The sequence below is a fragment of the Microchirus variegatus genome (assembly GCF_963457635.1).
Source record: "Microchirus variegatus genome assembly, chromosome: 7".
Classification (NCBI taxonomy): domain Eukaryota; kingdom Metazoa; phylum Chordata; class Actinopteri; order Pleuronectiformes; family Soleidae; genus Microchirus; species Microchirus variegatus.
Genome location: NC_139808.1, coordinates 27,921,242 through 27,993,330, shown reverse-complemented (window position 1 = coordinate 27,993,330; position 72,089 = coordinate 27,921,242). Strand labels below are relative to the sequence as shown.

Here is a 72,089-nt window from a genome sequence, read left to right as displayed (position 1 = left end):
ATTTTAGTGCACTTCTATTCTTTTAGAAAACAGACGTTTAGTGATAGGACCACATGGCACTCTTTACCGGAGTTTGTATGTTTTCTCCGGGTTTTCTGGCTTCCTCCCACAGTCCAAAAACATGCAGATTTGGGGATTAGGTAAATTGGACACTCCAAGTTAACCGTAGACGTGAGAGTGTGAGTGAATGGTTGTTGGTCTCTATACGTCAGCTGAGATAGTGACCCTCCTGTGGAGGATAAAGCGGTACATAATGGATGGCTAATGTAAATAATACACTTGTGGTCATTTATAATGACATTGCCAGTGAAATTTGCCATTTTAGTGCACTGCTATTCTTTTAGAAAACAGACGTTGAGAGATGGGACCACATAGCAGTTTTACCGGTTGGGACAAGGGCCTTTCTGCGTGGAGTTTGCAAGTTTTCTCCGGGTTTTCCGGCTTCCTCCCACAGTCCAAAAACATACAGATTTGGGGATTAGATAGATTAGATGCTCTAAATCAGCCAGACTGGCGATCTGATGCCTATCGTGACCCTCCTGCGGAGCATAAAGCGGTAGATCTGTGACATGGAGCCTGAACGATGTGCTGATGTTCTCATCTTAGTCTCAGTACAGACCTATCATCACGTTCTCAGTTAGCGTGGTCTTGGTTAGCGGTGTGAAGCCAAACTCTCTGAATTGCTAATAGTTCCTAATTTTGTCGTTGCATCTTCTGGACAGTGTCCAATCTGGATAAAATAATGTTGTGTATTGTTGTTGAGCGAGAGAGAGAGAGAAGTGGTTGTTTTCCTGCATTGGGAGTTTAGCAAAAAAAGAAAAACTATAAAGAAGTAAAAGTCTGCCTCCACTTTTAATGATCCTATGTGGAATACTCTTTGACAGGTTCAGAGTATATGGTCTGAACATCCAGAGCTGCAGTGCAGCAGCAGCAGCAGTCCCACAGAGTGTTCTCCGTGATGACAAACAGATCTAATTAGCTCTCAGGTTTATTGTGATCTCAGCTGTGGCTCTCCCTCTCTCTCTCTCTCTCTCTCCCTCTCTCCCTCTCTCTCTCTCCTGGTTGATCAGCTGCCTTCATCTTTTCCCTGTGGGGAATACAGGATATTAAGCAAAGGCCCGACTGTCCTACATTACACCAAAGCAGAGGAAACTGGAGCCTTGATGGACAAAACTAGCATCACAATAGAGCTACTTTTGAGCTTCTATACGTCCTCTGAACTGCGTGTACTAGTATTTGCCCGTAAAGAAATCTAGTTTTTAATCTGGCTTTGGCACTTGACTTAACGCTTAAAGACCGTTTGGCCCTTTTGTGGAAGTGCAGTGAGCATTATACTTATGATCACACATTTGTGCTTTGTTTTCATGAGGTATTTCCATTAGCAGCTACCTTATATAAGGAAGGAGGCTTTTATTGAGGAAAATAAATCAACAATCTTTTCACCTTTTTACGAGTGTGGCCAGATTTACCGCGGCGATATAATCCTCGTCTTTGTGCCTCGCCGTAACACAACACAACACTTTGGCCTGTCGCCGGCAGTAAAAGACGTCATTCTTCACGTTCAGACTCAGACGATTTCACTGTACTTTTGTCTGTTAAGGAAAAACAAAGTAAAAGGTCTCTCGTTTTTAAATTATTTATTATAGGTGCACATTTTATTGACCGGTCTCGTCACCGCTGTGCGGAAAAAGCTACGTTAAAGACGATGCCCCATCCACACTCAATACGTAGACTTTATCCACTTTTAATCTGGCGCTTTTAACTATTTTTGTCTTATTCAGTTGGACAGATATCGTGATTTATCGCTACTTCTATCGCATACTTGCAGTATAATGGATTATCACAGAATCGTTGTATCGCGTATCTTTAGCTTCTTTAGAGTGGAAAAATGGTCTTAATCACGAGTTTTAGGTTTTCTTCAACAGCATACAAGGTCAATTTAGTAGATGATGTTCCCCTTTTCCCTAGAGTAAAATAATTGATGAATTACGGCACATACAGTACGTACGAGTGGTATCTGTGAATTTCTGAATCCAAAAACTGAAAAATGAGAATCCTCTTTCCTCTGTGTCTGTGTGTCTCGGCACTCGTTTGGAGCAGGAAGTCATCATTTCAGCATCTGAGGTCACGTAGTATTTCCAGTAAATGAACTCCGCTCTGCACTGTCGACAGTAACCGGTGGTCGTGCTAACGTACACACACACACACACACACACGGCACGCTGCGTTTTATTTCGACTGTCAGAAACCATTGTGTCTCGCTCGCTCGCTGCTGTTTCTCGGCCTCCTTAACCGAGCACGGACGCACGCACAGAGGAAGTGTATCACAAATGCATGCAGACAAGCTTTGCACGATGAATCACAGAAGATTAGATTTGTTCAGTTTGTGCGCACACACACACACACACAAGTTTGTACAGCTATTCTTGTGAGGACACTGCACTGACTTTAAAACGAACCTCAATCCTAATCACAGCTCAACTTCCTCAGTAGTGAAGTTCTTCTGCCTCATTTAGACCAGGTTTTGGTCTCCATGAGGACTTCTGTTCCTGATAAAGTTATGAGGAAGTAACACACACAGGTTTGCAGAGCTATTCTTGTGAGGACACTGCATTGACTTTAAAACGAACCACAATTCAAATCATAGCTCAACTTCCTCAGTAGTGAAGTTCTTCTGCCTCATTTAGACCAGGTTTTGGTCTCCATGAGGTCTCATGTTCCTGATAGGGTCACGAGGAAGTAACACACACACACAGATTTGCACAGCTATCCCTGTGAGGACACTGCACTGACTTCAAAACGAACCACAATTCAAATCATAGCTCAACTCCCTCAGAAGTGAGCTTCTTCTGCCTCATTTAGACCAGGTTTTGGTATCCATGAGGACTCATGTTCCTGATAAGTTCATGAGGAAGTACCAAACACACACACACACAGGTTTGCGCAGCTAATCTTCTGAGGACACTGCATTGCCTTTCATTCATGTGGACAACCTAGACAGAATCAGTTAACGCCTAACTAAGACGAACCACAATCCAAATCATAGCTCAACTCCCTCAGAAGTTAGGCTCTTCTGCCTCATTTAGACCAGGTTTTGGTCTCCATGAGGACTTCTGTTCCTGATAAAGTCATGAGGAAGTAACAAACTCTCTCAGACACACACACACACGTCGACTTCACTCTCCACTGTGTCATTCTAATTTCGTCTGAGGAACCCTGCCAAGGCAATAATGAACTGGAGTCATGAGACGGAGGCCATGCTGTGGCGGTTATGGGATGTTGTGTGTGTGTGTGTGTGTGTGACGGAGAGGGAAGGTAATGGGAGGTAAAGCTCGTGTTAAAGAGGGCTGGACAGATTTCGGCGTGTTGTCTGCGAGCCGTGTACAACACACTGCGCTGGCTCTAAATTAATCAGTGCAGCGGGGCGCGTCGTCTAAGCTCCTATAATGTGTCGACTCCTTTATTTGATTTGAGCGCTAATCTCCGAGGTCCCCACTGGCCCTGCCTTTATCAGCCCCGGCGCTACAAAGCTAGCTCGAAGCGTAACCGCGGAGACGCAGGAGAAGTGCCAAAGAGACGATGACTTATGTTTTTTTTCTGGGCGCAGATTAAACTTAAACAAGTGTAACCAGGCAATATCTCAGCTCATTATGGAGGTGTTAGGGCTGGAGATTTGACCTCGCTGGTGCTTTGGCTTTAGGGAGCGAGGAAGATGAAGATAGCGTTGAGAAGATTTATGAGTTAATCATTCTTTTGTTGCATGAGCAGCAGCAGCATCGATGATAATGCTGCTGCTGCCTTTGTTTGTTTGGCTGTTCCTCGTCATCAGCACCATGGACAGCAGCTTCCTGTCAGAATCTTGACTGGATGTTTTTTTGACCCTTAAGTTGTCTTAAAGTGATGGTTGAGGGTTTGTTTTATATTTACTGAAGTGTCTTTTTTTATAAAACATATTCTGAACAACATGAAATTACTTGAGAAAAAATAAGTGCAATATCAATAATAGATTTGTGTTTCTACTCATCTGTCTCGTTTGTTGTATGTTCTCTAAAGGAACATATAGAGAATGTTCTCTAAAGGTTCCCAGTAGTTTTTGGTTCTCTCAACCTTTAGAGAACGTTCTCTGGGGGACATACTACAAGAGTTTTTGGTTCTCTCAACCTTTAGAGAACGTCCTATAAATGTTCCCAGTTCTTTGGTTTTCTCAACCTTTAGAGAACGTTCTCTAAAGGAACATTTAGAGAATGTTCTCAAAAGGTTCCCAGTAGTTTTTGGTTCTCTCAACCTTTAGAGAATGTTCTCTAAAGGTTTCAAATGTTTTGTTCTCTCAACCTTTATTCGAATGTTCTCTAAAGGTTGCCAGTTCTTTGGTTCTCTCAACTTTTAGAGAACATTCTCTAATGGTTCCCAGTAGTTTTTGGTTCTTTCGGTTCCAGTTTATGGTTCTCTCAACATTTATGAAATGTTTTCTAAAGGTTTCCAGTTTTTTGTTCTCTCAACCTTTAGGGAACATTCTCTATTGGTTGAGATAACCAAAGAACGGGCAACCTTTAGAGAACATTCAAATAAAGGTTGAGAGAACAAAACATTTGAAACCTTTAGAGAACATTCCCTAAAAAAGTTGGCTTTCTCAACATTTGGAGAGTGTTCTCTAAAGGTTTTGGTTCTCTCAACCTTTAGATAATGTTCTCTAAAGGTTGAGAGAACCAAAAACTGTAAACCTTTGGAGAACATTCCCAAAAAGTTTTGGTTCTCTCAACCTTTAGAGAATGTTCCCTTAAGGTTGAGAGAACCAAAAAACTGGAAACCATTCCCAAAAGTTCCCAGTTTTTGGGTCTCTCAACCTTTAGGGAACATGAGGCTCCTACCTAACCCTCAGGGAACGTTCTCTAAACGTTAGTTTTTTGGTTTGGTTGTAACTAACCTGAGAAGAACCTTAGGGGAACGTTCTCTGAACGTGTAGATCTCAGACAGTTGTCGAAGGACGTCGTTGTGAGTAGAAACACAAATGAACGAATCTGTGGTTCACATCTGAACCAGCTGTGAATCAAACGCCCCACCTCCTCCACCCCGCCCCGCCGGGACCCGCGGCTGCGGGTGCCAAACCGCCCCCCTCGGGTGCCGCTTCGTGGACGCAGCCAAGCCGAGCATGACACTCACCAGCCGGACTGCTGCTGCCTCGTCTCATCCGCATCCAGCGCGTCACGCAGGCGGAACATGCCGTGAGATTTCCCTCAGGCCCTCGAAGGCACCTGGTTGTGTGTAACCGGGAGGAAGAGGAGGAGGAAGAAGAGGAAGAGGAGTAGTGGCGGCGAGCAGACGGCGGAGAATGACGCGATGGCTCCCGGTGTTGTAGAGCGAGCAAACCGGAGCTCGTGGCGCCTTTAACGGGGAGGAAAACAGCGGACTTTACTGTGTGTTCGACACAGGAGAAAAAACCACCGCAGCCGCGAAAGAGAAGAAGAAGAAGAAAGAAAAAAGAAAAGCCGCTTCCTGAGATTTCCTACAAAAGGTAAGAAGATTTACCGCCAATCCGTGCGCCACTGAGCGGCTCTGCGCAACAATTTATCCGCTTAATTGAGTCACAATGAGGCCAATCAGTGATGTAACCGCTGCTGAACTGACCTCCAGACAACACTGAGGATGTGTTTGTGTTCATTTACCTTGTTATCCTGCAGAGATGTCACACTTATTATTAGTACTATTATTATTATTATGAGGAATTAAGGACAGCCTGTTGGATTTTTACCAAGCTACTTTTTCATAATTTCTTGCAGCCACCTATAACTCTAACTTGACCATAATCCTTGTAATGAACATTTAATATGTCATAAATATATACTTTTAGATCACCTATAGTAGAAAATACAACATTCTCATGGATTATGAACAGAGTAAGTGAAAAGACAACATGACAGCGATGATGGATGGATTTGTGATCCGACTTGACTTTTCAATTTCCTGCAGCAGCTGCCGTGCTGACCACATCATCAACATCATCATCACCTGCCGCCGCCGCCGCCACCAGCCTGAGGCATTCCCAGGAGGCTTTGCAGCAACGGTGGAGGATGTCACGCCCCCCCAGATGGTGACTCGTACAGGTGAGGTGTGTTTGATGAGACGCTAAATGTTTTAAAACATAAGGGAGCCAGCTGTACCGGTGTGTGTGTTATCTTATATTCGTACAGGCTTGAACCGTCGTGGTTCTCAAACTGTGGTAGGTGTACCACCAGTGGTACGCCAGCTTCATGTTTACGTGCCGCGACACCGGAGTCCAGGCACCGTTTACCAGTTAGCTCCATTAGCCGTCGTTAGCGCGCCTACAGTCGAACTGGAGCGGTCTGTTTATTAAAGGAAAAGAGCAGCGCTAACAAATAACCAGCGTATCTGTGCCTCTGTTTTTAAAGGTTAGCGTTACTTTAGAGCAGGGGTCACCAACGTGGTGCCCGCGGGCGCCTGGTAGCCCGCAGGCAGCCAATACGGTGCCCGCGGGCTCACTTCACTTCACCTCACTTGCATGTATCCGTATGATCGCTCAGTAAAATATCTTTGATATTGTTTATAAAAACTGGTAATCGTTAGGAGTAAGCACTGGAATGAATGTGTATGCAGTTGAATGCATAATATTAATCATTTAAATGGTAAACAAACAAAAGAAAATATTATATGGTAGCCCTCCATATTATTTTTTACCACTAAGGTAGCTCTCTGTCTCAAAAAGGTTGGTGACCCCTGCTTTAGAGACTCATTTTAACAATATCAAAATCACGTAAACATGACGTCACGCGCATCTTTTCCCGGTCAGTCGTCTAATAGCATGAAATCACTTATATATATATATATATATATATACACATATATATATACACATATATACACATATATAGCGTAGAGGAAGTGATTTGACAGTCGGAGGCGACGGCAACATTGCGCTAGTAAAGCGAGATGATGGAAAAAGCAAATGGGAGCACCCACAAAAACGTTTAGCAGTTTGACGCTACTGTCTATTATTGTTTATATATTTATACATATATATATATACGCCACTGCACTGCTGCTGTATACGCACAATCGCTCCCTCTGTGAGATCTGATGACGATATTGCACGGCTTTATCCGATAATAAGGTAATCTTTTGTGACATTGTTTGTGTTCACGAAGACCAAAATCGACAAACAACCCCAAATCTGCATGTTTTTGGACTGTGGGAGTAAGCCGGAAAACCCGGAGAAGACTCCCAGGAACGTGAACACGCAAGCTCCATGCTTGTCAGAGTGAACAGTGATGCACTGCAGCTTTAAAGTGATCACAGTGCAATGTTCCAAACACAAGAAGGGAACAGAATCGTCAAAATTGTCACTTAAATGGGGAAAAAAAGACTCCATTCCGCTGAGTTTGTAAGTGAAATCTGTTTTTCCTCCTGCCGCCTTTTGACGGCGGATGCTCGTGTCCTAGATGTGGACGTGTTCTTCTCCTCACACGCTCACATGAGTGCTTTCAGACGGCGGTGGAGGAAGAAGAAGTCCTCTTTTTTCCTTCTTCACTACCTGGCTAAATTGCCCCCGTGATGGAAAAATATTGTTAAAGGACGAATGATACTTGAATAATTGAAGCCCCTGCACTTTTAAAAAATGGCAGGGACGCTGTGCTGTGATTTCCAGCACAAAGTTTCGAGGCCACCGCGGCAAAAAAAAATATATATATTCATATCATTATTTAAGAATGGATTCATATCAGAGAAGTCACTCTGGTTTACTGCTACTGCGTGTTCGCCATTATGGAACGGATCATCTGGATTTGGAATTGAGATCACGATTTTTCACGCATTAAAACCTGTATGTGATATTCCAACAGTTATTTATTGAATTTAATTCTTCTGCGTTTCCATTCTGGTGTTTTAATGTTTCATTACTACATTATAAGCCGAGTAGATCGACACTAAAAGTCGTAAAAAAAGCACATCTAAGTTTCACCTTTAAGTTAATATGTGCATTATTTAGCCCATACACTTTTAGTCTAAACTTAAGACCCAAGGCCATATTTCTCCATCTCTTTCCAGCAGTATCTACAAACGTAAAATAAATAAAAATATTCTTAATAAAAAAGAATAATTTAACTAAGTTCTGGTGCAAAGCAGAGTGTAAGGCTCGTGAAGTTCAGAAACCCCTTAAGCGGAGTTTTAAAAAGTATCTTTGCGTGATTTAAAAATGTCATCATTTTCAGCTCGGAGAATGTGTTTGATGATGCGTTGATCGTTGTTTTCAGACTTTTAATAAAAACTTTAATCGTTCGCTGCTGTTTAGCGTGAAGTTAGTAAAAATGAACACTTGAATTCCAGCCCTTGTTGCCTAGCAAGATGTTTTTTTTAAAGAAATACTTCACCGATTAGCATTTAGCTTTGTATTGCTAGCATAGGGGTAGCATATTTGAAAAAATTGTGCTTCCCAACCTCAGTTTCCTCGGAGTCGAGAAATGTCTTCATTCTATATTTTTTGTTACATGCCCACCAGTGACACTTGGTCCTGTTAGCGTAACTGTTAGCAAAGATGGCGGTTTACATTCTGGGAATGAGGTTCCGTCCCCCTACTGTTGGGTCTAAAAAGTGCGGAATTAGCTTTGCAGTTTCAAGCCTCGGACCAAGTGACAAAGTGCGGGATTAGCACTGCAATTCCGCACTTTTTAGACCCACCCGTAGGGGAACGTGACCCAGAATTTAAAACAGTGTCCGCCATCTTTGCTAACAGTTAAGCTAACAGCACCAAGTGACACTGGTGGGCATGTAATAAAAAATAAAGAATGATTCTCGACTCCGAGGAAACTGTGGTTGGGAAGCACAATTTTTCAAATATGCTACCTGTATGCTAGCAATACAAAGCTAAATGCTAATCAGTGAAGTATTCCTATCTAAAAAAAAAAAAATCCTGCGATGGTAATACGGGGGCGACATGACGGCTGGAATTCAAGTGTTAATTTTTACATAACAAAAAAAAGAATTAAGATATTTCTCAACTCTACCCGTATGCTAGCAATACAAAGCTAAATGTAGTCCTTTAAGACTGGGTCCAGATGTAGAAGCGGCATCACTTTGTGGAACCAAAATTCTGCCAAAGGAACCGTGTTAAAGCCGCACGTCGCACACCAATAATATACGTCTGGAGTATTTCCCAGAATGCTCTTCTATTGTTGGGGAAACAAGCTAATTTGGCTCAAAGTGAAGTAACTGAGTCGACAGAGCCAATAAATAGTCAGAGTCATTACCAGTAAAAGTTATGTTTTTTTGTGTTAATTAATGAGCTTGAGACACGCTCGAAGCATGACGCTAAGCTAATTGGCTGTCGGATTCTGTGAAACGTTAAATCACCTCTTTAATTTCTGGATAACTAACTTTTTTTTTTAATACATTTGCCTTTGAAAGCCGTCTCTATTTTTACGAGTCAGTCGGGCGTCGCATGGGAGACGAGGCCTCGTGATTTCCACACACACACAAATCATCACCTACATCATCCCACTCCGATCCGCCAGAGTTTTCACCTCTCCGCGTTTTGATGGATGGGACGGGCGCAGAGTGTAAGTGTGTGTGTGTGTGTGTGTGTGTGTGTGTGTGTGTGTGTGTGTGTGTGTGTGTGTGTGTGTGTGTGTGTGTGTGTGTGTGTGTTCACGTTAAGCTGACTGCTAGCATCACTTTCGTTGCCCACAGAGAAAACTAATTAAAATGTGACACCTCCCTGAGCTGTGTCAAGAGAGAGAGACGACAGAAACTAAATATACTCCTGTGAGTGTGTGAGTGAGTGTTAGTGAGTGTTAGTGAGAGTGTGAGACCTTCTCACCCTCGCTCAAACATCTCAAACACAGCCATGGAGATCCTAACTTCATGAGCAGTGGTTTTTACAAGAGCGAAAACGCAGAGAACGAGCGCTAGAAAAAAAGGAATATTGATTGTATTTGTTGTAGCAGAGGAATACAATTGAAAAACATCATATCGTATTATTATTTCATCTTTTTAGAGCAGATTCCAGCTGCTTTATCTTGAACCCGCTAGTGATTTACAAGCTATGATTCAGGGATGATTTAATAAAATATTCAGTATCAGTATCAACATCTGATACTGATACATCTGACCGCTATAATATCATCTTTAATCGCTTTATTCAGCACAGGCTGTAGAAAGAGAGAGAGTTGCCTCACTCATATTTGTTGTTCTTTAATTTAAAAACCACATATTTTCCATTGCTAGAGGCCCTCAGACGTCCAATTAAAGGAGCGTATGGGATGATAAAGTTGGGATGGGACCAGAGCTGAAGCTAAAATTTGATTATTAATCAATTTGAAGCTTTTTTCATGATTAAAAACAACAATTTTGATTGTTTTAGCTTCTTGAATGTGAATATTTTCTAAAGAAATCATTAAAAAACCAAATAATTTTTGGTTTCTGGAGACATTCGAGAACATCATCATCAACATTTTTCAGCGTTTTCTGACATTTTATGGACCAAACGATGACTTAAAATTGTTCATACACCAGATATTGAAAGGTATTCTGGAAAAATGGACAAAAACACTTAGTTAAAGCATCATGTTCTGGCCCTTTTATGGTCAAAATAAGGCCCAAAAACAAAATTTTGAGGCTGAGGTATTCAAAGGTTAAAGTTTATCCTTTGCATGTGTTATGTGTGAAGCTAAAAGATTCAGGTTTACACCAATTCTATGTTACTTTTGTTTTGCAGGCCATTATTTTAAATTGTTTTTAAATTTAAGTAGGGATCCCACATACCAATATCTTATCTTAAGGTGCATTATGTAATAAATCTAAATCATCTTATCGTAAAATCCTATCAATCCTATAATATGTCACAGAGACTCAGGAATAATGTTCATATAACAAACTGAACTCACCAACAACAACAGTACAGACAAAATATTTGCAATAAAAATTATATTTTGCAGACTGCAAATCATGTTTATGTTTTGAAATCATGTTTTGGCATCAGGTGGCGCCACCTACCGCCGTCTACCAATCATTGCAGTCAGTAGAGTCTCAGCTGCCGAGCAACCACGGGTTGCCAGTTACGTCAGACAACGAAACCTAAAAGACCTCTGTTTTGAATTTGAGTGTAGTAACCGTTTTTGGCCACATTCTTACATATGGCACCTTTAAATATTAGACTTTTTCCCCCCCAAACAAATATGGGTTTTCAGCATCCAAGCTTCCACTTTTTGCCTCTAACATTTCATCACTTAACCTGTGTTCGTTTTGCAGTTTAAAGTCAGTAAATAGTCATTTTTGACGTTGTTGACACATGCTCACACATACTGACTTTACCTTCACCTATAGACTGTCAGCTTTTGTCAAAATCCCTCCGCTGGTCACCTGAGACTTGTGAACTTAAAATGAAATAGGAATAATCTGGACAGTTGTATCAGAATCACAGAGAGAGAATAGCTCAATGGCCACAGAATCTTCCATTTCATCATCATAATAAATTATATACAACACCAAGGGCCACGATAATGTGAAGTCTCTCTTTAGCTCCCTGTTTCTCCATCTCCTCTCATGTTTTCTCCTTTACACTCGCTCTCAAACCCTCATCATCCTCCTCCTCATCCTCGTCCTCTGCACCGAGCTAACGCTATCAATTCCATCTGTGTTTGAAGCGACTGTAGCACATTTATATACGCGCAGACCGTGACCTCCCTCTGATGTTTATCGACGCAGACAAAGCAACAGGGGGATTCTTTTCTTAGAAAACTGGAACGGTGACGTTAATAAAGAAATTTAAAAAAGACTCGGATTAGTAACTTTGCGACAAACCGGAGAAGCAAAAGAGTCCTAATCTGACACACGTACACAAATGTCATATGTGTGACATCACAGATCTGGATGATGACACTATCAGACACATCAGGTGTCATCAGATTAGAGCGTCCACACACAGCCTATAATCTGAGTCCCATCGACTGGAACAGAATCAGATGCGAGTCACTGAACGCAGCCAAAGATGCTTCGCGACAGCCGGCCGCGAGACTCGACGCTAACGCTGTCAGAGCGTCTTAGCCGGTGCAGTTGCCGCGCTGTGACCCTCGATGGCTTCAGAAAACACACACACACTTGGGTTTAACTGCGGCTTTTGAAGGAGTGACAGAAAATCCTTTTTCAGTCGCCGACTTGGAGAAGTGACAGGGGATGAAGTGGGGATGAGAGAGAGAGAGACTCGAGATGAGCCAATGAGTGTCTGAATTTTCACTCTCGCATTAAGTTCACGAGTCCCAGGTGACCAGCGGACTGCGGATGTTACGCCTGAGTGTGTGTCTGTCAAACGGGTATCAGTGTGTGAACCTCCTTCACATCCACTCAGTACCAGAGAAAAATGAAAGAAAACACGTTTCCTTGTGGTTTCCCTGAGGGATTTTGACAAAAGCTGACAGCCTATAGGTGAAGGCAAAGTAAGAATGTGTGAGCATGTGTCAACAACGTCAAAAATGACTAGAAAATTCCGCCGGCGTTATTTCGATGGTGCCTGCTGTTTCCGGCATGTAAAGAAAATGCCCACAGCAAAGTTAGTGGGCACTTCCTGTTTAAAATGGCCGACTTCCTGTCGGGTCAAGGGCGTGTCCCTAAACATGTCCAGGGAAGGTCCCTTGTCTCACATATCGTGTTTCGTGCAGATCCGTCAATGTAAGCCGAAGAGACATTTAACTTCCTGTTTTGGGCGTTCCACTTCCTGTAATGAGGTCACCTTTTGTAAACATGTTCAGGACGGGTCTGTGATCTCACGTATCAAGTGTCAGGTCTCTACGTTAAAGTATGACGACACAGTGAGGCTCCGAATTGGGCTTTTTTTTCCCGACCGTTTCCCATGTATGTGTATGAGGAAATGATTGCACAGTTTTTGGGGGATTTTTGTCGCCACGGTTACTCAAAACGCTTCGAAAAGTCACAGCACACCATTCCCGATCGGGCCGCACGTTTTGATGTTACTCGTGAGAGGGTTTTCTCAAAGCTGCGGGACGAGTTACACTGCAAACGCTTGGCGGAAGAGGAAGTCGAAGGACTATAGATGCTTGCTCCGCAATGCATTCTAGTCAGAACTCTAGGTTCTGATATTGGTATATAGGATACATACTCATGCTGAAACCTTATACTTTAGGATGAACTTCAACCTTTGAACACCTAAGCCCCCAAAATGTTGTTTTTAGGTCCTTATTTTAACCATAAAAGGGCCATAAAATGATCCTTTGACTCTGTTTTTGTCCATTTTTCCAGAATAGCTTTCAATATCTGGTGTATTAACACTTTAAAGTCATCGTTTGGTCCATAAAATGTCGGAAAACGCTGAAAAACAGCAGAGTGAAGGAACCGCTGGCTCCATTTGACTGAATAAAAACATGTGGCTCCTCTAAGCCGAAGCCAACCCTAAACTAACATTCACTTTAATGTTGTGCCTGAGATTTGCTGCTCTGTGACATCAAGTGCCAGGACGTTTTAAAGCATTTCATTAAGAGAGCAGACTTAAATCCACTGCCAGTCTCAGCCTCTTGAGACTCATCGCTTCTTTTTTTTTTTTACAAAATTAAATTAATACGTTTGTAATGAGAGAAACTTGAGGGTTTTTTTTCTTAATCAATTTTAATTGGGATAATTAAACGGTGTTCTTCCACAGAAATGGACATTTTAGTTAATGACTTGCAGCAGTAGATCAACAGAGTCATCAGGCAGACTAATTACAATAATGGCAGTGCTTAGAATGAGGAACTCAGTGCAGATCAACCAAATAAGTGTCTCTCAATTAAGTGTGGACTTGATGTCGGGATATGAAAGGTTTTACTGTGACTGCGGTTAAAGGTAATCAAAGCCTCTGCTCACATTATGTTCTTTCAAATGTAACGTAACCCTGCTTTTAATGTCCTGTTCTGAGAGATTAAGTACAACTGTATACATCAAAAGTGGATGTAGTTTTCTGTTTTGCCAGTTGAGGACAACCTGGAAGTAAGAATATATTGAATAACCACCAGGGGGCAACTTCACTGGCGAGTTTAAGGTCTTCCTTTGATTTTTTTTCTGTAACCCTTAGAACACCATTACTATTTTACACATACAGTATATACACATAAGAATGTGCAATATAGAGTGTCTTATATCTTTTTTTCAGCACAACCTTGGCAATTGTTGTGAAAATTATATATATCTTTTTTATATATATTTATATATATATCTACTGTATGTGTGTATGTATATATATATATATATATATACTGTATGTGAAAATACATATATGTGTGTATATGTATATGTGGGTATATGTATACATATGTATGTATATATATATATGTGTGTATGTGTATATATATACACATATATGTATACATATGTATGTATATATATATATGTGTGTATGTGTATATATATACACATATATGTATATCTATATATATGTGTATATATATACATATATATGTATATCTATATGTATGTGTATATGTATATATAGATATGTATATGTACATATACATATGTGTATATATGTATACATATGTATGTAAACATACATATGTGTATATATGTATGTATACGTATGTATATGTATGTATACGTATGTACATATATGTATACGTATGTACATATATGTATACATATGTGTATATATACACATATATGTATACATGTATATATGTACGTATATATACAGTACATACTTATATATGTATTTATATACATATATTTTCATATATATATATTTGTATATGTATGTATATATATGTAGGAGAGTCTGTGGTAGCTTTCAGTTCTCATTAAAACTCAAAAAATGCTTTCTTGGTGCATTGTGGGTAAAAAAAACAAAACAAAAAAAACATGATTTCACCTGCTCCTGATATATATATATATAAAGGTGTCATTCTGGGCTCATAAAAACAACAATTCAGGCGATTGTTCACCTCATAAAAACGTCCGCTATTGGAGATAATTTCCCTCTAAATCTTGCACACTGGACCTTTAACCAAACCTGTAATCTGCTGAGGGAATGTACTCATTTACGGGATTCAAACCCTCTTGTTGCGTGTGTAGCTCTTTATTCTCAGAAGGTTTATTTGAGGCCTAACAATCAATCCATCGCCTGTGTAAAGCGTGGAGATAATTATGTGTGCGCAGTGAAAAGACGTCTCCGCTCCCTTCTGTTTGCTCCCTGACGTGAACTGACAGCTGTTTGTGTTAAATATTATTTACCTGTGATGTCGATGTCGACAAACACACAAACGCTGGAGGAGGAGATGAGGAAAACCACCGTCTGTGTTTGACTATAATGTTGACATAAAGTGCTCACTTGTCTTAACGTTATCACTATTATTTTTAATTAACTCAGATATTGTTCTCTTGTTCTGACTTCTGGTCTTTTTCATGGTGCAGAAAATAATGAGCGTTTGTGTTTATGCAGCGGTATACATACACATATATACATAAGCACATATATATATGTGTATATATATATATATATACATATTAATGCAGGGTTGCTAGCTGGGTTGCTAGGTTAACGCACGGCGCGTTTCCATGACGACTGACCGGGAAAAGACCCACGTGACGTCATGTTTACGCGCCGCGACACCGGAGTCCAGCCGCCGTTTACCGGTTAGCTCCGTTAGCTGCGTTAGCTCGTTTGGCGCCGTTAGCGCGCCTACAGTCTTAACAAATATCCAGCATACCTGTGTACTTTGTTTTTAAAGTTTAGCGTTACTTTAGAGACTTCCCATGAGCTTCCACAAAATGGTGTAATAAACAGTAAATAAGTGTTTTTACTTATTTATTATTACTTATATTACTACTTTACTTATTTAAACATATATGTATATTTGTGTGTCTATATGTGTATATATATGTATGTATGTATGTATATATCTGTATATGTGTGTTTATGTGTATACATGTATATATGTATATGTGTATACATGTATATATGTATGTATGTATGTATATATATGTGTGTATATATGTATATGTATATATATTGTAACTCTCTTCCTCATATTGTATGCAATAATTTTGGAAAGTTTTTGCTTTTTTTACAACAAGAAAGAAAACAATATATTTATTGTGTAAATTTGCCTTTAGCTTCACAAAGTTGTTAAAAAAATCAATATACAACAATACTCAGAATTGAATAACACCATATTTTGTATATATATATATATATATACACACAGAGAGATCAATAATAACATTTCTTATTTGATTTGTAGTGACATATTTCACAGCTTTCACTTTTAAATAAGATTAGATTAGATCATCACAAACGGTGACTGACGAGTTTTTAAACTCAAATTCTTATCTTATTTTTGTATATTTATGTCTTGGGATTTGTAAATAAGTCATATCTTGTCGTTTCCCGTCACGTCAGGAAGACAGTGAGTGAGTGAGCAGCAGATCATGTTTTTGTCTTTTTAAAATGATGATAAATGTATAATCTGTGAGCTGTTATCAGACAGAATGGTACAAAGCGTTCAGTTGCAGCACGTTTCATCAGTCGCAGTTACATCACAACATCCTGGTTTAGTCAGTACAGTAACCTCTGATGACTGAAATGTTTCATAAATATCTTCTTCTTCTGCTGCTGCAGGGTTTGATGGAGAGCTGGTCGAATGTCAGCGGGAACGATCGTCATCAGCGGAGGAATTCTGGCCGGCGTGATACTGCTGTGCATCGTGGCAGTGCTCTGTTACTGTCGACTCCAGGTATCCTCACTGTGTCACTGTGTCACCTGTGCTGCCACGTGAATGTTCAGGGTTAAAACACAACTTTTTGGACAAATGGAGCGATGTCAACAGTCGTGAAACGCTAAATAAACCTAAATAAAAGTGCACGTTTCCTGTTGAGTAAATGCACACACAGTTGTAGTGAGTGTGTTTACGCATGAAAACAAACTAGATCCTAAATATCTGAGCTTCACATAACATTATTTCTGTCTATTGTGTCACAATATTACCACCAAAAGTGGAACTGATCACTGATTTAAGCCTGGTCAAAAATGTGGAAGTGTGAACTTAAAGGTACAGCGTGAAGGGTTTTTAGCACCACCTCGTGGTGAAGTTGTGTATTTCAGTCAAATATTTCACCTCTTCAATCCCTGAGAAGCATGAATTCAGGAAACTCTGGTCGATTTGATTGTTAATACAACTTAAAAGGGGTTTGTTTGTTTTTTAAAGCATACCTTTAATTGTTTTGCATTACATTTCAACTGAATGGAAACATCTTCACCTAAATTTTGGACACTTTTCTTTTTTTGATTTTTATCTTAAAAATAATTCTATTGAGTCAGCATAAAGTCTTAAAGTCTATATTTACTGTATTTAAGTATCAAAAGTAATTTCTTAATATAAAATGTACTTAAGTTTTAGAAGTTTGTTTGTATATATATATATATATGTTTGTATATATGTGTGTATATATATGCGTGTGTTTGTGTGTATATATGTATGTGAGTGTGTGTATATATATGTATGTGTATATATGCACATATATGTATGTATATATATGCACACATATATATATATAGATGTATGTACATGTATATATGTACATATGTTCATATATGTACATATGTTCATATATGTACATGTTCATATAAGCACATGTATATGTTCATATAAGTGCATGCATATGTGTATATATGTACATGTATATGTGTATGTACATATATGTACATGTATATATGTTTGTACGTATATATGTACATGTATATATGTATGTACGTATATATGTACATGTATATATATGTACATATATGTACGTATATGTACATGTATATATGTATGTACGTATATATGTACATATATGTACGTATATATGTACATATATGTACGTATATGTACATGTATATATGTATGTACATTTATATATAGCTATATATATAGCTATATATGTACATGTATATATAGCTATATATGTACGTGTATATATATGTACGTATGTATATATATAGCTATATATGTACGTATGTATATATAGCTATATATGTACGTACATATATAGCTATATATGTACATATGTATATATAGCTATATATATAGCTATATATGTACGTATATATATATATATATATATAGGTATATATGTACGTATATATATATAGGTATATATGTACGTATATATATATATATATATGTATATATGCACTCAGGTAGCTCAGTGGTAAGGCAAGGTGTCTTTCAACTGGAAGGTTGTAGGTTCAATCCCTGTCTCAGCTAGTCTATATATGTGTCCTTGAGCAAAGACACTGTAAATACAGACCGTAATACCAACTCTTCTTCTTCTTCTTCTTCTGGTTTTATTTGGTAGTAACGAGTGACAAAGACACTTAGAGGAAACGTAAAAGTTGCTCTAAATCTAAATAACAAAGTAAAGTACAGATAGATGGTTTTTGTGCTCACTCACTCGTCCTCTCGTCCTCCCTCCTCAGTATTACTGCTGTAAGAAGAATGACTCTGAGGTGGACGTGGACGTGGGCTCTGCGGTCGGCGCCGACCCCCTCTCTCACTTCCCGTGCAGCACGTGCAACGCTCTGGCCATGGACGGCGCCGCCATCGCGCCCGTCTCCCTGGACCAGCTGGACGCCGTCTCTCACCATCACCACCACCACGGCCGCTGTCCCACGTGTTCGCCTCCTCTATCCTCATCGACGTTGTACCGCGCGGACGAAGCTCGCAACGGCGGCGAACGCCTGGGCTTCCACACGTACTACGAGAACCCGTCCTTCTCTGCGCCGCCGTCTTCTTTGTCCCCTGTGAGTTACTACGGACCCTCTGACTTGTTTCCTCCACCGCCGCCGCCGCCGCCGCGGCCCTACAGCACCCAGGTCTGACACAGACACACAAACACTGACTTTTACGTAACACAACGGCCTTTTGTCGGGGTCTACATTCAGGTGATGATGATTATAACACAGCACAAGAACACGCCCACACGTTACTGCACAACGTCATCATCATCATCATCATCCAGCGACATTGAGGCTACGTTCACATTAGCACATTAGCGTCGCTTCCCTGTGTCGTCATACAGTACAGTTCAAAAGTTTGGGTTCACCTATACAATATTTGTTGTTTTCCATTAAAAGTCAGACTTTTATTCATCAAAAGAGTTGAAACATGAAGAGAAAACATAGTCAAGACATTGACAAGATTAGAAATAATGATTTTTAAAAGGGTTTTCTAATCATCCTATTGCCGATTAGCAAACACAACGTACCATTAGAACACTGGAAATTAGCCTCTATACACCTATGTACATATTCCATTCAAAACCAGACGTTTGCAGCTAGAATAGAGTAAAATAGAGTGTATTTCTGATTCATTTGATGTTATATTCATTGAAAAAAAGTGATTTTCCTTTAAAAAAAATAAGGACATTTCTAAGTGACCCCAAACCTTTAAACGGTAGTGAAAATCTGAATCTGATATTGTGTTGAATTGGAATTGGGAACAAAACAACGTGGTTGGTCGTAGGGCTGTCGAAATGTTATCGAAAATCACCAAAATGTGTCAAAATATAATGTTTAGTATGTATTATTTGTACACACGTTGACTTATATCATGATATCTGACTCCAGATGTGAAAGAAAGGCCAGTTTTTCTTCATTGTTCGCTCCCGCGTGGCTGAGATTGTGGCTACGTTGCCATTTAAAAATGATAATTGTGATCAGGGAAATTCAATTATTATGTGTAACTTTTACTGTTGAAGCGTTGTCTTTCACAGATCTGCACAAATATCACACAGTAAATCGTTTTAAAATAAGAATAATAGTGACGTAAAAATCGCCAATTCCTGTCAAAACAATCCCAATTAGACAACGTTTTTAACGTGAACGTAGCCTGTTTCATGAATAATAACATTCACGTAGGAATTCAAGCGTGACTGCGCTAAACTATTCAGATTTTGATTGTATTTACACACTATATTCACCCACAGGAACAGGAACTTGTGTTTATTTACCCTGGAATAATCCAGATTTTAGCCCAAAATCCCAAAAATGTATCCAAAAACAAATCTCTAATTTACTAACAAAGAGTGATGCTGGATTAAAATGTCGAACAATTTACACAAGAGGGATTATAATCTAGGCTCGTTTACACTCTGGGGTGTAATCTAGCATAATCCCCCGGTGTTATATTATGATCATTTTCAAAAACTTTAAATTCCTCTAAATCAGTCAGAGTTGTGAAACATCTGTTTGAGTCATGAATGAAGTAGAAAAACTAAAAAACATGAAGTATTGCATCAAAATAACTTCCCCTAGAAACTTCCTGGAGGTTTCGTTTTCATTTTAGTCAAAAGGGAAGAAATGAAAGTTACAGGATGTTGATGTTTATTATCGATGATTGGACTAAATAATCCTCTGGATTCAGAGAGTTCATCGCTCCATCAAATACAAAAACTCATCATTATTAGTGATTTTAGTCCTGGTTATAAAAAAAACCTTCAGTCATGTGATGTAGAAATGACGATAATCCACTGGGGGGAGTTCCCTTCTCTTCCTGTGTGGAAACCATCAGTCACGTCAGGTCGAAAACAATACCCCGCTGTGACCTCCAGGGGGCGTCAGCCTGGAGGATGAAACCTGATCTCAGTGAGACTCAGAGATCAGAAACATGAGTCTGGTGTTGCTCCATCTTCACCTTTTTGGTCCCAGAAGAAAAAGCACATCTGGTCGGAGTTTAGAGGAGAAAAAACCTGGACCCCCAGTTTCTATTGCTCCTCCTTATGTCCCACTTACATTAGAATATATGAGGGCTACTCGTCACCACTATAGAAACTACTTTAAGGATGTGTGGTGTTAACTATTCAGTTGGTGGATTAAGAAGAAGAAGCTTCTACTTTCACTTCAGGTCAATATGAAGCTAAATCGCCACTCCTGCTGCTGCTGCTGTGATGTCTTCCATATAAGTTTTAAAGTATTAAACTAGGGCTGCAAATCATTATTACCTCCTCACTAAGGTTGTGTTTTCATGTTTGTTTGTGCGACTGTGAGCAGAGTTGTGAGTTACGGCCCCCGAGAGACAGAGAAAGAGGGAAATGATTCACTCTTTTTGCGTCGATCCAGATGTTTTTGGAACAATTGTTCAGGTTAAAATGGTCGATAACTCAGCTTTAAACCCCCTCATAAACGTCTCTGGTTGCTGCCTCCAGTTTTTCGTCGTTCCAATCCAGTCCCAACTTTATTGATAACGCACTTTAAACACAACGACAGCTGTACATCAGAGATAAACAAATAAAACATACAGACATGTCACATAATAAGAACAAACAATAAAATAGTGCTAGGTTAACGCACGTTAGCGCATGGCGCGTTTCCATGACGACTGAACGGAAAAAGACTCGTGTGACGTCATGTTTTACGTGCCGCGACACCAGAGTCCAGACACCGTTAGCTGCGTTAGCTCCTTTAGCATCGTTAGCGAACTGGAGCGGTCTGTTTATTAAACAAAGAAAAGAGCAGTGCTAACAAATAGCCAGCGTACCTGTGTACTTCGTATGTGCCTATTTTTAAACTTTAGCATTACTTTAGAGACTCATTTTAACAATGCAGAGTCACTTAAAAGACATCAAAAAAATTACGTGCTGTGGCACCAGAGTTTACCAGTTAGCTTCGTTAGCTGCATTAGCTCCTTTTAGCGCCGGTTAGCATGCCTACAGTGGAACTGTAGCAGTGTGGTTATTAAACTAAAAGAGCAGCGCTACAAATAACTAGCGTACCTGTGTACTGCGTATGTGTGTGTCGTTTTTTTAAAGTTTAGCGTTAATTTACAGACTCATTTTAACAATCGGGAGTTACGTAAACATGACGTCACGCGGGTCTTTTTCCCGGTCAGTCGTCATGGAAACGCCACGGCATGCGTTAATGTGCGTTAACGTTGACGTGCGTGACGTCATGTTTACGTGCCGCGGCAGCAAAGTTTACCAGTTAGCTGCATTAGCTCCTTTAGCGCCGGTTAGCATGCCTACAGTGGAACTGTAGCAGTCTGGTTAATAAACGAAAAGAGCAGCGCTACAAATAACTAGCGTACCTGTGTACTGCATATGTGTGCGTCTGTTTTAAAAAAGTTTAGCGTTACTTTAGAGACTCATTTTAACAATCGGGAGTTACGCGTCAGTCGTCATGGAAATGCGCCATGCGCTAACGTGCGTTAAAGTTGACGCCGTTAGCGTGCCCAGCACTACAATAAAACAATAAAAATACTGTAGAAAATATAAAAACAACACAAATAAACAGGTCGTACAATAAAACTATATATATAAAAAAAGATAAAAATCTATGTAAAAAGTTCGCCATAAAATATTATATAAGTTCAACGTTCACAGAGGAGCAAAGAAAACTCAACATATTTATATTTATAAATGTATTATTCATTAAATAAATGCTTCATAACTGATAAATTATGAAATTCTCGTAGTTCTAGCGTTAACTTTTATCAGAAAGTGTTCTCTGATAGAGCTGCAACTCACGATTAATGATTATTTTCTCCAAAAACGACTCTGTTTTAAGGATTTCTTTTAATATGGAGCAAAGAAACCAAAAAAATATTCACATTTTAGAAGCTGAAAAGTCAGAAAACCTGTTTTAATTCCCTCAAAAAGTCTTTAATGTTCTGTTTTCATGACAAACAACTACAGTTATATATAAAGTGTTATTCTACACGTTTATGCTTGAATCTATATATTTTTAAGGGAGTATTGCAGTATTTTGTGAAGGATAATAGGTTTTAAGTGTGTTTTTTCCCCCTCCATACTCTTCAATTTTGATTATTGTGTCTTTTAGGAAGAAGTGAAGGTTTAGTTTAATTCCGTGTGGAAGAAAATAGAGAAAATAAACACATTTAATCCACTTAATCCATGATATTCTCGCGTGTTGAGAGTCATTTCTTGGTCTTTTCTCGTCATGGTTGTGAATAATAATAATAATAATAAGACATAAATTAAAGTACAGTGTTCACCTCCACCTGCACGCCGTCACTGTAGCACCGGGCTTCATTTTTACTTTTGTTTTTTAAGTGTATTTTCCGGGAGTTTTCTGTATGAAACTTAAAAAAAAAAATTAAAAAAAATCCACCGTGTTTCACAAATTGTTCCTTTTTTTTTTAAAGGAGGAATAAATGTTTCTACGTCTGCCTGGAGTTTTCTTTGTGTTGTTGTTGTTGTTGTTTGACTCAGACAACACTAATAGAAAAATCACAGTTCCTTTTTAAGGGGAATAAATAAATATATATATATATTTATATAGTGGGAATAAAATAACGTGGGATTATGTAAAGAAAATCAAAGAGAGAAGTGAGAAAGTGCGTAGGAGGTGAAGTGGAAACTGATGAGGAGAAACTGTTTGGGAGGAGGAGGTGAATCCTCTGGCATCCATCTGTCACTTTTCCTGCTCGACTTGTTTTCCTGGCTCTGTCCTTTTGTCCCTTGCAGCTCCTCAGGGCGACGTTATCTTTATTTATTATCACTGCATTCATTGATATAATGATTAAAGAGAAATAAATAGAGGGGAAAAAATGGGTTAAAAATAAGAATATAAACCATGTTTGCATGTGTGTGTGAGTTTAAGAAGGCATGAAGGTGTGTGTGTGTGTGTATGTGTGTGATAAGAAAGGTGAGCACTCAGAGTGAGTGGGTGTGTCCGGCCCTGTTGTTCTTTCACACACACATTATAAACCTGGTTGAACCTGTTAGCGTTAACACACACTTAAGTGTGAGCTGCACTTGTTACCTGTTCAGTTATCGGGAGGGAACGTCGTGGACTTTAACCCTTTAACCTGAGCCGCGTCTTAAGACAAACAAGACGTAAACAAGTCTCGGAGAGTCCGAAGATGATGGAAGAGGTGTCCACCATGATGGCGTACGACGCCGACGTCATGGAGCAGATGAGCGAGGAGGAGATCCTGGCCTGTCTGGTCGCAGAGACCGGACCAACGTTCACGGTAGGACTTTTTACGAAGTTTTTAACGTGAGATTTACGCCCTGATTTTAGATCTGTGTGTGTGTGTGTGTGTGTGTGTAACTGCACTCTTAGAAATAAGTGTCCTTCTGCAAGGGCTGAGGTTCTATCTGGAACCATTTGCTTCTGAAAAACCCTTTTCCTGAAGAAAGTGGTTTTCAAGGGTTCTTGGTAACACTAATGGTTCCAGTAAGAACCATTTTGATCCAGAGAACCCTTTAAAAGGGTTTTAAAAGGGTTCTTGGTCCAAAAAAAGGGGTCTCCTATGAGGACAAGCCGAAGAACCTTATATGGTTCTACTTAGCACTTTTATTTCTTAGTGTTCAAGGAAATTATATCATTTAGGTTGATTTGGAAGTGGCTTTTTCAGCATGGAATCAATGCAGTTTACACCCATGTGTTGTTGTTTTTGTTGAGTTTTACAACTCAGTATTAAGTCAAAAACATCAATACACAGATAATCTATAGAAACTGTGTTGTCCTCTGTTATAATAACAGTAATTTGTGTCTAAAAGTGTTTTTTTTTTTTTTTAAATATAAAATCCAAGATTTAAGCAGAAAACAAAGTCATGGATGTTATTTAAATGCCTTTTACTAGGAGAGGAAAGTGCTATTGATTATTTTCCTCAGTATTGGTATGGGTTTGGAAAATTCCATTATAGTGAAAATGTGAAAACAACTCATCGTGTTCATTTTATTTGGAAGCACTTTGCCCGAGGACGCTTCAGACAATAAGCAGTTAAAAACAGGTAATCATTACTGAGGTGAAAAATCAATAACACCAGAGTAAAAGTGTGTTATTGTGACATAAACAGTGATAGAAAGGTAAAGATGAACCAGGAAGACTTAAAATGTAAGAGAATTAAATAATAACATAGATTTATAGACGTATAAATGGATGTTTAATCAGATTTTCTCTGTGATTTCCTTCCCTCAGGTCCCGTCAAAGAAAGCCAAACTGAGGGAGAGTCTGCTGCAGATCATGGACGATGATGATGATGAAGATGCTGTGGATAAATATCAGGTCAGGAGACGTTTACCTGATCATGTGACTTTAAATTCTGCTCCTTTATATGATCCTCACATTATATTGTTTTGTTTGTTTTGTCCTAGAAAGAAAACCGTCGTCTCCAGCAGACCAGTCTGCGTCTGGAGCAGGAGAACGACAGCCTGGCTCATCGCCTCATCACCAGCAAGGTGGCGCTCAGGAGCGCTCTGGACCAGGTGTGACCATCGAAAACAAGCACTTCTCTGCTTAATATAACGTTTATGACCATTGTACTGACGCCTAGTGTTGTTTTAAGGAGCCATTAAGCTTTTCAAGAGCCTGTTTCCTGTTTTATTCTCACACTGGAATCATAAATGCTAACGAGAAAACAGCACATGAGAGATTATACTGACGATCTGAAGCTCAGCAGATATAAATCACACGTTTATGATTTAAAGACTTCTTCTGAAATACTCTGCTGCACAAAGGATTCCTGTCTCATGTGTGTGTGCGTGCGTGTGTGTGTCTCTGTCTCTCTCTGTGTGTGTGTGAGGACAGGCTGAGGACAGAGTGGACGAGCTCTGCAAAGATCTTCTTCAGACCAGATATCGACTGGAGGTCACTGAAGAGGAGAAGAGAGGGAATGACGAGGAGACTGGAAAGGTACAGTTATATTATTAAAATACTAGTTCATATACATATTTGTATATATATATATATGTATATGTATATATACATATATATATATATGTATATATACATGCCTTACACCTTACACCTTACACCTTACCTTATACTTTATGCCCTATACCTTACCTTACCTTATACCTTATACCTTACCTTATACCTTACCTTACCTTATACCTTATACCTTATACCTTACCTTATACCTTATACCGTATACCTTACCTTATACTTTATGCCCTATACCTTACCTTACCTTATACCTTACCTTACCTTACCTTATACCTTATACCTTATACCTTACCTTACCTTACCTTATACATTATACCTTATACTTTATGCCCTATACCTTACCTTACCTTATACCTTACCTTACCTTACCTTATACCTTATACCTTATACCTTACCTTACCTTACCTTACCTTACCTTACCTTACCTTATACATTATACCTTATACCTTACCTTATACTTTATGCCCTATACCTTACCTTATACCTTACCTTACCTTATACCTTATACCTTACCTTACCTTACCTTACCTTACCTTATACCTTATACCTTATCTTACCTTATACATTATACCTTATACCTTACCTTATACTTTATGCCCTATACCTTACCTTACCTTATACCTTATATCTTACCTTACATTATGCCTTATACCTCACATTATACCTTATACCCTATATCTTACCTTACCTTATACTATAAGGTATGAGGTATAAGGTTTATACCTTATACCTCATACCTTACCTTATACCTTATACCTCATACATTACCTTATACCTCATACCTTACCTCACTTACCTTATACTTATACCTCATACCTTACCTCACTTACCTTATACTTATACCTCATACCTTACCTTATACCTCATACCTTACCTCACCACAGCTGAAGGAGGTGTTTCGGAGAGAGCTGGAGAAAACAGAGCAGGAGGTCAGGAGGTCATCGGGCATCATCACGGACTACAAACAGGTAAGAAGGCTTAGACATTTAGAGAGTGTGTGTTTGATAAAAAGAGAAGTATTAAGTCCTTTTGTTTTAGTTTAAAGACGTTAACACATGACACACGTTCCTCCTCTCAGATCTGCTCTCAGCTGACGAACCGTCTGGAGAGGCAGCGCGTCGCCCACAGGCAGCAGCTGGATTCACTCAAGGTGAGAGACTTTTATCTCTGCTTTTAATGCCCTTCTCCAAGTGTCGTATTTAACACCGCGCTGATGGAAGTTTCATTTCCAAAAGCCTTTTTATAAAATGATGTGATCGCTCACATGCTCGGGTGTGGGTGTCAGGAGTCTTCAGCTGCTGCTGCTGCTGCTTTTAAATCTCCTCATTAAAGCTGTTCATCGCGTGGTTTTTGCAGAGCGCGATGAAGGACTGCCCTCACTGCTGCCACAGTTTAGGTCGAGAAGGTCAAGAAGACGCTGACGCCGAGACGGAAGCTGAGCAGGACGAGGACGGCGAGGGTTTTAAAGAGGTGGAGAAGATGAGAGAAGACCAGGAGCGGATCAGAGAAGACCGGGAGAAGGAGTCCTTCACGGCTCAGATACGGGAGCTGGAGAAGGAGTTAGCGCAGACCAAACTCCAGCTCGTGGAGTCCAAGTGTAAAATCCAGGTAAATATTGGTGCAGATACCTTCAACACCTAAGCCTCAAAATGTATATGTTGGGTTTTTTTTTTGCTTATTTTAATCATAAAAGGGTCAGAAAATGTTATTTTTTTCACCATACTTTGAACTTTTGGGACCTGGCAGTTATTTACATTGCACGTTAAAAAGAAAGGTTTAAAATGAAGAAAACTCTGGACTTGTACATAAACATTAGATTTTGAAACACGATCGGTATAAAACATAATTTAATAATTTATCATTTAAAACATTTAAAACATTTAAAACTTTAAGCTACGTAAAGGTGTTTTTTGTAATAAATACCATGAATTTTCCCTATAGCGCAAACCATTGTGAAATTATATATGTTAAATATTATATTATTATTAATTTATTATAATATGGCATTTCTTTTTCCTTTTTCACCAATACATCGGCAAAAAGTCCTCAAAATCTTTAGCTTTGCGCGTTTTTATGAACGAAAATCAAAGAAAAACGCTCAATTTTTGTGACTTCTGCACAATTATTGCTAATAAAAATGCAATTTAAAAAAAAATAATCATAACTTTAATTCCAAAACACATGAGAAGATGGAAAAAAACACACATTTTTTAAAGCCTGTATATGTAAACCTCTAGACACACATCCAGCATGCCCATATAAGGAGTCGTGTATTATTCCCACAGCAATTTAATGAAATGCGACAACACATATTATATATATATATATATATATATATTTATATATAAATGATATAATGATGTTTCCCTCTCTCAGGAGCTGCAGCATCAGAAGGGACTCATGACCAACCAGCTGCAGGAAGCAAAGAACACCTGGATCAACAAGGCCTTCACCTCTCTGCGTACGTCCAACATCAGCGGCGGTGGAGGCGGCGGGGGGCTGTACAGCATCCGCATACCCAGGGACGGGGCTCCGACGCTGGGCTGGCACCTCCACGGCAGCTCCCCGTCTGCGTGGAGCAGCAAGATGAAGTCGTGGCGTCACGGCGACGGTCAAGAAAAAGCGTGACCTCTTTTTTCCGGCGTCACAGACTCTATATTTAAAACTGTAGCTGCCGTTTGTGCTGTTGTGCACTAGAGGGCGATGCGGAGGGCAGAGGGTTTAATGTATATGTTTGTATGTAGTAAATTTTGTACACAATATCAAATAAAAGCAAGCGGGGAAACCAGCGTCTTCTCTTGTGACATCAGGAAACCTGACGCATCGACAGAGACGCCGAGGAAAACTCACAGGTTTCCTGTGACTGGGCCTCGCTCGCGGTTCCTCTTTCGCTCTGACCACATCGGCGTATTTAAGGTGCTGCTCCGCCGCAGCTCAGACACAGACGTCTGCTTTTCTTATCTCTGAACTTTGACTCGTAGACCATAAGTGAGGGAAAAATAGAGGAGAGCGCTCTCGAATTTGCTCATTTCAGGATCTTGTACAGCTAGTAAACACGTTATAATTCTTATTTGCTGAAGGAATAGTGATGTTTGGCTCTGTGATTTTGCTGGTGAGTGTCCTCGGTGGCCACGCACTGGACCTTCTGAGAGCGGCAACAGCGTCAGACAGTGAGTAACCAGTCTGTGACATAATAATCCTCAGTGTCTCAGTGTGTCTCAGTGTTCTTTATAACCATGCCATGCTGTTATTTTCATTATTGTGATTTCCCACCTTGTTTTAAATATCTGAGACACCCACGTTCTGATTTGTGCAATAGCAAGAATGAAGAATGATTTGTGCAATAGCAAGAATGAAGCACAACATTCAAGAAAACAAACTTTTTTTTTGCTCTTAAATCCAAAGAATTAATCCTAATTTCAATGCTAGCACTGCACGCAGTCATGATGGGGCCCCTCGCAAATGGCCGACTTCCTGTTGAGTTGAGACCATGGTTACTGTCGACTTTTTTGTTCGTCTTGGTCTATAGCATCGTCCCGCCAAGTTTCGGAAAATTCGGCGGAACTCGATGTATGCCGAAGTTATAGCGCACTTCCTGTTTTGTGTGTGAATCGTTGAAATTCCGATGACCCTTTTGAATGTGCAAAACATTTCAATAACTGTTTATCTTGGTTGGGTGTAAGTACAAATTGACGCATTTTTCGCGTCGCTACGATAAACGCCCTCAGACGAGATCATTCAGTTACGAAATTTCTCAAAAAAATGCCAAGATGGACGCCAAATTCAAAAACGGCTGACTTCCTGTTTAGTCGAGGTCATGGTCCCAAATTGGATTTTTTTGTTCGTCTTGGTCCGACTCACATTCTCGCCAAATTTCGTGAAATTCGGTGAAACTAAATTTCGTCCACGGGGGGCGCTGCTGAGTCATTTAGTCGTCTCAGGCCCTAAATATCACACAGAAGGATTTAATCTAATCTAATCTCTTTTTATGAATTGAGTTACAATGTTTCCTGTGTTTGACTGATTGCGGTTTCGTCCTCCAGATCTTCCCTCTGCTCCCAGAGTGCACTGCTGGTGCGCGAGTTACCCGAACACGACGCTCTGCTCGTGGCCCGAGCCGTCCCACGCGCCGCTGACGCGCTACATCGCTACGTACAGGTGAATATGACGCATCCTCTTCATCCTCCTCTTCATCCTCTTCATCCTGACCCAAACCACTGAACCCTTTTAGTAAAACACACTCTGTTTGTTGAGAGTCATGACGCCGCTCATGTGTGTGTGTTTGACAGTGAGAGACACGGCGAGCCGATCACAGAGCAGTGCCATCTCATTCCACCCGGCTCTTCATCCTCATCCTCATCGTCATCTGAGAAGGTACCACTTCACTCTACCACAGAGGAGGAGGGGGGTTTCCATAGATATGTGAAACATAGAAATGAAACCGATCAGCGTGTTTTCATCGTGCATTTCTTTGCAAAAACCCCTTTTTACTTCTCTTTGCCTTTCTTGCTAAAGACGACTTATTACCCGATGCCAGAGAAATGAGAGAAGTGGCATCATGTGTGTGTGTGTGTGTGTGTGTGTTTGTGTGTGCATCTTTCAAATAAACACAAACAAACACCGTTATATTGAAAATTAGGTCAAATATCGTCACAAATGATCATATCCTGATGGAATATTGTGACATCTGAGCAAGTGTTCCCCACACAGTTGGACTTTTCCTTACTTGAGCGCCCCCTACTGACCAGCCCCCAGGTCATTAGACTTTGAGAACAATGAGTGTAGGGAGATTTAAAAGGATTTACACTGACTTTTAAGTGATAATCAATGATTTTAATCTACTGAATACTCATAATCTGTGTGGTCATGTGTTGTAGGTGTGGTTCTGTCAAATGCCAAACCTGAAGCTTCTGACCAGTTACATCATCAACGTCACAGCTGTGTCCTCTGGAGGAAGCAGCTTTTATCTGGCTAGTTTCATGCTGGAGGACATAGGTGAGGAGATTATCTCAGGATTATGACTTGAATCTCAACTTTTTTCTCAGAATTCTGAGATTAAAATCTGAATTTTGGGCTTTAATCTCAGGATTCAGATACTTTCTTTTATCTCAGCATTCAGGCTTTTTATTTACTCTCACAATTCTGACTTTAATCTCAATTATTTTCTCAGAATTCGGACTTCAATCTCAGATTTCATACTTTTTCTTAAATCTCAGTATTCTGACTTTTTCTTTCATCTCAGAATTTGGACTTTAATCATAGAATTTCAGACTATAATCTCATATTTCTGACTTTAATCTTAATTTTTCAATTCAGACTTTAATCTCAGATTTCAGACTTTTTCCCTTAATCTCAGAATTGTGACTTTTTCTTCAACCTCAGAATTCAGACTTTTTCTTTAATCTCAGAATTTGGACTTTAATCTATGAATTTCAGACTATGATCTCAGAATTCTGACTTTATTCTTAATTTTTCAATTCAGACTTTAATCTCAGATTTCAGACTTTTTCCTTAATCTCAGTATTCTGACTTTTTCTTTAATCTCAGAATTTGGACTTTAATCTTAGAATTTCAGATTATAATCTCATAATTCTGACTTTAATCTCAATTTTTCAATTCAGACTTTAATCTCAGATTTCAGATTTTTTCCTTAATCTCAATATTCTGACTTTTTCTTTAATCTCAGAATTTGGACTTTAATCTTAGAATTTCAGATTATAATTTCATAATTCTGACTTTAATCTCAATTTTTCAATTCAGACTTTAAACTCAGATTTCAGATTTTTTCCTTAATCTCAATATTCTGACTTTTTCTTTCATCTCAAAATTTGGATTTTAATCTCAAAATTCCGGACTATAATCTCAGAAATCTTATTTTAATCTCAGGATTCTGACTCTTTCTTTCATCTCAGAATTTCCCCCCCCAAAATTCAGACTTTACTCTCAGAATTCTGTATTTAATCTCAGAATTTGGACTTTAATCTCAGAATTTCACACTTTAATCTCAGAATTGTGACTTTATTCCCATAATTCCTGCTGTTCATGCTGGTATGTGTGTGTGTTGTTGCTGTGCAGTGAAACCAGACCCCCCCGTGGACGTGCAGGTTTTCCCTGGTCACAGCAGAAACCTGTTGGTGGAGTGGTCTCCTCCTCCTTCCTGGAGCCACATCTACATCTTCCCCCTCAAATACCAGATCATGTACCAGTGGGAGAACAAGGGAACACCACAGTCTGTCAATGTAAGCACAGAGTACAGCTCTGAAACTGTTATTTATGTTTTTAAATGACCCATTCATATGAGTTTTAATAGTTTGATTAAAGTAGGAGGTTTCTGTGTTCAATTATTATTAGATTTTTGAACAAATGAGCCTTATAAATGACAGGAAGGTTGTATGTAGGTCTGAAGGATTTATATTATAGATTTAATTTGAGATTTAAGTAGATTTTGGAATTTTAAGTAGAATTTGGATTTATAGGTAGAATTTGGAATTATAGGTAGATTTTGGAATTATAAGTAGATTTTGGAATTATAGGTAGATTTTGGAATTATAGGTAGATTTTGGAATTATAGGTAGATTTTGGAACTATAAGTAGATTTTGAAATTATAAGTAGAATTTAGAATTATAAGTAGAATTTGGAATTATAGGTATATTTTGGAATTAAAGGTATATTTTGGAATTATAAATAGATTTTGGAATTATAAGTAGAATTTGGATTTATAGGTAGATTTTGGAATTATAGGTAGATTTTGGAATTATAAGTAGATTTTGTAAACCTGGCAACCCAAATGCTGTACATACATATATATATATTTATGTGATCGTAAAAGTGTTACTAAATGAAATGTACAATATTAATAAAGTTAGAACATATAAAATCATCTCGTAAATGTGATATTTTAAGTGTTAAATGAAGATTTCCCCTCCTCTCCTGCAGCTGGGTCCCTTTGAGAGCACAAAGGTGGAGCTGAAGGGTTTGACCCCGGGCAGGTCTTACCTGTTCCAGGTGTGCGCCAAAGAGCTGCTGGGTCTGGGGAAGTGCAGTGACTGGAGTTCACCGGTCAACGTCACCATAACACAGACCAACAAGTCATAGACACTTCCTGTCAAACTACACACACACACTGTGCTAAAATCGACCGCACAAACAATGCAAGTTTTATTTATTTATAAAGTAATTTAATTTTGAATGTAATGAATGTAATTTACTATGTGTAATATTTAATAATAAAATGAGGCATATGAGGAAAAAAAAAACACAGATTTGTCAGTCGACTACATCCACGACCAGTGGTGTGACGAACTCTGAGTGTCTGATGCCCATGCTGAAGGACGGGGGTTTAGGGAGGTGCATGTAGAACTTCTCCGGCCTGTAGGCCCCCGGGCCCGGAATGGTGGACGAGTAACTGGGCCTCTTGGTGCGGCTCTGCATGGAGAAGGACGGCTGGCGCTGGCGGTAAACGTCTGGGTTGATGGTGTCATATTGGGCTGGCCCGGGGCTCATGGCCAGGTCCTCGGCCGGATCGCCGACCTTCCTGCGGCCAGAGAAGCTGAAGCTGGCACTGGAGGGTTTGTTAGGAACCTGGCAACCCAACAGGTTAGGTAGACTGTAGCTGGTGGAGAGGAAAACACGAGGTAATATCCTGATAATTACAGTTACTATAGTCATATCTTATCGTATTGTATCGTCTTATCGCATCGTATCATCTTATCACATCGTTGTATCGTATCATCGCATTGCATCGTTGTATCGTATCGTCTTATATCGCATCGTATGGTCTGGTCTTATTGTATCATAGTATCATATCGTCTTATCTTATCGTATTGTATCGTCTTATCGTATCGCCGTATCAAATCGCATCGTATCGTCTTATCACATTGTATCGCATCGTCTTATATAATATCGCATCTTATCTTCTTATTGTGTCGTCATATCGTATCATCATATCGTCTTATCATATCGTCGTATTGTATCACCGTATCGTCTTATCGTATCGTATCATCTCATCTTATCGCAGTATCAAATCGTATCGTCTTATATCGCATTGCGTTGTATCGTCTTATCGTCATGGTAGCATATCGTCTTATCACATTGCATCGTATCTTCTTATATCGTCTTATCATATCGTCATATCGTATTGTATCATCTTATTGTATCACGTTGTATTATCTTATTGTATTGTATCATCTTATCAGATCACCGTATCATTTTATCGTATTGTCGTATTGAATCGTCATATCGTATCACCGTATCGTCTTATCGTATCGTAGCATATCGTCTTATCGCATCATATTATCGCAGTGTCTTATCGCATTGTATCGTCTTATCTTATCGCCGTATCAAATCGTATCGTCTTTTCACATTGCATCGTATCTTCTTGTATCATATCGCATCCCATCTTCTTATATCGTCTTATCATATCATATCGTGACTATAATGAAACACCTGTTGGGCGCGGGAACAGCGTCCACACAGCGATATCTGGTGCGGGAGCTGATGGTGTACGACGGAGGTCTGAGCTGAGCGTTGAGAGGCGGAGCCTTTTCTGGGCTGTAGGCTCCAGGTCCAGGAGTCTGGAACACTTCACCTATGAAGAAGAAATGGTCTTTTATTGTTAAATCTTCCTTTATATGTGTGTTAATAACATTTCATATATCATTTCATTGAGACGTCGTCCGTCTGTTGTCACCTTTGCTCCCTGTGCGTCGTCCTCTGCCCAGAATAGAGTAGGACGGTGTGTCCATTCGGCCAAAGCGAGTGACCTTGGCGTCGATGTGGTATCTTGGTCCTGGACTGGAGTCTGCAGAGGTGGGCACTGAAAACACAACAACACTTAGAACACAGAGGTTTTTTTACATGACTATGTTTAAACACAGTTTATACAGAGGGTATAAACATGTGCAATATAGTGTCTTATATCCCTTTTTTTTTTTTCTACTTAAACTATTTAAACACACCTGAGCTAAATGGACTCAAAATGTTCAAAATCGGATGGAATTTGTGAAATTTGGAAATACGTCAAATTCACTTGACTCGTTTTTATGAACAAAAATAAAATAAAAAACATTTTGTCACTTTATTTTTTTGCACAATTATTGGTACTTTATATCACTACTAAAAATGTGATTTTTATGCGATCTTTTATTATTATCTTATCGCATCGTCTTATCGCATCATCTTATCGTATCATATCGTCTTATCCTATCATATCATCTTATCGTATCGTCTTATCGCATCGTCTTATCGTATCATATCGTCTTATCGTATCGCATCGTCTTATCGTATCGTCTTATCTCATCGTCTTATTGTATCATATCGTCTTATCGTATTATCTTATCATATCATATCGTCTTATCCTATCATATCCTCTTATAGTATCATCTTATCGTATCATATCGTCTTATGGTATTATCTTATCGTATCATATCGTCATATCGTATCATATCGTCTTATAGTATCATCTTATCGTATCATATCGTCTTATTGTTTCGTCTTATCGTATCACATCGTCTTATAATGTTGTATTGTATCGTCTTATCACATCGTTGTATTTTATTTTATCGCATTATATTGTATCGTATCATCTTTTTGTCATATCATATCAGCGTATTCTATCGTTGTATCTTATTGCATCGTATTGTATCATATCGTATCATATCGTATCATATCGTGTCTTATGGTATCAGAGTTTAACCTTTGGAACACAGAGCGTTTCAGCTGCTTTGACATGGTCTTACTTCTGTTGCGGCTGTGGAGAGAGTATGCAGGGCTGCTGGGTTTGGTGAAGTCATGGTTGATGTATCCGACTGTAGGGGGCAGAGCGTAGCGTCCAGGTCCTGGTCCTGACAGTGAGACAGAGGAGACCTTCAGCAGCAGCAGAGGTAAAGCTGCAGCCTCAGTCTCTGGCTGTGACTGCAGCGTTTGCCTCTGATGATTTCCACATGCAGCTCTCTGACTGATTCTCTATGGTTATGCATTTTAACGTCCGTCCTCCACTTGTTTGAGAAAGGATTCTAAACAAAGTCCAAATCCCAAACAAGTATGGAGCAACGACAGTTTAATGCTGTGAGAAATGTCATACCACAACCAGTTCAGCTCTAACACACTCCATGTGGCTCTGCAACCACACACACACACACAGGGATAGAGACTCCTTTAACTGACCTCTTTCTTTGGCAGAGATTATTGGCCGTTTCTTCACCACCTCCTCCATACCTCCTCCGCCTCCTCTTCTTCTCTTCCTCTCTGCTCCCTCTGTGACTGCAGTGGTCACATCCTTCACTTGTGTGCTTCTCTCCAGGTAATCTGCGCCCTCCCAGGCTGAATTATACATGACCGTGAGGTGAAGAAACCCTAGATTGGTGGAGGCGTCGAGCACGACCCAGTTTTTTTCTCTCTCTCCACCTCCTTTTTCCCCTGAGGTCCATTTTAGGACAGAAATGATTCAGATCTGTGACCCAATAACTGTTAGAGGTTGAAGTTAAACATGGATTATGACTATGGATGAAGGTTAGGGACACATGTAAAAAAGAAAAAAAGAAAAAATAATTAAACAGCATGCGATTAATGAAAAAGTCAGAATTCAGAGATTAAAGTCAGAATTCTGAGGGGGGGGGGGGAGTCAGAACTCTGAGATTAAAGTGATAATTTGGAGATTACATCAGATTTTGGAGATTAAAGTCAGAATTCACAGATAGATTAAATCAGAATTCTGAGGGGAAAAAAAGTCAGATTAAAGTCAGAATTCAGAGATTATATCAGAATTCTGAGGGGGGGAAAAGTCAGATTAAAGTCAGAATTCTGAGGGGGGAGTCAGAATTCAGAGATCAAATCAGAATTCTGGAATGAAATAAAATCTCAGAATAAAGTCAGGATTCAGAGATTAAATCAGAATTCTGGAATTAAAGAAAATGTCAGATTAAAGTCAGAATTCTGAGGGGAAAAAAAGTCAGAATTCAGAGAATAAATCAGAATTCTGGAATTAAAGAAAGTGTCAGATTGAAGTCAGAATTCTGAGATTAAAGTCAGTGTGTAAACTGAGATTAACTGTTAATCTCAGTCAGCATTATAAAAGAAAAGCCCTGCTCTCCTGTTGCATGTGGACAAAATGAAAACATCAGATTAATGAGAGCTGTGGAGCAGTGACTTTAAAAAGTCTCAGTTTATGATGTGAATGATTCATTATCTGCCAGAGTCGATGTAATAAGACGGAACAACATTCCAAATGTCTCTCTTTTTTTCCCCTCGACAAACAATAACAAACAGACGTTTTAATAATCTCTACAGATCTCTGTGTTTTTCTTCTCTGTTTTTGGCTGAAAATCATCACAGATTTACACAGAAACAACAACAGATTAAATCACTTCCTCCTCTGCGCGTTCATTTGGAGATTGTTGTTGATTTTTCCACATTTCCCATATTTCCTTTCATGTGTGTGTGTGTCATGTGGTTTCGTTTTAATAATCCCGAAGCCAAACAGGATGATAATTTGCAAATGTAACCCTTTACAAATAAGAAGTAAAACTGAACTCTGGTTATTTGTAGAAAAAATGTTGTGTTGTTTTTTCCTGCAGGAAGTTTTTAATTTAAGTTTTACTGCATGGCAACAGCTTTGTAATTCATAGGCTTTTATGTTTGATTTGAATGTATTTTTAATTGTTATTCTGATATTAAAGAAAATCAAAATTCTGAGATTAAAGAAAAAAATCTGAATTCTGAGGGAATAAAAATTGAGATTAAAGAAAATTGAGATTAAAGTCAGAATTCTGAGATTATAAAAAAAAGGTAAGAATTCTGAGAACCCAGAATTCTGATTAAAAAAGTCAAGATTAAAGTCAGAATTCTGATTTGAAAAAAGAGTTGAGATTAAAGTCAGAATTCTTAAATTAATGAAAAAGTCAGAATTCTGAGATTAAAGAAAAAGTCAGAATTCTGAGTAAAAAAAAGTCAGAATTCTGATTTGAAAAAAAAGTCGAGATTCAAGTCAGAATTTTTAGGTAAAAAAAAAAAAGTCAGAATTCTCTGATTTGAAAAAAAGTCAATATTAAAGTCCGAGTTATGATTTTAAAAATAGTCGAAATTAAAGTCAGTTCTGAGATTAAAGAAAAAGTCAGAATTATGAGAACCCAGAATTCTGATTAAAAAAGTCAAGATTAAAGTCAGAATTCTGAGAAGATTATACATTATATACATTGTTGATTTTTTGACATTTCCAATATTTACATTTCCAATATTTACATTTGTGTGTGTGTGTGTGTGTGCGCGCGTCATGTGGTTTCATTTAAATAATCCCAAAGCCGTGTACAGATGTGTGTGTGTGAAGCACTTTGTGTTTCAAACATTTTGTGTATGTTTTCTGGTACAAAAACACGTGAGACTTTTGCAAACGTGACACATTCAGGACGTCAGGACGGGGGAGGAAATGTTTTCTGTACAAAAAATGCATCATAATCCAAACTAGGTCACTTTGTCTGCACGTGAAATTGTCAAATGTGTCAAATGTGGCACAAAAAGCCCAGAGGATTAAAATCTCACACTTTTTATAGCTTCCTGTGTGATGGGGGTAAAAAAAAATCAGGCTGTTTATCATCGTCCTCATTGTGGCCACAGAAGTAACTAAAGCCAGGACTTAGACAAACTCTGACAAACACTGGTTAAATATTAAACACCAGTGACTCTGAGTGATCAGGATCAGTAACAAGACGCTGGAGTCCGTCACTGCTGCATGTGCAGCCCCCAGGAAACAGACAGGAAACACAGGAAAACAATGATGTCTCAAGTTTCTGAGCCTGATAACACACACACACACACACACACACACACACACACACACACACTGACAGATTTTAGATATTTAGCGGAACGCGAGATCACAGAGCCAATGTGGGCCGCATGTGCTGTTTTTGTGTTAGTGTTCGTAAACCTTGAGCTTCAACATTGTTGTTTTAGCATTTTTACACACACACACACACACACACACACACACACACACACACACACACACACACACACACACACACACACACTGTTAAATTCTGGAAACATGATTGAACATTTTCTTTAGCTCTGATTACAGTGTAAATTATTTACAGGTTTTAACGTGGTGAATTACACAAGAAATGACATCATTACCGTTTCACACAGGCTTCTACTGTGATCGTGCAGGAAAATACTGCATAACCACATTTAACAGTTTACAGTCATTTATTCTGAAATTACACAGAAGCCAACTGTGATTTATATACCAGAGGTGGAAAGTAATGGAATACATTTACTCGCATGTTACTGTAGTTGAGTAAGTTTTTTGTGTACTTTTTTTTGGAAGTTACTGTAGTTTGTTACATTTTAAATCACATCTGTTACCGATACCGTTATGTTGAGGACAGGTGAATGAATGATGAGGACGGGAGAATGATGACAGGTGAAAGTGAGGACAGGTGAATGACGAGGACAGGTGAACGATGATAAGTGAACAATGAGGACAGGTGAATGAATGATGAGGACAGGTGAATGAATGACGAGGACAGGTGAGCAATAACGACAGGTGAATGAATGATGAAGACAAGTGAATGACAGAGACAGGTGAATAAGGACAGGTGAATGGATAACGAGGACAGGTGAACGATGAGGACAGGTGAATGAGTGACGAGGACATGTGAATGGATAACGAGGACAGGTGAATGGATAACGAGGACAGGTGAACGATGAGGACAGGTGAATGAATGATGAGGACAAGTGAATGACGAGGACTGGTGAATGACGAGGACAGGTGAATGAATGATGAGGACGGGTGAACGATGACAGGTGAATGGTGAGGACAGGTGAGCGATGAAGACAAGTGAATGATGAGGACAGGTGAATGAATGACAAAGACAGGTGAATGAATGATGAGGACGGGTAAACGATAACAGGTGAATGACGAGGACAGGTGACTGACAGAGACAGGTGAATGACGAGGACAGGTGAATGATGGAGCATGATTGCATGATGAGGACAGGTGACTGAATGACGAGGACATGTGAATGAGGACAGGTGAACAATGAGGACAGATGAATGACAAGGACATGTGAATAAGGACAGGTGAATGACGAGGACAGGTTTTGCCTTTAATTGTGTTCCCTTGTCCTTTTTGCTTGACACAAGAAAGAACTTAAGTTACAAGAGTAACTACGTAACTTTAATCTGAGTTATTCTGGAAAAATGGGCAAAAAATAAAGTAGCAGCACGTTTTATGACCCTTTTATGATTAAAATAAGCAAAAAAAAGTCCAGACACTTTGAGGCTTAGGTGTTAAAGGATTCATTCATTTACAGCTAAACTCTACTAGATTTTATTTTAGGAGTTTCTGGTGTTTTCAGGTTTTTTTGTTAAGGAATTTCTTCAGAAAGTACAAAAACAAATACACTTAATTTAGACTTAAAGCCTCTCATATGACTTAATATTCTTCTTCTGTATGACCTATAACGTCAGTGAGGTTCATTTCTTACCTGCGTTTACACTAAAAGTTACAGATTTTGAAGTTTTCTCCTGTAGGTCAGGGTCCAAAGAAGAAATGATTTGATTTTGGTGATAATCCGGGTTTGGATTCAGGATTAAATGATCACAGAAAAGTGTTTTCCACAACATAAAAAACACAAAAGTCCACATTATATATTTGTTTGTTTTCCAGACAATATTCTTTTTATAGATCAACATCAGACATCGATAACAACTTCAGTCACTGATATTTCTTTACTAACTAAAACATAACTTAAGGAAATAAAACATAACTTTATACAGTTTTAAATATGGCTGGTTCAACTCAGTACAAAAATAATAATAATAAAAATAAAATTAAAAAAAAGGGCAGTGAAAAGTCTCTCCACACCAAACACCATCATCATCATCATCATCATCATCAGTCACACGCTGTCACTCAGAACCAGTTTGGCACATAATCCACGACGTATATAACAAAGCATGAATTTGAAATACTGGATGATAATTTCTCTTTTCTTTCCTTTCAGGAGCAAAGTGAATGCTTTGATTGCAGTGTGTGTGCTCAGCCACTAGAGGGTGCTTTGAATCCACAGTTAGAAACTCACCAAAGGTCAGAGACGAAGGCTCTGTGTTTCCACCTCCTCACGTATTCATGCTGCAGTTTTATTCACGATTATTCACGGTACAAGACGCGACATCGGTATATCCTCGTCTCCTCCGTCCTTCTCCTCCGCCGCAAATGTTTGCGGCAACTCGACGCAATCGAGGAAAGAACATCCCACAGTTTGTTTGTTTTGTTTCCTCTTTGGATGTCCTCTCTCGTTTCATTGCTGTTATCCGCGTAAAATGTCCAGAACAAATTGTCTTTATAATTCCCATATATGAATACAATCTCTTTCTCATTCACACACACACACACACACACACAGACATAAACACAAATCACACTCACTCAGTTCTTTTCTTGACTCGTTCTGTGCCCGTAAAGGCAGCATGTGCTAGGATTTATCCCCTTGGAGAACCTAAATTAAAAAAGACAGAATCTGTTACACATCAGCTCTCGTAAAAAAAAACGACGACTGTTTCAGCTTTGTCTGCGGTGGCGTTGTGAATAATCGCGTCTGCGCGTGCGTGCGTCATTCCCCCCCCTTTGCATTATTGATGCTTACCTACCTGGTTGCGAGCTTTGTGGGATTTCTGCATCAGCACCCGCCACTGGTCGTACAGCTTCATGGACATGCTGCTGCAGCCGTACGCGTGCTTGCGCACCCAGCCGAAGAACTGCTTCAGCTCCCGCCGCAGCGTGGAGTTGGAGTCGCCGCTGGACTTGGAGTCGCAGGAGCCCGACATGAAGCGTTCTGCGGGAGGAGAAGACGGGGGGAGATACAGGTGAAACAGTGGCGAAAAATGGGAATATTTTGCACTTTCTTTGCTCTATTTAACCCCTTTGTGCTCACAGGTGCATTTGCAACTCCTTATATGGACATCCTGGGGGCATATGTGTTTATAGGTCAAAGACAGTCAAAGTTATGATTCATTTTCCTATTTTTTTCTCAGGTGTGTTTATATAGTTGGTGAAAAATGGATAAAAGACACTCTATATTGCACATTTAAAAGTTTGTTATAATAAAAATAAACAGTCCAGGGACGTACAAATGAGTGACATCACACGGTTGAAACCGGAGAGCAGAGGACAACAAAGGGGACGAGACAAATCCTCTGCTCAAACGCTCCATTCCCCAAGATCGTCACATAAGAGAAAGAATGTAAACACATAACTCTCTTCCTCCACTCTCTCCCACTGTCTCTGCCATTTTCTTCTTCTTCTTCACTGGGTTTGAACATTATTTCCATGTGGGCAAAGCTGCTCTCCACTTCATTTTATTCTAAGGCTGCAAAAACCTTATTCAAACACATTTTGAGTAATAAATAAACCTGTCTAAATGCAGATCTGGTACAAGGTTATTATAGTTAACTAAAACTGACGGAATAACGAAAACTAAAACTGAAAAAAACGTTTTCATTAACTGAAATAGAAATAAAAAACTGATTGTATGTTTACAAAACTAAGTCAAATTGTAGCAAAAATATGCTTAACTTTCTTCTTTGTAAATGTATTATTCATTATGTAATTAATTGTCATGTAGTTAATCAAACCTCTCGTCTTTAATTGGGTTTATTTAGTCGTTTTGCTCATGTTTTTCCTCAGATTGAACTAATAAAAACTAAACCACAGCTAAGCATTTACAAAATGTTAATTAAAACTAACTCATTTAAAAAAAACTAGCTTAAAACTAATGAAAAAATCCCAAACTATTATTATAACATCAACCTGCCAAGGAACCAGTCGGAAATTAGCCTCAGGCTATAACCTAGCATTAGAGCTGAAACAATTACTGGATTAATAATCCAGTATTTTTCTTAACGTTTACTGAGATTTTATGGACCAAACGATGACTCGATTAATTGTGAAAATAATCAACATATTATTCCACATACTTTTCGGGATTTTAACATCTTCTTTATTTATTTTCTTTCTCCCAACTGTGCTGCTTCTCCTCGTTCACTTGCTGTTTGTTTACATTCGCGAAGCAATCAACATGACCGCCACGTCCCAGAATGCAACGCGGTGCCCGAGCCCAATGATTAGCTTGTTCACGAAGTTTCCTGTAGGTCAGTGAATGCACCACGAGGGTCAAGTGTTGCTAGCCGCCCCGTGATTGGCTGCTAATTAATCTGCGTGGTTCCTGGTTGTGTTTGTATACAACAGGTGTTTCGCTGAAGCTAACGGCTATGACGCTAACAGCTATGGAGCTACAGGCCACCTTTTCCTTCAGGTTTTCATTTATTTAAGCAAACGTTTGGCACAAAAATAATAATATGAACGTATAAATAAGACACTTCTGGAAGTTGTGTGACAGCAGTGCGAGCAGAAAACATCTGCTACTAGCGACGAGCTACTGCTTGTTAGCAGCGCTAGCCACAATCCTGTTTATGATGTGACAGTCTGCGTGTGTGTGAGAATGTGGCACAAATAACTCTTTATAAAGACTATAAAAGCTTCTTTTAGCCGCAGTTGGTACAAAAACAGAGCTTGTTGTGGATGTTAAAGAGCTTAGAGCAACTGTCTGACATCTGATTTGTGTGTAGCTGCGTCGGACCCAGAGGCCAACCGGACCGAACCGGTTCATCACCGCGGACGTGGTGGAAACAAAAGCCTCGAGTGGAGCGGACGAGGAATTAAACCGGTGGAGAATGTGAACAAGCTGTTCCCTCCAAATGATGCGGAGGATATACATATTCAACGCCCGGTTCACTGCCTGCGAGAAGAGCACAGTGTGCTCACTCGCCCCGCAACAACAACAACATCAACAACAACAACAACAACAACATGCCGTGACACTCGCCGTATCAACAGCTGTGTGCGGAAGAAGAAAAGTGAGTACACATGTTTTGTCATTTAAAGACGATACAGAAGTGCCTCAAGCCTGTAGTCTCTTCAGTGGCCTCTAGGGGGCAAAATATCTTTATAAGAAAATGACTGAGTTTATAGTTAGTCTCAGTCGCTAGCAGTGTTGTAAAATAACAAAGTACAAATACTCTGTTACTGTTACAAAATGCACGTATCTGTACTTTACTTGTATTTGAAGCAACTTTTACTCCACTACATTTCCTCTAACTTGTTACTCGTTACTACCAAACAAAATCATAAGAAGAAGATGCAGCGTTTTCTTTAAATACCATTACTTTTTCTAAAACTACATTAAAATACATTTTATTTCAGAAAATGCCTTTTGATACTTAAGTACAGTAGATATCATAGGCTTTAAGACTTTACTTAAGTAATATTATTAAAACTGGAAGCACTCGGAGAGCGCTGACCTCTGCCAAGGCAGCTCAGCCTCCCACAAAATAGCGATAAATGTAGCGATGGCGTCTACGAGTCATGCCCAAAATTCTAATTAATCACTTGTTCCTGGTCCCATTGCGGACATTTCTGGAAAATGTCGTACAAATCCGTCCACTACTATTCAAGTTACGTTGCTAACAGACAGACAAACAAACAAACTCCGGCGGAAACGTATACCTCCTGGCAGAGGTCAAAGAAGTTGACTTCAACTTCTACCAATGTCATTTTCTGGTAAAGATACTTGTACTTTTACTCAAGTATGACTTTTAGGTACTTTAAACAAGCTCGGTACCTGAAGAATCATAGATAAACAGAGTGGAGTCGAGCGTTGAAATTCAACTATAGTCACATTGCAGAGTTGGAGGACACAGAGAAAGAGAGCCAGAGCTAAACAGAAGTAGCGTCCCTGTGTGTGCGTGCCAGTGCTGGAGACAATATTAATGTGAACTTGGAGCAATGGAAAATTCAGGCACTTGATGATGCAAATGCTAATCAGTCTGCTGCTGAGGCCAAAATTCTTGGTCTTGGAAAACCCTCGAAGGAAGTTTTGCGTCTTCGTTCTTGTGGGCCGTAATAATTCCTCTCCGTTACGATAACGCTCGGCCTGTTTGTGGAACCGCAGGCAGCCACAGCTTCATCCAGTCACATCCAGCGGGGGCAAACGGCACAAGTCGTGAAAACAACCAACAGGTTTTCAGGCAATTAAAGTCATATTCGGCCCCACTTTATGGGGCTTTTCATCCGTCCTTTGTGCAGACACGGGGGAAACGTTACACATGCAAAAGTCTGGTTTGATTTTGAAATGTTTGACAATAATTTGATTTGGTTTGATTTAACCGATGCATCTGCTCCGAATAAAAGTGCCAATACAATGCAAAACAGGCTTCAGGATTGAACACGAGGGGTAAAATAGCGCAGTTTTTCTTCTTCTTCCAGAGGCGGGAGAGGACTGCGGGGTACGTGGTACACCATGATATGAAAAATAGTTCAGTGACAGAAATTGCCCCTCAAAAGTGGACCGAAAAGATGTATTTCATCCTTACACATTGTGTGTGTGTGTGTGTGTGTGTGTGTGTGTGTGTGTGTGTGTGTGTGTGTGTGTGTGTGTGTGTGTGTGTGTGTGTGTGTGTGTGTGTGTGAGCTCACCACTGTGGGGTGTGGATGCAGCAGTGGGATGACTCCACTCGCTCCAGATCCCAGCTTTACGAGAGCCATAGATGCCCACAGGGTTACAGCGGACCTGAAGAGAAAGAGAGTTTAGAGCGTTTTTAGACTCGGGAAAACAAAGACCAACGCGGACAAACGTTACGAATATTTTTCTGAATATTTCCAGACCGAAGTGACTCAAATCCGAATTTTCCGCTCCGTGTGACGAAGATCGGATTGGTTTTTTTTCAGGGCTTTGTGGACAAAATGTGAGTCTCGCGATTATTTTCACGATAAATCGAGTAATCGGTGTCTCTCAAATCTAGAGATGATGTTCTCAAACGTCTTTGTTTTGTCCAAAAACCCAAAAACTATTGTTTTCATGATTTTTCTTTGTTATACGGAGCAAAGAAACCAGAAAATAATCACATTTAAGAAGCTGAAACAATCAGAACATGTGTTTTAACTCCTTAAAAACACTCACTTTGCTGGTAATAATGCCTTGTTCCCTGACCTTTGACCTTTCATATGTAATTTTCCTACCACATTAAGCTTTGTAATCAACCTGCACTTGCAATGATGATGTCCTCAAATGTCTTTGTTTTGTCCAAAAACCAAAACTATTCTGTTTTAATGATTTCTTTGTTTATATGGCACAAAGAAACCAGAAAATATTCACATTTAAGAAGCTGGAAAATCAGAAAACTTGACCTTAAAGTCCTTAAAACACTCAAACCGATGAATCGATTGTCAAAATAGTGAATAAAGGATGTAGAAAATGGATGGATGGATAATTTAAGAATTTGTGCTGATGCCATATTGTGCTCACATAAAGGAAGGAATAAACAAAACCACGATGTGACTCCTCAGTTAAAAAACACACGGCAGTATTTTGTTGGACCACCTCGTCTGTGATTACGACATGCGTTCACCCTGGCATTGTTTTGATAAGCTTATGCAATATCACAACATTTTAATTCACTCCACAGAAGTGTTCGTGCCAAGATCTTGTATTTATGATGGGGTTGGGGAGTTAAAAGTCGTCTTCTCCAGCTCATCACAAACAAGTCTGGACGCTGTGGTGGCCAGTCCACCGTGTGACGACTATTACGTTTCATCGTGCTTCTTTCACAATGCGAGCGTGATGAGTTCTGGGCGTTGTTATCTTCCAACACTGCCCCCCACAGGCTTGTCGTATGGTAGACGCTGAGCCAAGAATGTTCTCGTCACGTGACGGCAGTATCACGCCGTTCAATTAATGCCGTTCAACATTAAATGGATCAGAAATTAACTCTATACATTAATGTGGTAAACGCATGTTTCTCTATACTAGAAAGTGTTGAAGACCATTAAGGTTGCAAATTGCAAATTACCAGTACATTTCCAGAAACTTTTGGGAATTTGGAATATTAAATATTCCAAATTGGAAACTTTCCAAAGGAATGAATGGGAATTAACTGGGAATTTTGGATGAATTAAAGAAACTGAGTCATATACCATCATACGCTAGCGTTCAAAAGTTTGGGCTCACTTAGAAATGTCCTTATTTTTGAAGGAGAAGCATTTTTTTCCCAATGAATATAACATTAAATGAATCAGAAATACACTCTATACATTGATAATGTGGTAAACGTCTTTTCTAGCTGCAAATGTCTGTTTTTTAATGGAATATGTACATAGGTGTATAGAGGCCCATTTCCAGTGTTCTAATTGCTATTGGATGATTAGAAAACTCTTAAAAACCCTTGTGAATTGATGTTAGCACAGCTGAAATCAGCAATGTTTGATTTTGTCAATGTCTTGACTGTTTTCTATTCATTTTGCAACTCTTTCGATGAATAAAAGTGTGACTTTGAATGGAAAACACCAAAAAATTGAATAGGTGACCCCAAACTTTTGTACGCTAATGTATTTCCTCCGAAAGTCGGATACAAGCCACTTTAAATGAATGTATATAAGATACCTGCACGAAGTACACAGTTCCAGGTCTGAGTCCTGCCAGTCTGCACGAAGTCTGGTTCCCGACGTCATCCATCACCTATTTTGGGGGAGGGAGGAGAAAAGAAAAAGGACACAAAAAGAGGCATAGTTGAGCGCTGGAGGTCTGACCGCAGTATTAAACACCACAGGGCATCGACTGCAACAAAGGGAGTGGGGAAAAAAATCAAGCAACCGCAGTCCGTGTGTAGACCTAAACATGCGTGCACACCACATTGTTTGGTGGCTCCTGTCCTGATCAGCATGTTTATGAAAATATTCTAATGTAACTGTGCCCACTGGGTTAAAATCTGCTCTCTATTAGTCGTCACACACAAACATACACAAATTAATACAGATCTCGTCTAATAATCCCCCCCATTTTCTCTCCGGCGTTCCGTCTGTAAACACTTGTTAAGAGCGACTCCGGCAGAAAACAGAACAGGGGAAATTACAGGCATCAGAGGGCTAATGATGTGACGTGGGGAAGCCAAAAAATCGGCAGAAGTTACCATCTGAGCCGCTTTTTTAACAGCCATGTTGAAGACATTAGCAGCCAAGATGTATCCCCGCCATTCCATTCCTGAGCATGACCTCATGATTACGGCTTGTTCTGAGGGAAATGGCGTTTTTGTTTTCACCACCAAACCCCTTAAAAGCCACTTTGGACTGGAGTCCTCCTCCGTTTAGGTCTCATCCCTCCACCCTCTGCCGCCTCTCCACTCCCCTCTCCACTCTCTTTGCGAGCAAAGACTTGCTTACATTACGTCTCTGTGCGTAATTCCCCCTCAATTACTCGACAATCTTCCGCTCGTACCCAGAGGACTCGAGTGAATTCCGTGCAACACCATCTGCCGCGGCGGCTAAAGGTTTTCACACTGTACTTTTCGTTCATTAAGAGCTTAAGTGGAGGTATATACACAGTGGCTCTGACTCCGACTCGCAGATTTATGACTTGTGAAAGTTTCTGACGGCTCGAGCTATTAACTCATCTGGCAGAGGGAGGGTCTCAATCAGCCCAGATTAGAGGTGATTACAGCGCGAGGATGGGAAACAGCTGGGAGACGGTTGCTCCTCGAAAGTGCCAGAAACCCCTCGTCCCCTTTACCTTCCACTCGTGGCTCTCCTCCAGTCTGTAGCGGATCTGGTATTTGGCCTGGAACAGGAAGTCTTTGAGAGCGGGCGGAGCCTCCCAGCGAACGCTCAGCTGGTCTTCCAACTGGCCGACGCGACTCACGGCGACGCCTGACGGCGGGTCTGTGGTCACTGGAGGGAAGAGGAGACGGAGAGGATCAATAAAACACCAAAAATCCTTCTTTTCAGAGTAAAAAGTAGTGGTTAGTTAGGTCCAGTGTGTACGAATTATCAGAAAACAAAACAGAAACGATGTTTGTTCTTCTTCGTCGTCTACGTTAACATGAAAAACACACACTCTGGCTATTTTGTTTGTTTGTACAGATGGACAGAAGATGGATAAAGCAAGTGTTTTGTCCTAAAGTAAATATAAAATCCTGATTCCAAGACTACGAAGACTATTTCAAAGCGATTATACTCTTATAGAAACATACCTGTGGGTAGTATATTCAATAATCTCTCTAAATGTTGCACCCTGGACATTTGAAACAAGTAATTCACTTTGACATATATAAAAAATTATTTTTCTGTGTATGTTAACCCTCAAAATGTTCACCTGCACTTTTTTTTTTGCTTAAAAAGGACCGTAGAATGAGCAGAAAAAGTGCTTTTGCCTATTTACCCAGAAGAACCAATCCAATCTCTGGCAGTTATTTACCATTTATTACATGTTTAAATACTGTAAAGTAAAGTAAAACACTGTGCAGTTTTACATGAACGTATTTTTGCGTGTTAAATTTGAAATTTGAAATCATACTTTTTCTCGCAATGTGCAAAAACATGTACCGGTGTTTTTCCTTCCCTGATTCGGGGGGTAAAAAAAATTTCCCACCGGTAACACAAATCATTGCGTAACTACGGTAATGCAAAGTGTGCTTCGTGCAAACGTGTCGTCAGCGACCACCCTCTTTTGGGATTGGCTCTGGTGGTGACCTTTGACCCTCACGTGGAGGACAAAGCAGTAGACGATGGATGAAAGTAAACATCAGATTAATAGCTAATGAAAACATGAATAAGCTCCGGTGCTAATCCTTGAAGGGGATTAGCTCTCATTTGGACCACTAAATCCACCAGATATTTGTTAAATCAAAAGTCTGTATCATAGAAAACAGACCCGAAAGTCACTAAACCGCTCCCATATTCGAGGAAAACGGAGTCAGAGTTGTGTTCTAACGAGATATTTGAGTAAAAACGTCAATTCGATCTTCTTTTTTCCAGCTTCTCCCTTTAATAAAGGCCGAATGATTGATAATCGGTGTCACAAACTGGCAAAAACACCCCGAGTTTGTGGCTCGGCGTTGAATGAGCGCAATTAAGTGAATGAATTGTGCTCATTAACACGTTTATTTCCATCCTCTGCCGGACAGATGGTCCAGATTTTCATCTCTAATCCATACATCAGGGCCGTCTCCTTTATCCGTCCTCGGGTCAGGAAACGAGCGGCAGCAGTGACGTCTGAGCACACTGAGGGATTGTTCGCCGTCGTCTGAGGTCTGCGGTCGCGTAGATGCCTCCAGTTTTTGTCAAGAGTGGACTCTTTTTCTTGTTTTTGTTTTCATCTGTCAGTGATTATCTTTTTCCGACAAACAAACATGTGGCGGCAGAACCATTATTTTAACCTCCCTCGCGTTTTTGTTATTTGAGATCGCTCCGATAATCGACGCCGGTTCCTTTTTCGTAACGCTGCATCCCTTCACCGGTAAACAAACACGGTGACCCCCGTGGAGGAAACATCCACTCCAGAGTTTGAGAGGAAGCCGATTTAACAGCTGAGCCGCCCTCTCTTAGACTAATATTTGTTTTTAATACATTACAGTAGCAGGATTTAGGAAGTAGTTATGAGGAAATATGTTCCCACGCATGTACAAGATCCACCTGCCTGCATTTAAAAAGGACATTTAAACGTGATTTTTCACCTCCTTTGGGCATTTTTTGCATCTTTTGGTGGTCATTTTTGTTCTTTTAAGTGAGCTCTCTGAAGAAATATTAGCAGAGACTTCAAACACAACTCTCTGACCTCTTGACCTCTTAGGCCCGGGGGCCTGAGACCCCGCCTCCCCTACAGGTCCATGTGATAATCCATCAATGGCAGAGGTTTTAGCTCAGTTAGGTAGAGCGAAAGAATGATAAACGACGACTAAACTGCTAAAATACGATTTTTTTTTATACTATTATTTAATGAACACAAGTTCATGTGCTAGTTTTTCATCAAAAACACATCCATTGTCTCATGATTCTACCTTTTCTTGACCTAAATCCTGTTTTTATTCCACCATCATTTTCCACTTTCTGCTCATTTACTCGATAAAACGCCTCCAGACACTTTTGTTGTGAATGTCTTGCCACCGCATTCTTTATTCGAGATAAGACGTCCTCCTGAATGGTGTTATTATTATTATTATTATAACCCGTAACTAAGAGCAGACACGTTGTCGAATAACATTAAGTATAAGAGATTGCAGCATCTCTAATACACTCTTAGAAATAACAGTGCGGTGAAGTAGAACCATATAAGGTTCTTTGGCTTGTCCTCATAGGGGAACCCTTTTGGAGGGTTCCACCAAGAACCTTTAAGGGCACTTTCGCAACTATAGTTGGATTGCTTTGGTCCGCACCAGTCAGAAAAACGTTACAATGTAGCAAACAGACGTTGGTACGGTTTGCGTTCACATATGCGGAACTCTAAACGAACCAAAATAGACCGCTAAGACCATCGGCACCGGAACCGGACTAACCCCCGATTTCCACCGGTCACCGGAGTTGATAGCTGACATTAGCCCATTAAACTAGACCATTTCGTACCATTTGGTTTAGTTGCTTTCACACAAGAGGAACCGGACCAAACCACCCCTTCAGGCAGGTCTCGATCCGGTTCATTTGGTGCGCACCAAATTACCAAGATTACATTCACACCTACGCAAAAGAACCGCACCAAGGGAATAAACACCTTTGGTGCGCACCAAATGCTGTAGTTGTGAAAGCACCCTATAACCCTTTATTCAGGAAAGGGGTTTTAAAGGGTTCTCTGGATCAAAATGCTTCTTACTAGAACCATTAGTGTTACCAAGAACCCTTGAAAAACCCTTTCTTCGGGAAAAGGGTTTTTCAGAAGCAAATGGTTCCAGGTAGAACCTCAGCCCTTGTAGAAGGACCCTTTTGGAACCCTTTTGGAATTGTCAACAACATCGTCGTTTTGAGCGATCAATTAATCGGTTTCAGGCCTTTTTTCATGATGAAAATAAGACTTCTGATCGTTTCAGCTTCTTAAATGTGAATATTTTCGTTTCTTTGCTCCACATAAACAAAGAAATCATAACTGAATAATTTTGGTTCATTGACAAAACAAAGACATTCGAGAACATCGTCATTTCCAGGTTTGACAAACATTGATCAACTAATCCCTAATCGTTAGTTGCAGCTCTTATTGTGTGTTCAGTTTTATTGTACTTTATTCACATTATTCCGCTAAACACGCTTAATATTTCAGAATAGAATGGAAAAATTGGGATGAATACAGTCAATGAAACGTGACTAATTGCAGGTGGTGAATCATTACTGACATTACTGTATGCCGTCATTCCCGAACGCACAAAACCGCCCGGAGCCTCCGGATTCACAGGACTCCCCCCGTGTGCGACTGCAGGAATGCAGCGAGCGAGCGAGCGAGAGTGGAGGTGTTTCTTTGCCTCGCCTTTCCATACCTGATTGGACGTGACCGTCGTGACTCACGGCAGGTGTGGCTGCTGCTGCTGCTGCGTCGTTTTATGACTTTATGCTTGCTGTTGTTGTGGATACGACTCAGCGAGGGCAACCCGAGCTAAACAAAAGCACCAACACGATGCAGTCCAGAAACCGCCCACACCCACCCCCGGCACGTCTCACTCTCTCTGTTTCTATACAGCTACAGCAGGCCCTGCCCTGCCCTGGGGGCGCGTAAACAGGTGTGTGCATGAGTGCATGCGTGCATGCATACATTAGGGAACGGAAAAGGATTACCACTTTTGATGGACACTGCCAGTGACGTAGTTTCGGCGCTGAAACTCTATACGATTTGCTCTCATGGCGCGGTTTTTCCTCCGAGATGTTCGGGGCTAAACCAGGTGAAGACTTCCAAACTAATCAGGTTGTATTATGTCAGGTGCGAGTCTTAAGCCTCAAAGACCCAAACTTCTCAGGCCTCTTGGGGTCGAGAGTCCGCTCGGAGACGGGATTAGATTCAAGGATCAGTCGGGGGAACATTCCAGCACTACATAAAAGGGGATTAGAGACTCTCTTTCTGTATGTGTGTGTCCAGTGAGCATTAAAATTAAGAAAATTAGCTCATTAAAGACGAGGGCGTTTCTGTTTATCACACATCTACGTCTACATCCAGGTGTGTGTGTGTGTGTTTGATAATCTCAGAAGAGAAGAATTCCGGCCTCGTTTCATGCTCCGTTTGCCTAAACCGCACCTAAGCTAAGCAACCGAACCACAAAACAAAGCTTTAAAAGGCAACACTGCTCACTTCCCATCAGCGTGACGCCGGGCTGAGAGTTTGCAAACAGACAGCTATATTTTTTTTTTCTTTCCGCCAAAAGCCAGAGGCCACAGGACTCGAGCCAAAGTCGTGCCCGAGGGAATCAACGAGATGACATTTTAGACAATGCTTATTCCGGAGGCCGAGGCTTTGCGGTCGTCCGCGGTTTCAATCTGCGGGGTCACGCGATAAAAGAGCCATGTACAGTAATCCTCTTTATTTCTTCTTTAAGTGGCTTAGCGTTTTATTTCTCACAGACCAGAATAAAGATAAGCTAAGAGCATGTCGAGAATTAGTCCACATTCACACGCTCCGTACTCCATACACTGAACATTATAACGTATAAGGATAAGCACAGCGACTGGAACTGTCAGGAGGATAGCTTGGCACGCCAAACCAAGAAAGAGAAAAAGTCTGGCATACAAAGCCTCTATGAAATATGGATTGATGATGTTATACAAAGGTATTGTGCAGATTAAAAACAAGCTATAACCTGTCAATTAATAAAGTGGTGATGGTGCTAAAAGAGACTTTTGTTTTGTTTTGTCTGGCTCACAGGTTACAGACTGGGTAACTGTTGATTTTGGATCCTCTACACACTGATATTGTCTAGTTTTGATGGAGATTTGATATGATATTTTACGTATGAATTAGTCAGTATCGTCTGCAAATGTTTCACTAAAACAAGCGCCAAAATGTTCTGTTTTGCGAGTTCCACGTAAAAATAACATAATATCTCTGCTAAAAGAGACGTTTGTGTTGTCTGGTCTGGCTCACAGGTTACAGACTGGGTAACTGTTGATTTTTGGATCATCTACACTGATATTGTCTATTTTTGATGGAGATTTGGATCAATCTTTCACTTGGTTTTTCATGGCGTGAATTAGCCAGTATCATCTGCAAATGTTTTACAAAAACGAGCACCAAAACGTTCCGTTTTGTAAAATGATATCGATATAAATCACAAGGCCTTGGAATAACTGGAAAGATGCAGGCTCCCCCTTGTGGCACTTAAAAATAGTAAAAATAGAATAGTAAAGATTTCCATCATTTAGGATAATAAATAATAATAATAATAATAAAACAAGCACCAAAATGTTCCGTTTTTTGTGAGTTCCACAAAAAATTAATATCGTTAGAAATCAGGAGGCCTTGAAATGACTGAATAGTTGCAGGCTCCCCCTTGTGGCACAATAAATGACTGATAGCAAAGATTTCCATCATTTACGATAATATCTAATACGGTCATGTTAATATTGATAAGACTATTTTAGCTAGTTAAACCTTCGTCCGACAGGATTTGGCATGCGTACTTCTCATTACCGCAACTCAAATGCACATATTTGCATATACTGCAAATATTTTGCAGTATAAATACATATATATATTAAATATACTGCAAATATTTCACTAAAAGAAGCACCAAAATGTTCCGTTTTTTGCGAGTTCCACAAAAAAATATCGTTATAAATCACGAGGCCGTTGATCAAATAATACGGTCATGCTAATATTGATAAAACGCGACTATTTTAAGCTAGTTAACCCTTCGATGACAGGATTTGGCACGCGTACGTCTCATTACCGTAACTCCTAGACAGTTTGTGATATCTAGAAAATTCTAAGCGGTAGAAGAAGGATGGATGGATAACGGAAATTAAGGTAGAACCTCAGAATGTCCGGGGAAAGACCGTCCAATCACACACGAGATTCGTTCGTGACGTCCCCTTCTCAGTATCATAATTCCTAAACTATCAGATATGGAAAGTTAAAGTTATCTTGGGAAAAAGGAAGCAGAAGAACTTACTTATTGAACATTTCTTTGACAATTTGTTGCGTCTCAACCATCACTGCAGTTTCATTTTTTTGAAGATTGGCTCCCACTATCCTAGATTACAGCCTCAGGGCATAATCTGGGATCTAAGGAGTCAAAGTTCACGTCGCTCCTCACACTCACCCACGTCTAAGATGTCAAGGGTGATGACATCAGAGGTGGCCCGGCCCAGCTGGTTGGCGGCCTCCACCCAGATCTCGTAGGGCGTGAAGAGGTGCAGGTCGCGGGTGATGCTGCACGAGTACGGCTGCGTGTGCGTGTAATCCTCGCACTCCTTCTCCTTTCCATACCACCTGACAGCAGCAGGAAAAAAAAAAACGGTAAATACTGAAACAATCCTGGCAAACATTCAAACACTGCCCCCCGTCCCCACCCCCGCCCCTGAATAATGCATGCACGGTGCTGTTTTACAAGTTCACAGTGTCTCTGGCACTCGTGGTTTTATTAAGTGCTTATTTACACTAATTTGACTCCCATTAGGGATCCTGCATGCAGTTCACACGCCTGTGGGCAATGCACGTCGACTAACTCTTGATGTTTTTCTAAATTGCTGATTTACATTTAAAAAATGTGAATAGATTCCTTACATCACATCTGAAAGTCATTTATGAAAAAACACATTGTTCCAGAAAACCTGTTTTCCTAATTCTCATGAAATTTGACTTTTTTACGGTTGAGAGGTTTTTCACCCTCTGGCTACCTCTGATGTTACTCTTTGAGTCGCGTCTGCCAAACACATAATGGATTTTGTCTCGTTTCCAGCTCCAGCTTTTTGCTCGAGACATGTCAGTATCGCTAAAAAATGTCTTGAAACTTGTCGATTTTGAAAAGGAACTTGTGCAATGTTTGAATTGTCTCAGCAGCAGCGTGATGGTGTTGCTCTCGGTTCTCACTCCCTTCATTCACAGTCTTATTGTGACGGCGTGTTTCTACATGTCGGGGTTTTTTCAGTATTATGCGAGGCTACTCAGAAATGCTAACAATTGACCGTTCGCTAAACCCTCTTTTTTTTGCGCTCGGCAGCCGTAAAAGGAGGCGCGACAGGTTTGTCAACCTTTTGGATTTCTCCACATGTTGAAGCAGCGTTCGTGGAGTCGGAGCTATGTATACAAAGACTTTTGGAACTCGTTCAAACCTTAAAAACACATTCATATTCAGAAGATGCAGCCTAGATCAGATGCAGCCTAGATCAGCTACAGACTGTCTGAAGTAATCACAGCATGTGTCCAGCAGAGGGCAGTGACGTGGAGGACACAACTGGAGCTGAAGCAATTGCTCTATTTTGATAATCGATAATTGGTTTGAAGCGTTTTTAAAACATTTCTGATTGTTTAAGCTTCTTAAATGTGAATATTTTCTTAGTTTCTTTGCTCCACATAAACAAAGAAATCATTAAAAACTGAATTTTGTGGACAAAAACAAAGACGTTCGAGAACATCGTCATTTCCAGGTTTGATTTTATGACATTTTTTGGACCAAACAATTCATCGATTAATTATGAAAATAAACGATAATCTCTATTGACAACAAAGTAGGTTAGCATGCCCTTAGGTTAGCGCGATAATGGCATGATAATGCCTTTAAATGTATAATTTCCTATTTTATTCAACCCTGTGTTGTTATATTTGCATTTTTAGTGTATTTTAAAAGTTTAACCTCTTGACTCAAGCCTTTTCCTATTTTATTTGCCTTTTTGTTTCATCTCAACAGGGTTTTTTAATTAGTTTTTGACTTTAGACTTTTCCTGTTTATTCCAGCCTTTGTTGTTACTCGTCAAAACTCCAGTTTTCAGATTTCTGGAGTTCAATTTCTACTTCAAGATATCTTTAACTCCAGTTTCAGATTAATTATCTACAAAAAAAACTAAATTGAAGATATCTAAAAAGGACACTGTAGAGATCTTCAGTTGAGGATAACTAAATCTTGAATTTAGTAGATATCTGAAACTGGAATTAATGATATCAACAATTACAATTACAGAATTGTAGATAACGCCACGGACCCTGAAAACCAATACAATATCCCCTTAACTCATGTATTATTTGGGCTTACTGTAAAATAATAACCATCAACTAATCATTTAGTACAGCTACTGTGTCAGCGTTCAACTCATGAAGCTGAAATTAGCTTGTTTTTTAGCTCATATAATAGCTTATTTCTGCGAGATCCAACTGAATTTTGTCAGCACTAATAATAATAATTACCATTTCAAATGACATAATTGTGTTTATGGGACTTTAGACTTTAACGCTCTCATCGTTCACTGTCACCGTTCCAGACGGGATTCAGATTACGAGGAATTACAAGGAACTTAATGGAAACTATGCGTGCGTGTAATCCAGCCTGACTGTGATTTTTATCAGCAGTATCAAATAACCGTGGACTTATTAGTCTTTTATTTTCACTCAAGCGAGCGCCGAGGAATATGAAATTATCTTTGAAAGGAACAACAACGACAGACATTTTTGGCATTTCTTTCCCTTTTTTTGAGTTTTGTTTTGGCGTGGCAGCGATAGTTCAGGTGACACTCGCCTCCTTTTTTAGGCCGTCTTAATTCCTGGTGCGCTGACCGACTCCATTAAAGCTCCGCTTTTTAATGCGGCTCGACTGGACTGTAAATAGACACCAGCCCGTCGCTCTTTTGTTGTATTTCCATGTTCGCTGTAGCATGAAAAACATTCCGGCTGTGTTCAAAAATACACCAGGATTGAAATAACTTGATTATTATGAATAAAAAAACTGGATTTTATTAACTTTATGGCGGATTTTCCTCAGTGTAGCTGCAGTGTGTGTGTGTGTGTGTGTGTGTGCGTGTGTGCATACCTGAGTTTGTACTTGAGTGTGTACTGTGTGCTAATGTTGGTCTCTCCTTTTCCCCCCGGGGCCCAGCTGCAAGTCAGGTCTTTGGTGTTCCTGGACCAGCAGGTCAAATTGACCGGCTTCTCTGGAGGCACTGGGACAGAGAGGTAGAAAGTGAAGAAGAAGACAGAGAGAGAAGAGATAGGGATTAAGGAGGGGTGACATCAGTCAGTGAGAGAACAAAGTTACCTCCGACCATTACTTCACTTTCTTCTTCTGGAGTGTAATTCACCCATGAGTGATGTTCCTCAGAAATTGCTCTTTTTTGTTCTTAATTGCCCGTGTGTGTGTATGTGTGTGTGTGTGTGTGTTGAGTCTGATTTGGTCAGACTCAGGATCCCTGCCAACATTCCTCTTCTCTCAGAACACATGGTGCTCGACACCAGTGTCGCACACACACACACACACTCACAGATTAAGATCCCAAACCGTTGTTACCTCTTTAAGGACTATTTGTGGACCAGGACTAAAGAAAGCGTGGTCCTTAAAGGCCACATTATACTTCTCCGACTGCCTAACGCATTATCCGACTGCGTAAACCACGGAGACCCCTTACGCCGGATACGCACTGCAATTTCACGCCCGATCAGTAGGGGTCACTACGCAAGGTTGTTGTGCTTTTGGCTACAGTGAGCAACGGCCTCCGAGGGAGAAAGACTGTTGTTGTTGTTGTTGCAGCGGAATAACATTGAAACAGTGGCCGTTTCTCACTTTTCTGTGTCACGGAACGCAGTTTTAAGATAATTTGAGGCGAGAAATTAGCCATTTAGAGTCTAAACATGTGATTTGTGTATTAAGATATGAGGTATTATATATATAGTTTGGCAGCGACGTTGTCGGCGGTGATCAGCTCCGCCTCTGTGGACGCTCGGTGCTGCACTGTGGGCGGCACAGAGCAGCGTTAGCTCGGCCTGTCCTGAGGACCAATCGCAGCTCTTGCCGTCTCCGTTGTCCCTTGACGGAGTGACGGACACTTTTGTGCATCCGGAGACGATGCAGAGGGGTCTCTGTAACCTACGTAGAGCACTTTACGCAGGAGTATAAATTGGGCTTAAGTTTCTATGGTTAAAGTTTAGATGGTTCCAATGAATGTTGGGAACTTGAGTAAGTTAAAAATGCATGGAAATGAATGCAGAGTCCTGACAAGTATAGCTGTAACCTCAAAAAATGTCAGAAAAAGATGAAAAATATTGACAAACCTGTAAATGATTGAGTTTTAATGATTTCTTTGTTTATCTGGAGCAAAGAAACTAAGAAAATGTTCACATTTAAGAAGCTAAAACCTTGTTTTAATGAAGAAAAATGCTCCAAACCGACTAATCGACGCTTAGTTTAATAATCGATTAAGAATGGAGTCATTGTTTCAGCTCGACATTCCTATTGATAGTAATCTAAACCAAAAATACCCCTCGTCTGTGAACGTATTCCTTGTTATAATAATTCATTTTTATTGGTGTATTTATCCCGGGATTTGAACCTGCGACCCTGTCCCAATCCCCTTCCACTCCACACACACATACACATGATCTGTGTATAGTCGGGGTTTCCTATGCAGAGCGCTAACCTGCATTGTCCTCAGTTGTTTTTTTGTTTTTGTTTAGTTTTTTTTACCTCCAAATAATGTGGTTTCTATAATCTGCCTTGTTTACAACCTTTTTGATCATGGCTGCTTGTGCTTCTCGGGTCTGTTGGACCATGTTGCTGTGCTTCTACGCTAAGTGAGCATGAAAGAAATGCTGGCAACCCAAAAAAAAAACGAACAATACAATTGGTTTTGGTTGGATTTTCTCTGGGTACTGTTACAGCTTGCCATTTTGAAAAGTATGGACTTTGAAGTATGACAAAAAAAAATCATGGAAACAGAAGGAAAACTGTTCCTCTTGTTGTGTCGTTGGGGTAAAAATCTGCCTCGCAGCTCGCTAACTAACACGTTATATCCTGTTTAATGTTTAATCTGCACAACAAACAGAGGATCAATATCAGGGGCTTTGACGTCTTTTAGATTTGTCTTTTGTCATATTTACAGTGGGTTTATTTGCAGAAATTGAATATACTTGCCATATGTGTGTTTGTATATATGTGTATAAATGCTTTAAAATAAAATTCACAGTAATGTGTATGGCGCCAGCATTTTAAGAAATAAGAAACCAGGCCCAGGTTTGAAGCTAAGGCCTCCGTAGTTCCCTGACACACCTGTTTCTTATTGGACCTTAAATATGATTATTTACCGCTCAGATAATGGTATGGAAAATGGTATTTAGCTAATCCGTAAACTTTCAGGAATAAAGAAATCATTTTATTAGTTCTGTCAAACGTGAACGTTAACATCGCTTAGCGGCGTCAACGTTAGCGCACGACTGACCGGAAAAAGACGCGCGTGACGTCATGTTTACGTGATTCTGGATTGTTAAAATTAGTCTCTAAAGTAACGCTAAACTTTAAAAACAGAGGCGCACATACGCAGTACACAGGTACGCTGGTTATTTTAACACAATGCTCTTTTCGTTTAATAAACAGACCGCTCCAGTTCGACTGTAGTCATGCTAACGGCGCTAAAAGGAGCTAACGCAGCTAACTGGTAAACGGTGCCTGGACGCCGGTGTCGCGGCACGTAAACATGACGTCACGCGTGTCTTTTTCCGGGCAGTCGTCATGGAAGCTACGTTTTATATTTAACAAACTAGAAAAGCACCCGGAGAGCACAGACCCACCGCCAAGGCAGCTCAGCCCCCCACAAAATAGGGATAAAAATAGTTTAAAATGTTAGCCAAATCCAATCCGCGACTTTTCGAGTTACGTTGCTAAAAAAGACTAAATCAGTCAATAATTAAGATTAAGTGGGTATTTTTTCTCCTCAAATGTGGACATAATCCGATTGTTTTAAGGTTTTTTAGAAAGCTGTCGCATTCGAAAGATAACACCCAAACAGCAACTGTGGCATAAACAGAGACCAAAATGAGGCAGAACCTAATTTCTGAGGAAGTTTAGGGCTAAGGTTTGAGTTATTAGGTCAGGGTTAGGGTTAGGCATGAAGTGATTATGAGGGATAATAAACGCTTGGTTTAGGCTGGAAGTCGATGCAGTATCTTAAGGGTGTGTGTGTGTGCGTGTGTGTGCGTGTGTGTGCGTGTGTGTGCGTGTGTGTGCGTGTGTGTGTGTAGGTGTGTGTGTGTGTGGGGGTGTGTGTGTGTGTGTGTAAAGTGTCAGTAAAGTGTCAGACCCCCACGCCCTATGAGTGATAGTGCGAATAATGGACCACACAGGTGGTCAAAGCATCACACAGTGACACACACTCACAGAGGGGCCTCTCGCTGGGCCTTCAGGCAGCAACACTAAACATAAAATACGGCCACCGGGGACACAAATCTGCCCACTGCATTTCTCTGTTGTCGTTTTCTCCTCACTGCTATTTCCTTTTCCACTTCCCTGTCACCATTTTAGAGACACACACACAGGCACCGGCGGCCTCCCGAAAACAAACACACACCCGAATCTGAATCAAAAAGGAGTAAAACTTTTGACAAACTTCATCTTACTCCCAACGTAGAGGCAGGAGCCCGCTAAGATGTGTCCCTTGTGGTTGTGGCACACCAGGTTATCCCCGGACGTTTGCTTGGAGGCGTTGAGTCCGACCAGAGTCACGCTGAGGTTGGTCGGGCTCAGCACTCGGTAGTGGGAGTTGGGCAGCTGTTGGCCGTTGAGCGTCCAGAACAGAGAGCTGGCGTGGATGCCCAGGTCGGGGTGGACCCAGCAGCTGGCCGTCAGGTTGGACCCCATGTGAAGGACTGGGTCCTGGGGGTAGATGATGGCTACATCTGGAGGAGGGCGGGAGGAATAATATAGGAGGCGTCTGTCAGAATCAAGAGGGAATCCTTGAAAGACTACATTTCAAGAAGGACTCCTCTAATGTGAAGATTCCTTCATATCCTTTGGCACATGCATGTTTTAGCAGGGAATTTGAAACGGTGAGCAACAGCAGAGCTACCAGAGCAACCGCTATGTGTGGATTTAAAAAGGTCCAGTGTGTGACATTTCACGACAATATAAGCCTTTTATTTGTACAAACCCTGGGTCGGGACCCACCAATGGGTCGCAAGAGATTTATTTTGGGTCCCCAAAAGCAGATTTTATAGTATTTCATTGACTGGTTGTTGAGCTGAAAACAGTTACTCGGTTAAAAATTGATCGTCTACTATTTATTTTTGATCATCGATTCATTGGTTTGAAGCCTTTTTTCATGATTAAAACAAGATTTATGATTGTTTTAGCTTCTTAAATGTGAATATTTTCTGGATTCTTTGCTCCAGAAATCATTAAAAGTGAATCATTTTGAGAACATCATCATTTCCAGGTTTGAACAAACACTGATTTTTAAAAATATTTTCTGATATTTTATGGACTAAACAATGACTCAATTAATCCTGAAAATAATCGCTAGTGGCAGCTCTACAATCGTCTTTAAAAAGTGGCTTTAGGCAACACTTTTCTCTTCCAGTTACAGAGGCAGCAATCTTTCACCTCATTGGACCTGGATACTTTTTAAGTATGTTCTTGTGTAAATTTAGTCATTAACGTGAATATATTACAAACAAAGTCAATCCCAGTATCACATGATGCTAATTGCATAGGAAACCGCTAACGCTTTGTTGATTCTTGAGATAAACACACAATGTTACTTATTAGACATGGCTGTGGGGTCACTGTTCAGTTGCATTCTGGGTACTGTAGGACCGTTATTTCACAGTAAATCTGTGTTTTAAGGGCGTTTGGACTGCATTCATATTTGAGATAGATGTCGATTTAGCATCTAAATGACTGTGTTCATGTTGTTGGATCGCACATAAGTTAACGGGCTAAACATATGTTTTAACGTCGATTAAATGGTGTCTACGAGTTGATTTTTATGTCGTACTAAATCAGAATATGTTGATTATTCTCAGAATTCTGACTTTAAAACTCAGAATCCTGACTTTATTCTCAGAATTCTGACTATAAAACTCAGAATCCTGATTTTATTCTCAGAATTCTGACTTTATTCTCAGACTTTTGACTTTATTCTCAGAAATCTGACTTTAAAATGCAGAATTCTGACTTTATTCTCACAATTCTGACTTTTAAACTCAAAATTCTGACTTTAAAACTCGTAATCCTGACTTTATTCTCAGAAATCTGACTATATTCTCAGAAATCTGACTTTAAAATGCAGAATTCCTATTTTTAAAAATGCAGAATTCTGACTTTATTCTGACTTTTAAACCCTGAATTCTGACTTTGTTCTCGTACTAAATCAGAATATGTTGAAATATTAGGTATTAATCATCACATGGGAGCGAGGGGCTGTCAATAATGCAACGCCGTAGAGTTTTGTTTTTGTTTCTGATCTTGCCTAAAATCTGTCTTAGAGTAATTCTGTACACGTTTTCTTGTCCCTCTGGGGTTTTTAAAACACTTCTGTAAACGCCACACTTAAGTGGTTACACGAGCCAATTATACGATGACTAATCATCATTTATCATACGTTCGGTGCAGTTTTTTGTGTCTTTTTTGAAGTGATTTCTACCACTGACTGAGTGAGTGAGCGAGATTGTCAACACTTTGTCAGACCACTGCATGTCGGCGCCCGCGGGGGCCGCAGACACTGTGTGGTCCCTGTTTGTGAAGGAGCCGCCTTTACGTTAAAGCTAACGCAGCTGCGTCTACCAACAATTGCGGCTCCGCCGTCGGCTTCATGCACACACACGAACACAAACAGTGCCGAGTTGCCTTTGTCACCGGATACGACGGACTGAAGAAGAAGAAGAAGGAGGTCGTGATTAGCCGATAATATGCGGATCCAGCTGAATAACAAGCAGTGTTTATGTATTCCAGCCGCTCAGGAACGGGACGCTGCCCCAGCGCTGGGTGTGAAGCCGTCAAACATCCCCCCCTCCTCCGTCCTCCGCAGTTCAAACACCAGCGAGACAGACACAATTATTGCTGTTTATTGTCTCTGCTCGACCAAACGCTCAGGACGGCGCATGGGTTGTAAAACGGTATTTGTTTGAGAAAGGAACGAGGCTGAAGCTCGAAAGCATTTCATCTCTAGACGTCTGAAAACACAACATACATGACATCCCCCGCATGCACCAGGTTAAATAAAGCCCAAAGTCTGTCGTACAACAGAAGGACATGTGGAACATTTTTGTAGGGGGGGGGGGGGGCACAGCCAAGTGGAAGAAGTCACGCAACATTAAGTGACAATGAGCCATGCACAGCCATCTGAAAACAGGTCGAGGAGAGAGTGGGAGATGGGTTCCTTTTACTCTTTCTTTATTTTGTACCGAGGACGATAAGGGCCACACAGAATTCTGACTTTAAAACTCAGAATTCTGACTTCATTCTCCGAATTCTGACTTTATTCTCAGAACTCAGAACTACGGGTGCCCAGAATTCTGAGAATAAACTCAGAATTCTGACTTTATTCTCAGCGTTCTGAGTTTAAAACTCAGAATCCTGACTTTAAAACTCAGAATCCTGACTTTATTCTCATAATTCTGACTTTAAAACCCAGAATTCAGAATTTAAACTCATAATTCTGACTTTAAAACTCGGAATTCTGACTTTATTCTCAGAATTCTGACTTTAAAACTCACAATTCTGACTTTATTCTCAGAATTCTGACTTTATTCTCACAATTCCGACTTTAAAACTCACAATTCTGACTTTGAAACTCAGAATTCTGACTTTTAAACTCACTTTTCTGACTTTAAACTCAGAACTACGGGTGCCCAGAATACAAATATCTTTTCTCTGTGTGGCCTTAATCCTCTTATGTAATTTTGTTTGTCTTTGCACGTTTTAGAAATTTATCCGATGCTCTTAACTCGAGTTTATCTGATGCTCTTAACTCGAGATTATCTAAGTCACATGTCCAGTCAAACAAGCAGGAGGAATACAAGAGACGTCACATTCAAAGACTTTTATACATTTATGAAATGACATCCCGACATAATTACCCCCCACTTATTTGCCGGTAATAGATGTAAAGTTTTAACTTTAATGGGATCGCGAGCCGCACTTAAAACTAATTGCACGTTAGAAAGTTTCATCATTTCAACGTGTTTTATTTTCCTCGTGGCATCTGTAAAAACCACAGCGCGCTGAGTGACGGAGGGGAAATCACCGTCACCGCTATTACAGAGAGTAAAACGCTAACGACCAGTTAGGCTTTGTAATAAACAGCCGCGCAGGTTAGCATCAAAGCCTCCACTGTCTCTCGTCGTCATTGAAGTGTGTGTGTGTGTGTGTGTGTGCACACTTTCTTTTATTAGCGCCTAATCCAGACACTTAAACATGAGGCAGCGGATGTAACTTTGATTTATTTACATTACTGTGCATCAAAGTGGTGCTTCATTGTTTTAAGTACTTTAGTCTGAGGCAGTAGACGGCGATCAGTGCAGTTATCAGTTTTATTATTCCGTCACACAGAGATCCTCTCTTTTAGGCCACAAAAACATTTTCCTACTCGCTCTGCAAATAATAAGATTTTCCAGCTTCTTAAATAGTGAAGATTTTCTGATTTCTTTGCTGCATAAAACAAATAAATCTAACTACTCGATTAAACGGGAATTTAGGGCTGAAACGATGACTCTATCGTTCAGAATGAGTGTTTTCTAAAATATTAAAACCAGTTTCTGTGATTGTTTCAGCTTCTTTAATGTGAATATATTCTTTAATCTTTGCTCCATAGAACAAAGAAATCAAACAACTACTAAATTAACCGGGAAAATTACAGATCGACGGATTAAATTAGGGCTGAAACGATTACGCGATTATTCGCTTTGAGTGTTTTCCAAAGAATTAAAACCATGTTTCTGTGATTGTTTCAGCTTCTTTAATGTGGATTGGTTTCTTTGCTCCATAAAAACTAAGAAATCCAACAACTACTCAATTAACCGGGGAAAATAATCGACAGATTAAATTAGGGCTGAAACCATTACTCGATTATTTGTATTAAAACCATGTTTCTGTGATTGTTTCAGTTTCTTTAATGTGAATATTCTCTTGGTTTCTTTGGTTTGTGGAAAAAAACAAGACATTTGAGAGCATCGTGACAAACGCCGATCAACGTTTTTCAGCGTTTTCTGACGTTTCTATGAACCAAACGATCGACAGATTATGTAAAATAATCTCTACGCACTTGCAGAAGCAGCAGATCGGTCTTCGACTTTCTTTCCTGAGTCTTCTACTTCATCCAAACACCAGCTCTGCACGTCTCCTTCTCCCCCTGAACACTCGTCTACCGTCTAAAATATCTCTCGAAACCAAATCTTCAACTATCCCTTTAAGCCGCCGGTTAACATTCTCCAAAACCCTAGAAAGTGATGTCACTGCTTTGTTTCTCCCCATGTGTTAAACGAATTATGGGCCCGACTTGTTGAAATGCAGCCCCCCGGGAGAGACCAGCTCTCTCTCCTTCTCTTTCTCTGCCGGAGGAAACAACGAAGACGAAGACGAAGACCACGACAACCAACTGAGCTCCACATCAATAACACGAGGAACTGTCAGTCAGGTGGACACACTGACACGGTCCTGTTTCCCCACAGTGTCAAGAGATCAACCTGGGTGGATCCACTGTGGCCTCCACTTATGTAAGACAACTTTTTAGGGGGAAGAATATGTGGAATTGGAGACTATATTTTATGTTTGCAATGCAAAAACTATACTATATTTATTTTTAAATGCATTTATCAGTGTGTTCATACTTTCAGTGTGCAGTTTTTAAAGTTTTTATGACATGTTTATGTTCGTTATTAACCCTGAAACTCACACAGGGAATGTTTTTAAAATATTTAAAGGTGTTTAAATTGTGTACCTTTAACAGTATTAGCACATGGAATGCTTAAATAGTAAATGTGGCTCTTGTTTACCATTTAACATCATTACAATTTCCTCCATATTTTTTAAAATTATTAATAAATGTAATAATAATTTGTCCATTATGATATCATGTCCTATAATATCCAATTTAGGATGTTTTCATGCAATTTATACAGTTATATATCATTTAATATCACTATAGTTGTCCTGTATGGATGTTTATTGTCTTTATTATTGACAAATAACATAAGATATAACTTCCTTTAATATTCGAGCAAGGCTTGTGTTTGTTTTATGCAACAATTTGCTGTTAAGCTGCTCCAAAAAAGGCACTTTTTGCACTTTTAGTGATTATAATTTCCCTCCTATGCAGATAATATCTTTCAGTGTTGATGACAAATCTCATTTCTGTCACTTCCTATAGTATTCAGTCAAGTTTTTTGACTTATACAGTATATATTCTTGTATTATAACTGCAGCACACTGAGTTTACACTGAGATATTTGGGTGACACATGGATAAAAGGTTGAAGGATAAAGAAGCAGCAGCAGAACAGACACAGAAAACCCAATCCCTGAAGCAAAGACCACGACTTTTGTGCGTCCATGGACATCTGTGTATGTGTGTGTGTGCGTGTGTGTGCGCGCAACTTACGTGTGGACAGGGACCGCGCGCCGGGAGAGTGCGTGAGCGTGAAGAAAAGCACGCAGAAATCCAGGACGCCTTTCATTTTCTTCTCCCCCCCCCGCCCCCCTCGGGTCCTCGTCCTGGTGTTGTTGTGATGTCGCCTTTTTGGTCCGAAATTACGCACAGAGGAAAGAGACGAGAGAAAAGAAGAGAAAGCACACACACACACACACACACACACACACACACACACACACTGTGGAGAGTGAGACGCAGCACGCGTTCCGTTCGAGCTCCCGATCTAATCAACAAGTAGCCGCAGTGACGGAGCGCGCAACAGACGGGAAAAGGAGTCCTCCATACGGCGACCGTGTCCACACTGACGCCTGTGCGTAACGAGTGCGTGAACCACGTCCTGTTTTGCAGTCTTCTCCCTTCTTAATGCTTCCTCCTGCAGCCAAATCATGCACAAGTTCATACTTTTTTCTTTTTTTTGTTTGCTTAAGCCCCTCCTCTCTCTCTCTCTCGCTCCTCTCCTCTCCTCTATTCTCTCTCTTCCCACACAGTCGCCAGTCATTTCCCCCTTTGCTCCCTTCTTCTTTCCTTTTTTCTTCTTTTTCTCTCCGCCTTCAGTCAGTGATGGGTAGCAGAGTCATTCACTTTCACTGAATCACTCACTCATCATCTGCCTCCATGAGTTTCCATGCCTCAGGTCTCTGTGCTTTACAATCCCTCACCATAGGAGGCTGTTGAGTCACTGGGGTTACAGGAAAGGTTTATTCTGTCTATTTGTCTCATTGTTCGTGGCAAGTGGAGCAGACCTGAACTCGCTCGACTAATGACGCTTTGTCAGTTTCGACGCCCTAGTTAAAGGTCCACGGGGTTAGCTTGTAAAAACGTAACGTACTATTTGTACGAATGTTTGTATAAGCGAAGGAAAAGGGTCCGCCATCTGCATTTTGAAGCCAAAGCTTAGAATACGAACGCAAGAAAGACATCCTTTTTTGTACACAAAGGCCACCGTAGTGAATGCTCCATTTGTAACATTGTAACGTTTGCCGTAATTACGCAGCGGCGGTTTCTTTGCCACCGGAGTAGTATATAGTTTTCATTTTTTGGCCTTTTTTGATGATTAATTTGTAAAAATGTAATACATTATTTGTACGTATGTTTGTATAAACGTACGAAAAGGGTTCGCCATCTCGTGCTAGCATGCTTCTACAGCAGCATGAACGAAAAAAGAACGACATCCTTTCTTGTACACGAAGGCCACCATAGTTGTTGAATCCTCCATTTATAACAGTCTCAATGGACCTTAACCCTTTAACATGGAGCGTTTAGAAGACGCCGCCGTAATTACGTGACGATTTTTGGCTATTGGAAAAATTCCAGCGGATTATCGTCTTTTTCTCCTGTACATAGTTTACATTTTTTTACCTTCATTTAGGACGGTTAATTTGTAAAAATGTAATATACTAAGAATGTTCGTACAAGTGCAGGAAAAGGGTTCACTATCTCATGCTAGCATGTTTCTACAGCAGCATGAACGGAAGCTTACAATACAAACGAAGAACGACATCCTTTCTTGTACACGAAGGCCACCGTAGTTGTTGAATGCTCAATTTATAACAGTCTACCGTTTCAGTTGACCTTAACCCTTTAACACCAAGGGTATCGAAGATGACGCGTTTGCCGTAATTACGTGACGACGATTTGTGCTATTGTGAAAAGTCTGGGAAAATTATTTCCTGTACATGGTTTCCATTTTTTTACCTGTTTTTCCTTCATTTGGGACGGTTAATTCGTAAAAAAAATGTATATACTATTTATACGTAGGACGAAGGAAAGGAGTGAGTCCGTCATCTCTTGCTAGCATAAGTGGACAAACCGGTGTGCTTTTGCATTTTGAAGCCGAAACTTACAGTAGTGTCTTACTGTTCAAATTTAACACGCAAAATCTGATTTTCATGTAAAATTAAATGGTAAATTGTAAAATAACTGCCAAATATTGAACATTGGACTTTTGTACCTTTTCTGACCCTTTTATGGTTAAAATAAGCCTCAAAAGTCCTACACGGACATTATGAGGCTAAGGTGTTAAAGGGTTAAAAGTTCATGTGTTCAATATCGTGTAATAAAGTGTGTGAGGCTGACACGTGAACCTGGTTTTCATCAAAAAGTGTCGACCACAGAATAAGAACGTACTACTTGAAGACATCTTCTTAAGAACATGAGTCCATAATCTCTTTATCTCGCCGACTGTAAAATGAAGAGATTACAAAAACAGAAATTGATGATAAACCTCAGCATGTATTTTAGGGCGTGTGGACACCATGTGATCGATCCAACATCAGACACTGGACAGAAGGCTGAAGTCTCCACGATGGCCGTCCTCAAACCACCACGTGACGAATATCGTGAGTTGATTTAATCCATATTTATTTAGCCTTAATTTCTGAGAGTTTAGCAGGAACTGGATGTGAGATCTGGTTCTGGAGCTGGTTCTTTTAGTGCAGGAACCTTTTCTGATATAGGCCAAGTTCTCTTGCATTGTTGCATTACTGCCACCTGCTGGACCTGACCGTACTCTACTGTACATAAGCAGGTTCATTCACCACATATGTGTAAGCAACTTGGATCACAATGGAAAGGAGTAAACCCGTTATTTTCCTGTATAAAAGGCCAATTTTCATCAAAGACGTTTATAAAAGTTTAGTATTTTTGTCGTCCCTGAAGCAAGGCAAGGTTACAATGAGTCACAATGCAAACTATAAAAAGTCTGATTATTTTTTTATAGAAATACCTTGAGATAAGGTCAGGTTTGTCAACGTGTAAGTGCTACTGTGTATTTAGTCATGGATTTTCCATCAGAAATCAATAATTTCATCCTCAAATATCAGGAAAAACACACAGGAATGATGTGAAAGAGCCCTCTTTTCTAAGCCGGTTCACAGAGCACTGAGCATTCAAAAGATGACATTTCACAGAAGATGAAGGAGGCAAGAGGGCACCTTTCTTTTTCCACAGAGGAAAGATTTGCCCTCTGGCACAGTTTTTTCATCCGGTATCAGCCGAGTGGATTATTTCGGTCAGGACCTCAGTGGGAGTCCGCTGTCAGACACCGGAGATAAGGCGGGGGCAGCGAGACTCCAGAAAGGAAATGCAATCACATGGAGTCAGTCCACTCTGGGGCCTCCTCCGAGCATGAACAAAAACGTCTCTTCATGTCCGTCGCTATAAAAGGACATTTGACTAATGGTGGCCTAAGATGTGCACAAGTTGGAGCAGCAGTGATTCAGCGGGAGTCGTGACGACCAACAGCTTTGACGACCTTTGGGTGCCGGGGCCCACAATGTCCGCCTGTGTCGTCTCTCAGAGAAGAGCCTTGTTCGCCGGGGGGTTCAGTTCCCGTTCACGCCTGCCTCGCTCTTACTGTATACCAGGAATCGAGAAAAAGGAATTCAGTGATGCCGATGTCACGGCTGCTGTGTCACATTCCGGTCAATGTGCTGCCGAGACGGTGACATGGTTAGAATCGTTGATTTGTGACGGCGCATTCGAATGTCGCGTCACTGTCTCAGATTGTGCATTTTGTGCGAACACAACACAAATCTGTGTCCCCATTAACCACACACACATACACACACACACAGATACAACATCTTCCATCCAGACAGCCTTTAATCTAAGATACACCACAGATGGACGGCAGAGGCCAAAGTGTTGAGAGGCAGTGAAACACAGTAAAGATGGTGACAGCCAGAGCCGGAATGATCAAGAGAGCACTTCAATCTGTGCTGAAACTCTCTCACAGGAGTGAAGCGGAGACGTTTAGGTGTAGAAAACCAGAAAGGCATGGCCGTGCCCGGGTAGAGACCCCCAGGTGGTGCTCAAGCACCTGCCCTTTTGCCCTTGGAACACTATGTTTTTTTTACATTACTATGTTTAAACACACGGGGTATAATATATAGTGTCTTATATCCTTTTTTTCCAGTCTGATGAAACAAAAGATTTAATTTTCACCACCTATATAAAAAGTAAAATGTTTTAAAGCCTGAATATGTGACCTATAAACACACACACACCCAGGATGTCTATATAAGGCAGGGGTCACCAACCTTTTAGAGACAGAGAGCTACCTTAAGGGTAAAAAATAATATGGAGGGCTACCATATAATATTTTTTTGTTTGTTTACCATTTAAATTATTAATATTATGCATTAAACTGCATACACATCCATTCCAGTGCTTACTCCTAACGATTACCAGTTTTTATAAACAATATCAAAGATATTTTACTGAGCGATCATACGGATACATGCAAGTGAGGTGAAGTGAAGTGAGCCCGCGGGCACCGTATTGGCTGCCTGCGGGCTACCAGGTGCCCGCGGGCACCACGTTGGTGACCCCTGATATAAGGAGTGTATTATTCCCACGGCAAATTACCATAGTACCATTGTTCAAGTCGTTTTTTTACAAGATATTTATATTAATTTCTATTTCTAATTTTATATAATTGGTGTTTTTTATATATATCATCAATCTTTGTAATTATGTCCAAAAATGGTGTAATGGAGTAATGTTACACACACATTGATTGGGCCAATTAAACATACATATATGTATATCAGTAAAAACACATGTATATGTGTATACTTATATGTATATGTATGTATATGTATATATGTATGTGTGTATATATGTATATATATGTATGTGTATATATATATACATACACATACATATATGTGTATATATACACATACATATATATGTATGTGTATATATGTATGTGTATATATATATATACATATGTGTATGTATATATGTGTATGTATTATAAATGTGTATGTATGTATATGTGTATATGTATGTATGTGTATATGTATGTATGTATATATATATGCATGTATATATGAATGTATATTTATAAACATATGTGTGCATATATATGTATATATATGTATGAATATATATGTATATATATATGTGTGTGTATATATATATGTGTGTGTGTGTATATATATATATATATTATATATATATATATATATACACACAAGTGGATAAAAATTGGGTGAAACGGCCATGTA

At 40.0% G+C, this 72,089-nt stretch overlaps 5 protein-coding genes across 5 annotated transcripts; 3 read left to right on the top strand and 2 right to left on the bottom strand.

The window, feature by feature from the left end:
* Positions 1–16,628: 16,628 nt before the first annotated feature.
* On the top strand, positions 16,629–18,847 carry LOC310929488 (protein FAM163A-like; the record flags this gene model as incomplete). Its single annotated transcript, XM_083892260.1, has 2 exons — positions 16,629–16,721; positions 18,446–18,847. 2 exons carry the CDS (start codon positions 16,629–16,631, stop codon positions 18,845–18,847), a joined length of 495 nt encoding a protein of 164 aa, XP_083748386.1.
* Positions 18,848–23,846: 4,999 nt separating this feature from the next.
* Positions 23,847–28,286, top strand: LOC310929307 (rab GTPase-activating protein 1-like; the record flags this gene model as incomplete). Its single annotated transcript, XM_083892030.1, has 8 exons — positions 23,847–23,957; positions 24,912–24,998; positions 25,088–25,198; positions 25,521–25,625; positions 26,543–26,626; positions 26,737–26,808; positions 27,015–27,266; positions 28,035–28,286. The coding sequence occupies 8 exons, from the start codon at positions 23,847–23,849 to the stop codon at positions 28,284–28,286; spliced, it is 1,074 nt and encodes a 357-aa protein (XP_083748156.1).
* Positions 28,287–28,746: 460 nt separating this feature from the next.
* Positions 28,747–32,754, top strand: ebi3 (Epstein-Barr virus induced 3; the record flags this gene model as incomplete). The annotated part of the gene is made up of 6 exons (XM_083892029.1): positions 28,747–28,828; positions 29,702–29,816; positions 29,948–30,032; positions 30,536–30,653; positions 31,734–31,897; positions 32,596–32,754. 6 exons carry the CDS (start codon positions 28,747–28,749, stop codon positions 32,752–32,754), a joined length of 723 nt encoding a protein of 240 aa, XP_083748155.1.
* A 171-nt stretch (positions 32,755–32,925) lies between these two features.
* On the bottom strand, positions 32,926–35,872 carry odf3l2a (outer dense fiber of sperm tails 3-like 2a; the record flags this gene model as incomplete). The annotated part of the gene is made up of 5 exons (XM_083891875.1): positions 32,926–33,271; positions 34,105–34,246; positions 34,349–34,474; positions 35,397–35,501; positions 35,824–35,872. The coding sequence occupies 5 exons, from the start codon at positions 35,870–35,872 to the stop codon at positions 32,926–32,928; spliced, it is 768 nt and encodes a 255-aa protein (XP_083748001.1).
* Positions 35,873–40,440: 4,568 nt separating this feature from the next.
* On the bottom strand, positions 40,441–67,099 carry crlf1a (cytokine receptor-like factor 1a; the record flags this gene model as incomplete). The annotated part of the gene is made up of 9 exons (XM_083892514.1): positions 40,441–41,159; positions 41,311–41,495; positions 45,194–45,287; positions 47,157–47,231; positions 48,279–48,436; positions 54,775–54,944; positions 57,475–57,604; positions 61,047–61,325; positions 67,024–67,099. The coding sequence occupies 9 exons, from the start codon at positions 67,097–67,099 to the stop codon at positions 41,136–41,138; spliced, it is 1,191 nt and encodes a 396-aa protein (XP_083748640.1). The 3' UTR covers positions 40,441–41,135.
* Between the last annotated feature and the right edge of the window lie 4,990 nt (positions 67,100–72,089).